A 72,089-nucleotide genomic window follows, 5' to 3' on the forward strand; every position below is an offset into this window, starting at 1 on the left:
TTAAAAAGACCTCAATGGCTACTAGAACTGGAACCATGGATGTAGATTCCTTGATTTTATTAGTTGTTATTAATAGCACCCTGCATAAGTGAATTGTTTTTTTAAAAAAATCGTATTCTTATACATGGATATAATGTGTCTCTCACCACAAAGAGTGTTTTCCAGAAGAAACATAGCCACTGCATTGTAATACAATGTGATGTCTGGGCACACACCCCCCTAGAGATTTCAGTTTAAACTTCAATAAAAATGCACCAAGCATTTAGGGAACTGGGCACTACTAAGTATTAGAAGCTTCCAAGAAAAAAATCTCTTATAATAACTATTGAAACAGTCTGGACTTCCAATTCTGTGCTCTTTTGCTAGGATGCAGTATTTCTGTTCCTATCAGGAGTACTCCTGACGATAACCTCTTCCATCTAAATTTACCTATCTCAATGTAGCTATCTAGGAAGATACATTACATTTCTTCTGTTGAAAAAGGCTTCAAACATGCCACTTTTTAAAATGGGATTTAATCCACATAGCATAAAATTTACAACAAAATATAGAACTCTGTGGTTCTTAAAATATCCACCAAGTTGTGTAACAATCACTACTATCTAATTCCAGAATTCTCTTCTCACTTAGGAAAGAAACTAATCAGCAATCACTCCCATTACCCTCTCCCCCTGACAACCAGCAACCTTTCTTTCTCTGTGGATCTTTCCGTTCTGCACATTTCATATAAATGAAGTCATAAAGCAGGCGACCTTTTCTATCTTGCTTCTATCATGCAGCATAATGCTTTCAGGATTCATCTTTGTTACATGCTCTATCCCTTCACTTTATGGCTGAATATTCCATGGCATGGCTACACTGCACTTTGTTTACCCATTGATCAGCTCATTTTTCAGCAGTTAAATAATTCTGCTATTAAGATTTGTATGGGGGCTGGCACTATGACATAGCAGGTGAAATTGCCATCTGCAGTGATGGCATCCCATATGGGCACTGGTTCAAGCCCCAGCTGCTGCACTTCCAGTTGAGCTCCCTGCTGTGGCCTGGGAAAGCAGTGGAAGATGCCCCAAGTCCTTGGCCCCTGCACCCATATCAGAGACCCAGAGGAAATTCCTGGCTCCTGGCTTTGGATAGGCACAGCTCCAGAAGTTGCAGCCATCTGGTGAGTGGATGGAAGATCTCTCTCTTCCTCTGCCTCTCTCACTCTGCCTTTCAAGTAAATAAAAAAAATCTTTAAAAAAATTTGTGTAAACATATGCTTTCATTTTTCTTGGCTATTACCTTGGAGTGTAATCACTGGGTACTACAGTAACTTCATTTTTAAGCATTTGAGGAACTGCCAACATGTTTTCCAATGAGCAACATTTCACATTCTTACCAATAATGCATGAGGGTTCCAAATTTTCCACAACCTTGCCCACACTCTTTACTGTCTACTTTTTTTCAATTGTGGTAAGCTAGTGTGTATCAAGACATAACTCTTGATTTTTATTTGCATTTCCTTATTGCATCATGTTTTGAGCTTTTTTTTTACATTTATTGGGCATTTGTATGTTTTCTTTAAAGAAGTCTTTATTCAAATTTTTTGCCCATTATCACTTGGGTTTTCTTAATGCAACTATTGTTTTTAGGTAAAATAGCCTATAAATAACAATTTTTTTACAGATTTATTTGAAAGTCAGAGTTATACAGAGAGAAGGAGAAGCAGAGAGAGGGGTCCTTCATCTGCTGGTTCACTCCCCAGTTGGCCGCTACGGCCGGAGCTGCACCGATACAAAGCCAGGAGCTTCCTCTGGGCCTTCCATGTAGGTTCAGTGGCCCAAGGACTTGGGCCATCCTTCACTGTCTTCCCAGGAAACAGCAGAGAGCTGGATTGGAAGTGAAGCAACTGAGACACGAACCAGCACCCATATTGGATGCCGGCACTGCCGGCGGTGGCTCTACCTGCTACACCACAGCGCCAGCCCCTATGAAACTATTTTTAATTGGAAGGATTCTTTAAATAATCTTGAAACTAAATCTTCACAAGATACATGATTTGCAAATACTTTCTTCTGTTGGTTCTTTTTTTCGTATTTTAGTAGCATTCTTTAAAGCACCAAAGTTTTAAGTTTTTATGAAATCCATTTTATCTGTTTTTTTCATGGGTTGCTGCTTCTGCTTTAGGGGTCATATATAAGAAACTGTTGCCCTTTTACAAGGTCATGATTTCTTATACCTATGCATTCTCCTAAAACTGTTATAGTTTTAATTTTTAGGATTAGAGCTTTGACCCATGCTAATTTTTAGATAGAGTGTGAGGTAGAGATCTAACCTCATTCTTTTATATATGTACATCCAGTGTTCCAGCATCCTAGGTTGATAAAACTATTTTCATTGAGTTATCTTGGCACCCTTATAGAAAATCAATTGTCCATGATGCATGGGTTTGTATCTGGGTACTCAGTTTTATTTCATTAATCTACCTGGCTATCTTCATACCATTACCACCTAGTCTTGATTACCATAGCTTTGTAGTAATTTTTGAAATTGAATGTAGCTTGAGCCCTCTAATCATCTCCAAGATTGTTTTGGCCATTTAAACTCCTTGAATATGCAAATGAACATTAAGATCAGTCTGTCAATCTGAAAAACAAAGCAAGCAAGCTAGAATTTTAAAAGGAATTCTGTTGAATCTGTAGATCAATATGGGATGTGGGCATCCCACTTGGCAACTCAACCAAACATCTCCCCCTTCTTCATTTTTTAATGGAAGTTTTATTGGACATAGAATTGTTGGTTGGCAGCCTTTTTCTTTCTTCACCTACAGTGAGTCTTTCCACTGCCTCTGATCTCCATGGTTTCTGATGAGAAATTATCTATTGCTCTATGAAAGATCACATACAGTTCAATATAATATGAATTGATTCTTTTTGTTGCTTTCAAGTTTTTCATTTGTCTTGGCTACCCGAGGTTTGATTATATTATTTCTAGGCATGTATCTTTTTTAGTTGATAAGGTTAGTGGTATCAAAAACTGAGGATTTGTTTATTTTTCTTCATTCTTTTTCCTATATGTTTTTCATTGGAAAGCCTTAGTTAACATATTTTCAGTTTTTCTGATTCTTTCTTCTACCCAACCAAATCCACATTTTTTTAAGATTTTACTTATTTGAGAGGTACAGTTATAGCGAAAGGAAGAGGCAGAGAGAAATGCCTTCCATGCACGGCTTCACTGCCCAAATGGCCCCAACAGCCAGAGCTGGACCAATCCAAATCCAGGAGCCTCTTCCTGGTCTCCCATATAGGGGCAGGGGCCCACACACTTGGGCCATCTTCCATGGCTTTCCCAGGCCATAGCAGTGAGCTGGATCAGCAGAGGAACAGCTGGGACATGAACCAGCACCCATATGAGATGCTGGCACTACAGGTGGAGGATTAGCCTACTACCTCAGTGCACTGACCTTCCAAATCTATCTTTTAAAGAAAAGAAAGAAAGAAAAAAAGAAAAGACTTATTTATTTGAAAGGCAGAGTTACTGAGAAGTAGAGGCAGAGGCAGAGGCAGAGAGAGGTCTTCCAACTGCTGGTTCATTCCCCAGGTGGCCCCAATGGCCAGAGTTGCACCAATCCTAAGTGCCAGGAGCTTCTCCCGGTCTCCCATGCAGGTTCAGAGGCCCAAGGATTTGGGCCATGTTCTACTGCTTTCCCAAGCCATAGCAGAGAGCTGGATCAGAAGTGGAGCAGCCAGAATTTGAACCAGTGCCCATATGGGATGCCAGCACTGCAGGCAGCAGGTTTACCCACTATATCATAGCAACGGCCCCCAAACCTACTTTTAAACTGAGATTTTTTTTTTTTTTACTTTCCAACTCCAGATTATCTATTACTTATATATAATTACCTCTTTCTGTAATTTACTATCTAGTGAGACAATTCTCATACCCTGAATGTATTTCAACTAGCTAACTTCATGTATTTGTTTAATAAGACCAACATCAGGGCATTTCCATTGATTACATTATATATCAAAAGACCATATTCATTTAAGTGATTCAAAATTCTTTCCTGAAAACTAGATATTTTAAATTCTGTAATGTGGTAATTCTGGATAGCAGGTTTAACATTCTCTCCTGGGTTTCTTGTTTGTTGTTGTTTAGTGAGTTTTATGAATTAATTCCCATTAAATCTGTTTTCCTTTGAAATCTTTGCTCATCAAAGCAAAATATCAAATTCTTCAACTTTATTCAAAATCTTCTCAAATCAGTTACATTTTTGATCAGTTAATGACCAGACTTATATTTTCATAAACACCTGGAACAGGAAGTCATGGATGAGGTTCTGTGTGTGTACCAGAGGAAAGCCTTCTTCTCTCAGCCAATAGACAACGCCACACCAGCCTTCATTTCCTGCTTACACAGAGCTTCAGGGTCAGATAGAGTTCAGGGATTTCTGTCTTTATTGATCATGTGCAGTCCTCAGCATTACACAACCTCCACCTGCATGTGTTCTTGTAGATTCCCAAAGATAGGTGTCAGAGATGGTCAAAGCCCCTCGGGACACCTCCTTTCTTGCACTTTTCCTTTTAAGCCTTGGTTAGCCTGTTACTTGCCCCAGCTATCATCAGCTCTACCTCAAGCAGCCTCAAGGCTGCATTACTTCCTGTAAATGTCTTTTTGACAAATGCTCTTTGACAAAAGCTTTCCTTATGTGATAAGCTCTAAGTGAGTTCAAATAAATGTTTCTCAAGAAGGGTGTTCCAGGGAACCCCTAAGCCAAATAATCTCTAAGAATGAGGTTTACAGGAACTCAAGTCCCATTTGGTTTCCCCTGATGGCCATCAGGCTGCTGGTTTTCATTAAGATTGTGGGCTACTGGCTTCCAACACTAGCATAGAGAGGGAATGCGAAACAAGGCAAGTTAAAACACCACCAAAATCGCCATTGTGCTGGGATTCAGCCAATTGTCTTGAATATATGCTCCTTGGATTACAACAAGTTCTTTAGTTACTTTCCGTTGTAACTAAAAGCTGGCATTTATTTCCCCAATTTTTCCATTGTTTTTATTGAAAAGAGAGTTTTTGAAAGTTCTTACAATATCATTGTCACTGAAAATCACTCCAAATAATTCCCTTTTCTAACAAAATATCAAATTCTTCAACCTTATTCAAATCTCTCAAATTATATTCTGGTCCAGCTTACTTTTACCTCCTCACCTTCCTTGAATAACATGAACTCTACCCGCAATTAAGTTAGTTTCCTTTCTGTTACCTGCAGATATGGTGCTCATTCCTACATGTCATTCTTTCAATAATGTTCTTCTCGTTTGGGCTATCCGTTCCATCCCCTCTGCCTATCAAAATACCACACACTGAGTCCCGCTTGTATCCTCTCTCATTTTCCCCAAACACTCCTACCCATAAAAATTTCTTCTTTCTCTCCTTTGATGACACCTAGAGTCTTTTACATTGGTTCTAACAGTTGACTTTATGTTGTCTCATACTTCTTTTTTCATGAGTCACATGTCTAAAAAAGACTAAGCTATTTGGGAATTAGTCCTTCTTTAAGTTATAATTACCCCACAGCAAACGTTCAATAAATTTTAACTGAATCCAATCAGAAAGAACCAAGCCTGACCCATTGGGAAAGTTTCCTAGTCCCTCCACACTCTCAGTGTTTCAAATGTACTCCACCATTACTTGAGTCTACCTTCATCTGGGCACTATTTAAATGTGTTGGCATCCCTTCTCTGCAATAGCAGTTTTAAAAAAGATACTAAATATGATTCCTCTGAATGGCTGTTTTATTTTTTTAAATAGTTGTTTTGCTTATTTGAAATGCAGAGTAGCAGAAGGAAGGAAAGATAAATTTGTTCCATCCACTGGTTCACTTCCCAAATGGCTGCAGTGGCTAGGGTGGGGCCAGGATAAAGCCAGCTACCTGGAACTCCATGCAGGTCTCCTACCTGTGTGTCTGGGACCCAAGTACCTGGGCCATCCTCCACTGCCTTCCCAGGCACATTAGCAGGGAGCTGCTTCAGAAGCAGAGCAGCCAGAACTTGAGCTGATGCTCTGATAAGGGATGCCAGAGTTGAAGCAGAGGGTAAGACCTTGAAAAATATAAATAAGAATGAATTTTCCTCAATTTTCTAAGCAGAAAAAATCTGGGAAATGGATGAGCATTTTCTTTAGGTTGATTTAACCTGGCACATAGTTCATTTAAGCTAGTTGATTTCTGTCTTTTATTTTCACGATATGTATTATTCTGGAATTTATTAATGATAAATTCAAGTCGATTCTTTCTCCTCTATTCTAACAAAGTATTGTGTGTATATATGTGTATTTAATGCTTTGTTTAGCACCTAGTACATAGGTCTTAAATGAGATAATGAATAATGAATATCAACATTATTAATAACAACGAGAAACAATTCTAATCACTGAAACCATCCAAGTCCATCATATTCAAGTCTTAAGAAGAGTTTGACATGGAAAAGAGAACAATTATTATAAGGCACTAATAGTGTGAACTATGGTATAACTTGCAATAACTAATCTATGTATTAAACTACAGTCATTATTATAAGTACATGGTACAAATAAATCTCGGATGTCAGCACACCAAGAAAATGGGTTCTCATGGTCAATAAAAGAAAAAGTAAGGGCAGGCATTTGCTATAGCAGTTAAGATGCTACTTGGTATGCTCACATCCCATATAAAAGACTGCCTGAGTTCAAGTCTCAGCTCCACTCGTGATCCCAGCTTCCTGCTGGAAACTCATCTTGGAAACCAAAAGATGATATAGTTCAAGTGGCTGAGTCCCTGCCACTCATATGGAAGATCTAGATTGAATTCTCAGCTCCTTGCTTTGGCCTATACCAGCTCCAGCTATTGCATGCATTTGGAAAATGAGAAAAAGCAGGTGTGAGATCTCTATCTTTCTGTATCTCTGTCTCTTGGGAAACAGAAAGAAATAAAAAACAATGAACATTAGGGCTGCCACATGTCCATACTCTCATGAAACACAGCAGTGCTCTTTAATAAATGTAATCAAGTTGTTCCTAAGAGGTAGCAAGGCAATTCTCTCAAGTTCAATTTTATTAGACTTTCAAAGCATGAAGTGGTTCAATTGAAATATGGACATCAGTGGTCTTCATTCTTTAAGGCTGTATATTTCCAGTTGAGTAAAGGTTCAGAAAGTCTTATTTTTGCCCTGATTGTCAAATAATTCACAAGAGTATGTTTTCCTGGATAAAAGCACCAAGACTTCCTGTATTTTGTCCTGTAGTAACTTCTATCAGGATGCCTTGGATCCCGTGGCTTCATGTGCAACCATTCACCTAGAATCTGGCACCAGATATGCTGGCATCCATACTCCTGTCTCAGAACCTTTGTACTAGGTGTCCCCTTAGCCTGGAAGACTCTTCTGACTTTCCACAAGGAGTGCTCATTCCCTGCTTTGGGTCTCTGTCTAAAGTCCCTCTAACAGGCCGGCGCTGCGGCTCACTAGGCTAATCCTCCACCCAGCGGTGCCAGCACACCAGGTTCTAGTCCCGGTCGGGGCGCCGGATTCTGTCCCAGTTGCCCCTCTTCCAGGCCAGCTCCCTGCTGTGGCCAGGTAGTGCAGTGGAGGATGGCCCAAGTGCTTGGGCCCTGCACCCCATGGGAAACCAGGAGAAGCACCTGGCTCCTGGCTTCGGATCAGCGCGGTGCGCCGGCCATGGCATGCCGGCCGTGGCGGCCATTGGGGGGTGAACCAACGGCAAAAGGAAGACCTTTCTCTCTGTCTCTCTCTCTCACTATCCATCTGCCTGTCAAAAAATAAATAAATATAAATATAAATAAAGTCCCTCTATCAGTAAGTCCTCCCCTCGATATCTATTTAAAATAGCAACCATTCTGCCTCAGCACGTATTATCTCACCTCCCTGACACACTGTTTTTCTTTTAGTGGCCATAATTGAATGAACCACAATACATTTTAACTAGGCTTCTCTTGTTTGTATGAGGTGTATGCTATACAAGATTGGGGACTGTCCACTATATGCTACCTGCAAGAAACTCACTTCACAAAGATACACACATCTGAAAGTGAAGAGTTTGGAAAAAATACACTAAGCAAATGAAAAGCAAAAGCAAACAAGTGTAGCTATCATGATATACAGCAGACTTTAAATCAAAAACTGTAATAACGGCCGGCGCCGTGGCTCAATAGGCTAATCCTCCACCTTGCGGCGCCGGCACACCGGGTTCTAGTCCCGGTTGGGGCGCCGGATTCTGTCCCGGTTGCCCCTCTTCCAGGCCAGCTCTCTGCTATGGCCAGGGAGTGCAGTGGAGGATGGCCCAGGTGCTTGGGCCCTGCACCCCATGGGAGACCAGGAAAAGCACCTGGCTCCTAGCTCCTGCCAGGATCAGCGCGGTGCGCCGGCTGCAGCGGCGGCCATTGGAGGGTGAACCAACGGCAAAGGAAGACCTTTCTCTCTCTGTCTCTCTCTCACTGTCCACTCTGCCTGTCAAAAAAAAAAAAAAAAAAAAAAACTGTAATAAGAGATAAATAAGGTCATTATATTTTGATAAAAGGTTCTATTCAGCAAGAAGATGTATCAAGGCCCGCGGCTCACTAGGCTAATCCTCCACCTGCGGCTCTGGTACTCTGGGTTCTAGTCCAGGTTGGGGCACCAGTTCTGTCCCAGTTGCTCCTCTTCCAGTCCAGCTCTCTGCTGTGGCCTGGGAGGGCAGTGGAGGATGGCCCAGGTGCTTGGGCCCTGCACCCGCATGGGAGACCAGGAAGAAGCACCTGGCTCCTGGCTATGGATCGGCACAGCACTGGCCATGGTGGCCATCTGGGGAGTGAACCAACGGAAGGAAGACCTTTCTCTGTCTCTCTCTCTCTCTCTCACTGTCTATAACTCTACCTGTCAAATAAAAATAAATAAAAAAAAAAAAGACAATTGTCTCAAATTAAAGATTGAATAATGCATCTTGAAGACTTAAAGGAACAAAGAAATCAAACAAAATCAGCAAGAGACAAGAAATGTGTCAGAGCAGAAACAAATGAAATTGAAACAAAAAATACAAAATATCAACAGAACAAAATGACGGTTTTTGAAAGAGAAAAGAGGTTAATGTCATAAGTGTATCAGCAACTTTAAAAACAAAATAAACAACCAATCCAGTTGAGAAATGGGCAGAAAAATTCAGACAATTCTAAAAAGAAGAAATATAAATGACCTATGATATATGAAAAAATGTTCACTATTACTAGCCATCAGGGAAATGAAAATCCAAACCACAGTGAGATATCACATCACCCTGTCTGGATGGCTAAAATCCAAAACACAAAGAATAACAAATGCTGGTGGGGATATAGAAACAGGAGAACACTTACAAACTGTTGGTGGGAACGTGAATCCGTGCAGCCACTGTGGAAAACAGTGTGGAATGTATTAAAAACTAGAAACATACTTGCCTTATGAACAAGCAATCCCAATACTGGGTGTATCCAAAAGACTTGAACACAGTGTATCAAAGAGATACCCACACCACCATGTTTATAGCAACACTACTCACAAGAGCCAAAATTTGGAATCAACCAAGGTGTCCTGTATCAGATGAATGGATAAAGAAACTGTGGTTTATATACACAATGGAACATTGTTCAGCTATAAAAAAGAAATGAAATTCTACCATTTACAGCAACATGGATGCAACTGGAGAACACTACATCCAGTGAAATAGGCTGGACCCAGAAAGGTCAAATACCACATGTTCTCCCCTATATATGTGAGCTAAAATTTACTATTTGTAAAGTGACATTCAAAACCAGAACAGTACAATGGGATTATGGTAACCCACAGATACAGGACTAGTATGGACACCAGAGTTAAGAGCTAGGTTAGTTTAAGGCCAACCCAAAATTAAGAGCTTGACTTTAATTTCACATCAACCAAAGTGGCAAACTATCACCCTGAAAAAACTGCAAATCTTAACAGGCTACACAATCCATGATACTAGAATTTTAAAAATAAACACTCTTCCCACTGGCTTGGCCATGAAGAACAGTAACTGTCCATTCAGAATTCTGAACTCTGCTTCAGGTAAAATAATTAGATTTTCACTCAAAAAATGAGACGTTTTTTGATTCATCTTTTTTTCTGAGAGAAACATTAAAGGATGTAAATAAGCAAGAAGAGAACTGAAGATACACTCATGGAATAAGATGCACGAAGAAAAGCTGAACTAAGACACTGGTTAAAAAAAAAAAAAAAGAACTAAATAGGGGGATGCATGTCTGGCACAGTGGGTAAATTGCCACTGGCAACACACCCCATACCAGAGTACTCAGCTGGATTTTCAGCTCCTCTGCTTCTGATCCAGGTTCCTACTTATCCACACATGGGCAAGCAGCCAGATGATGGCTCAAATACTTGGATCCCTTACACCCAAGTGGGGAGCAAGATGAAGTTCTGGGCTCCTGGCAAGAGTCTGGCCCACTCCTAACTGTGGTGGGCATTTGTGGGAGCAGTTTGAAGATACGCTTTTCTCTCTCCTTCCCATGTCTTTCTGCCTTTCAAATAAATGAAAAATAATTTAACAAAAAATTTATAGAAAGAATGCAGTTAAGATATTGGAATTAAAGGCATTCTAAGGCTCTGTAGCTTTCAAGGGAAGGATAAAGGTATTGATTTTAAGTTTTGCTAAGTACACGAGAATTTTTTATTTAAAAAAAAGACAGAATATAGAACACCCAAATATCAAACAAACCAATTTTGATTAATACAAGGTGGGGGGAAGAATTAAAAGTAAACCTAAAAAGCATTGCAAATAAAAACAAAAAACAAATGGTAGAATAAACCCAAATTATATCAGTATTTACAATAAAAGTAAGCAGAATAAACTCATCAATACAGACACTGAGACATTTTTTTCCAGTCATGCTATATTCAGTTTAAAGGGTTTCCTTGGGATAGAAGGGACTGTTAACAGGAAAGGACACATGGGAATTTTCCCAAGTGTTGAATATTTTCTATTTAATCTGAGTGCTTATATAGGTATACACAAATATAAAACTTCAGAATGGTCTGAAGTTCTTCATTTTCATAATGAGAAAAACCGACTAAGTTTCTGCTCAGAGCAGCTAGCAATACTCGAGAACTTATTATTATTCCAGCTTCCAAGATGGGAAAGCTGGGGTTCAGACTGGAAGACCTTGCCAAAATTTCCCCAATAATATGCTAGAAAGCTAAGACCTATCTAGGTCCCACATTCAAACAACAACCTGATACCTCTAAAGTTTAAAAAAAAAAAAAAAGAAAGAATTTTGAAGATCTGGTTACTGTTAAAGTCATTAGCAATATTCCTTGAAGTAATCCAATAATGCTACTAGTATTATGAAGCTATGGGTCCCCAGGCAAATAAACAAGAGCTCCTGGTAATCAGTTCCTCCATTCAACAACTTTTATAACAATATAAGTTTGTACCTTTTCACAAACATGAATGGCATGGTACAAACAAGAGGATATATTACACAGTATCTGTCAATTCCTGAAATGTTAATATTTGTATTCCAGTGTAGCAGCAACAATTTTGGAATCAAGGTGGTAATCCATTTGGGTTTGATGTTTGCATATAAAAGATTCAGATTTTTTTTTTTTTTTTGCTTTTTATTTCCTTATCTGAGAGACCTGTTCATGTTCCCTTGAGGATAGGACCATTTTGAAAATGCATTCTTAGCATAACTGATATCCTGGGATGTACACAGAACCTTGGGGTAGATGGGGGAAGATTTGGTCAAGCTCAACAAATCTGCCCACTGTGTCCACACTACATCACTTAAAGAATTCTTTCTGGTTCCACATCTCTTAGAAAGTCTCAGTTCTGTTTTTATATGTAACCCACCAAAACTCTTTCAAACACATAGAAAAGTGATTTACTGATACCTTTTAAAGAAGTTGTGCAGAGGAACACAAGAAAATAATTTGTATAGTAACCAATTTGAAAGTTAGTCATAAGTATCAGTCCCTACAAACAGTACTGGGATCATTCTAAGCAATTTCCAAGTCACTTTCATCTTCTACAATGGTTTCTTCCTGGGTGTGTTGCACATCTTTGTTGTTTTCAGCTGTTGATCATCTCTCAAATTGCTCTCATCTCCTTTTTTTCTAGAAACATGCCTGGCCAATCATAATCTATCCTCCACCATTCTTCCCCTTCCACCATCAGTGATTGATCAGAGACATGCATGTGCAGTAACAGCATGATCCTGACTGTATAGACAACCTCAAGCCAACAATTTATTTCTGCTTAAGTTGATAAATGGGACCACTGCAACCTGCAATGTTTGTAGCCCTCTTTTCTGGCCATACAGGGGTAGGCTTTCTGTAGAAGGGGAATATGAGTCAACATATTAATTGGCTTGGACAGTTATATAAAATACCACAAACTGAGTAGCTTAAACAACAGAAATTTCTCATACTTCTGGAGACATTCAATATCATGATCAAGATGACAGCAATGTATGTTACAATCTGAGGCCTCCACTCTTAAGGTAGTTGCCATCTCTGTACAGTCAAACAATGTCATCATAAGAAAGGAATCTCACTGTGTCTCTACCAAGAAGGAAACTCACCCTATTGGATCAGAGTCTAACTCTTACAGCCTCATTGAAGCTTAATTATTTTAGAGGCACTATCTCCAAATACAGCCATATTGGGATTCAAGTCACAGCATAGGCAGCCAGCATTGTGGTACAAGGAGCTAAGACACTGCTTATGATGCCAGCATCCCCTATCAGAGCACCAGTTTGAGTCCCAACTGCTCCACTTTCAATCCAGCTCCCTGCTAATGCACTTGGGAAGAGAGCAGAAGATTGCCCAAGTGTTTGGGTCCCTGTTATCCATGGGGAGACCATCAGGAGTTTCTGGCTGCTGGCTACAGATTGTCCCAGCCTGGACTATTACAGCCATTCGGAGAATGAATCATAAAATGGAAGAGCTTTGTCTCTGCTGCTCTGCCTTTCAAATAAGTAAATAGATCTTTATTAAAAGTTACAGTATGAGAACCATCAATTTGGATCTGGGGAGGAGGACACACATCCCAGCATGCCAAGTGAGAGGGGACTCCACAGGCCCATGGTCCTGTTGATACAATAAGAGGGAGAGCTTAGTGAACTGCTTTTGGAGTTCCATGCAGAGAACCCTACAGGTGGGGGGAAAAACAGGAAAAAAAGGTCACACATCTCTCTCCCTCCCCCCATCCATGCTACAGTGGAGATTTGCAGCCAGCAAGGGTAAGCTAATGCCGCTGTTGGACACTGGCAGGGGGCAGCGACCCAGATCCTGTGCCATTTGCACCTAACCAGTTGCCCAGCAATGGGAAGTGAGGGGAAGAGCCACCTGAAAGACCCTCCAACTCACACAGATCTGAGAAGTGAGCAGGGCTGCAATGGGTGGTACTTGGCATGTATGCAAATCATACTACTAACTAGAGAGAAAGAATTTTACAAATGCCAAAAAGCAAAGAAAAAAATTCAAATAACAAGAATAAGGAACAAACTATGAGCTCGCCAAAGGAACACTACAACATTTCAACATTAGAATGTGAAGATGAAGAGATTAAAGAAATAGCAGAAATGGAATTCAAAAAACTAATTAAATTACTCAGAAGCAATAAAAGGCAATTTCACAAATTAAAGAAAATTATATGAATGAAAATTTTCCCATGAAATTGAGATCTTAAAAAAATCAAAATAGTATAAATGAAAAATTTAATATATCAAATAAAATATGTGGTACAAAGTCTTACACAAAGTTGGTGAGGAAGAAGAAAGACTATCCAATCTGGAAGGCAAATCTCTAGAAATTTTAGTCAGGCCAAAAACAAGAAGAAATTAGGAAATTAAAGAGCACTGTTGGAGGTTTACAAGATACTATCAAATGACACAACATATGGGTCTTAGGAGTTCCTAAAGATATGGAAAGAGAGAAACTATTAGAAGGGCTTTTATTGAAATTATAACAGAAAACTTACCTAATTTGGAGGAAAAAAGAGACATCCAAATACAGGAAGCACATACAACTCCCAACAGACATGACCAGAAAAGATCTTCACCACAACACACTGTAGTCAAACTCTCCACGATAAAACAAAAGATTCTAAAATGTGCATGACCACAATGCCAGATTACCTTCAGAGAATCTCCAATTAGACTCACAGCTGACTTATCCAAAATGCTGCAGGCTTGGAGAGAATGGTGAGATCTATTCCAAGGCTTGAGAGAAAAAACTGTCAACCCAGAATACTGTACTCTTCAAAGCTCTCATTTATGATTAAAGGTGAAATAAAGACCAGCCATAACAAACAGAAACAGAAAGAATTTGTCACCACCCATCCAGCTTTCCAAAAGATCCTTAAGGATGTGCTGCACACAGAAACACAGTTGTCATCACCATAAAAGAAGGTGAAGGCAGAAAATCTCTCAGTAAAAGAACAAAGGAAATCCAAAGTAAAAAAAAATAGGAATATTTATGCAAAAATGGCGGTGAAAAGTTGTTACTTATTAATAGTCACCTTGAATGTAAATGGCCCCAACTCTCCAGTTCAGACACAGACTGGGTGAATGGATAAAAAACAAAATCTATCTATTTACTGCCTACAACAAACACATCATACCAAGAAAGATACTCACAGACTGAAAGTGAAAGGATGGAAAAAGAGACTCCATGCTAACAGAAACCAAAAAAGAGCTGGTGTAGCCATCCTAATATTAAATAAAATACACTTTAACATAAAAACAGTTAAAAGAGAAAAAGGCACTATGTAATGATCAAAGGATCAATTCAACGTAAAGGATTGACTATTATAAATGTATATGCACCCATTTACAGGGCACATGACTATTTAAAAGAAATGTGAATGGATCTAGAGGGAGACATAGACTCAAATACAATAGTAATAGGAGACTTCAATACCCCACTTTCAGCAATGGACAGATCAACCAGACAGAAAATTAGCAAGGAAACAAGAGTTAATCGACACTATAGGCAAAATGGACCTAACAGATATCTACAGAACTTTCCATCCTACAGTTGCAGAATACACATTGTTCTCACAGTGCATGGAGCCTTCTCTAGGATTGACCACATGCTAGGCCATAAAGCAAGTCTCAAAAAATTCAAAAAAATTGAAATCATACCATGCATCTTCTGACCACAATCGATTGAAGCTGGAAATCAGCAACTCAGGAATCTCTAGAACATATGCAAACATATGGAGACTGAACAAAATTCTTCTGAATGAACAGTGGGGGTCACAGGATAAGTCTAAAACTTTCTGGAAACAAATGAAGATGACAATAGAAATATCAAAATTTACAAGATACAGCAAAAGCAGTGTTGAGTTTATAGCAATAGATGCCTATATCAAGAAATTGGAAAGGCACCAAATAAATGAGCTATCAATGCATTTCAAATATATACAAAGAAACAGCAAACCAAACCTAAAACTAGTAGGAGAAAATAAATAATTAAAATCAGAGAAAAAAAACAACAAAATTGAATCCAAAAATATCAAATATCACAAAATGAAGACCTGGCTTTTTAAGACAAAAAAAAAATTGACACATCATTGGCCCAACTAACCACAAAGAGGTGAGAAAACCCAAATTAATAAAATTAGAGATGAGAAAGGAAATGTAACAGACACTACAGAAATGAATAGAATCATCAGAAATTACTACAAAGAGGTATATGCCAACTAGAAAACCTAGAAGAAATGGATAGACTCCTGGACACATATAACCCACCTAAATTGAGCCATGAAGACATAGGAAACTTAAACAGACCCAAAACCAAGACAGAAATTGAATCGGTAATAAAGACTCTCCCAAGAAAAGAAAGCCTAGGACTGGATGGCTTTACTGCTGAATTCTACCAGACATTAAAGAAAAACTAATTCTTCTCAAACTTTTCAAAACAATTGAAAGAGAGGGAATCCTCCAAAATTCTATGAAGCCAGGATACCTTAATTGTTAAACTTGAAAAGGAAACAATAGAGAGAGAACTATAGACCAATTTCCCTGATGGACATAGACAAAAATATCCTCAAAATACTAGCCAACCAAATCCAAAAACACATCAGAAAGATCATACACCAGGACCAAGTGGGATTTATCTCAAGTATACAGAGATGGTTTAACATTCATAAAATCAATGTGATACATCACATTAATAAGCTGAAGAACAAAAACCATATGCTTATCTCAATAGATACAGAGAAAGTATTTGATAAAATACAACACCTTTTCATGATGAAAACTCTAAGCAAATTAGGTAAAGAAAGAACATTCCTAAACACAATCAAGACAATTTATGACAAAACCACAGCCAGCATCCTAAGGAATGGGGAAAAGGTAGAAGCATTCTCACTGAGATCTAGAACCAGACAAGGATGCCTACTCTCACCATTGCTTTTCAATATAGTCCCAGAAGTTTTAGCCAGAGCCATTAGGCAAGAGAAAGAAATCAAAGGGATACAAATTGGAAAGAGGAAATCAAACTATCCCTGTTCTCAGATGACATTTTCTATATTTAGGGGACCCAAAACACTACACCAAGAGACTATTGGAACTCATAGTTTCCTAAAGTAGCAGCATATAAAATCAACACACAAAAATCAACAGCCTTTTCATACACAGACAATGCCATGACTGAGAAAGTACTCCTAACATCAATCCCATTCACAATAGCTACCAAAAAAAGCAAATACCTTGGAATAAATTTAACCAAGGATGTCAAAGTACTCTACGATGAGAAGTACAAAACATTAAAGAAATAGTAGATAAAAAAAGGGAAAATTTTCCATATTCATGGATTAGAAGAATCAATATCAAAATGTCCATATTACCAAAAGCAATTTACAGATTCAATGAAATACCAATCAAAATACCCAGAACATTTTTCTCACATATAGAAAAAAATGACATTGAAATTCATAGTGGAAACACAGGAGACTCCAAATAGCTAAAACAATCTTATACAAAAAAGAAAGCCAGAGGCATCACAATACCAGATTTCAAGACCTATTACAGGGAAGTATAATCAAAACAGCCTGGTACCGGTACAAAGACAAATGGATAGAACAATGGAAAAGAATAAACTCTACAAACCAATCCAAGCATCTAAAACCAACTAATCTTCAACAAATAAGCTAAAATCAATCCCTGGAGCAAAGATAGTCTTTTCAACAAATGGTGCTGGGAAAACTGGATCTCCACATAAAGAAGAATGAAGAAAGACCCCTACCCTATACCTTACACAAAAATCCACTCAAAATGGATTAAAGACCTAAATCTATGATCAGATACCATCACATTACAAGAGAACATTGGGGAAACTCTGCAAGACATTGGCATAAGCAAAGAGTTCCTGGAAAAGACCCAGAGGCACAGGCAATCAATGCCAAAAATGACAAATGAGATTACATCACATTGAGAAGTTTCTGCACTGCCAAAGAAACACTAAGCAAAGTGAAGAGGCAATCAGCAGAATGGGAGAAAACATTTGCAAACTGTACACCTGATAAAGGATTAAAACCAGAATATATATAAAGAGGTCAAGAAACTCAACAACAACAAAACAAACACCCAGCTAAGAAATGGGCAAAGGACTTAAACAGACATTTTTCAAACGAGCAAATCCAAATGGCCAACAGACACATGAAAAAATGCTCAGGCTCACTAGCCATCAAGAAATGCAAATCAAACCACAATGAGATTTCACTTCACTCATGTTAGATTGGCTTTCATACAGATTTCAATAAACAACAAATGGTGGTGAAGATGTGGGGGAAAAGGTACCCTAATCTACTGTTGGTGGGAATGTAAACTGGTACAGCCACTGTGGAAGATAGTGGAAGACAGCTATCTGGGGATACCTCAGAAATCTGAATATAGACCTGCCATATGACCCAGCCATCCCACTCCCAGGAATTTACCCAAGGGAAATTAAATCAGCATATGAAAGCGTTTTCTGTACCCCCATGTTTATTGCAGTTCAATTCATAATAGCTAAGACATGTAATTAAACCAAATCAGCTGTCAACTGAAGATTGAATTACGAAATTATGGGATATGTACACCATGGAATACTATACTGTGGTAACACACACACACACTCTACCATCATTTGGAACAAAATGGATGAAACTGGAAAACGTCATACTTAGTGAAATAAGCCAGTCCCAAAGAGGTAATACCTTAGGTTCTCCCTGACCTGCAATAACAAATAGAGCACCTAAAAGGCAATCTGTAGAAATTATATTGACACGATCCATCGCTTGGGTACGTTTCCAGGGGAGGCGGCAGGCAGGCTCCCCTGGTCCGCGGGCAGCGCGAGGCGTCTGCTGCTTCGCGGCGGCTTCGAGGGGCGAAGGCGCGCGGGGGCTGGGGGGAATCGAGGAGTGAGGAAAAAGGAAAGGGGCGGGGGAGAGGCACTGAGGGAAGGCGTGGGGGGGGGGAATCTCTCGAGGGTTGGAGTTTTGGCGAGAGTTTGTGGAAGATGTTGTGACAGGGAAATTTGGTGAGCGACCGCCACCCAAGCGACTCACTAGGGAAGCTATGCGAAACTATTTAAAAGAGCGAGGGGATCAAACAGTACTTATTCTTCATGCAAAAGTTGCACAGAAGTCATATGGAAATGAGAAAAGGTTTTTTTGCCCTCCTCCTTGTGTGTATCTTATGGGCAGTGGATGGAAGAAAAAAAAAGAGCAAATGGAACGTGATGGTTGTTCTGAACAGGAGTCGTAACCTTGTGCATTTATTGAGATAGGAAATAGTGACCAAGAAATGCAGCAGCTGAACTTGGAAGGAAAGAACTATTGCACAGCCAAGACATTGTACATATCTGATTCAGACAAGAGAAAACACTTCATGTTGTCTGTAAAGATGTTCTATGGCAACAGTGATGACATCGGTGTGTTCCTCAGCAAGCGGATAAAAGTCATCCCCAAGCCATCCAAAAAGAAGCAATCGTTGAAAAATGCAGACTTGTGCATTGCCTCAGGAACAAAGGTGGCTCTGTTTAATCGCCTTCGGTCCCAGACAGTCAGCACCAGATATTTGCATGTAGAAGGAGGTAACTTCCACGCCAGTTCTCAGCAGTGGGAAGCATTTTATATTCATCTCTTGGATGACGATGAATCAGAAGGAGAAGAATTTACAGTCCGAGATGGCTACATCCATTATGGACAGACGGTCAAGCTCGTGTGCTCAGTTACTGGCATGGCACTCCCAAGATTGATAATTAGGAAAGTTGACAAGCAGACGGCATTGCTGGATGCAGACGATCCTGTGTCTCAACTCCATAAATGTGCATTTTACCTTAAGGATACGGAAAGAATGTACTTGTGCCTTTCTCAAGAAAGAATAATCCAGTTTCAGGCCACTCCATGCCCAAAAGAACCAAATAAAGAAATGATCAATGATGGCGCTTCCTGGACAATCATCAGCACAGACAAGGCAGAGTATACCTTTTACGAGGGCATGGGCCCTGTCCTGGCCCCAGTCACCCCGGTGCCTGTCGTAGAAAGTCTTCAGCTGAACCGCGGCGGAGACGTAGCAATGCTTGAATTCACAGGCCAGAATTTCACTCCAAATTTACGAGTGTGGTTTGGGGATGTAGAAGCGGAAACCATGTACAGGTGTGGGGAGAGCATGCTCTGTGTCGTCCCAGACATTTCTGCACTCCGAGAAGGCTGGCGATGGGTCCGGCAGCCAGTCCAGGTTCCAGTAACTTTGGTCCGGAACGATGGAATCATTTATTCCACCAGCCTTACCTTTACCTACACGCCAGAGCCAGGGCCGCGGCCTCACTGCAGCGCGGCGGGAGCCATCCTCCGGGCCAGCTCCAGCCAAGTGCCCCCAGTGAGTCCAACACAAACAGCGAGGGAAGTTACACAAACGCCAGCACCAACGCGGCCAGCGTCACATCGGCAGCCACCGTGGTGTCCTAACCACCGTCTTTTTGCTGGGACCTAATTGACTCGAGGGTGGCAAAAAGTTGACAGAAAAAGGAAAGAGAAAAAAGAACAATCTTTTTGTGGTTTCTTGGGAAAACTTTTCATACCAGGTGATCCTGTTCAAAGCCCCCGTTACCTGCAAGTGCTGATTTGAAATGCAGAAGCCACAGTAAAACAAAAACAACATCCAAATGTACAAACTATTGGAATCGAATTTTTGGCTGGTTTTTTTTTTTTTTTTTTTTTTTTTTTTTTTTTTTTTGTCATTGTTTTTGTGTTTGGTTGGTTGCTTTTTGGTTGGTTTTGTTTAAATGGGCCAGAAATAGATATGTGGCTGGAATATAAGTTAAGCAAACTAGAAGGCAAAAATTAACCTAGTTTTTACGGACCAAGGAACTTGTATAAGCTTTAGTAAAAGGTACATTTTCACCATGCCTTTTTTATATCGCAATATATAGTACACTTTGTTACCAAATAGGCTCTTCTCCCACCCCTTGGAGCTTTTGCTCTAAAGTACATGCAGGTTCCAAGCCTGACCGTGCTTGTTTAATCGCTGATTACCATATTCCAGGTTGTTTTGTTCTGTTCTGTTTTGTTTTGTTTTTTTGGTCCAAGGCTGGGACTTCTTTTTTTCTCGTAAGCTGAAGTCTCAATGACTTTCTGTGAGTTGGAATCATTTAGATTTCAGCAAGTCAAATCTTGTAAAGGCCTGCATTTTTTTTTTTTAAAGATTAAATGAAGTCTGTGCAAAAGCTTTAAAAGAAATGCCTCTGCCTTGCCTGCCACATGCAGTGGACGTCACCGGAGTCTCTGTCCTCAACACTGTGGGAGTTCTTCTGCGCGTTCCCCCCCCCCTTTTTTTTTAAGAAATTGTATTTATAGCAGTAATCCAAGAAGTTCTAACATTGATGTGGGATTCACTGTGGCCATTTAGTTAATGAGTTAATGGCGCAGAACACGTTGGTATTTGAAGTGTTGGCTCCCCTTTTCCCGTACATAAATACATCTGTGTGCTCCAGAATGTGTTCAGGTCCTTCCCCGCCCCAGTATTGTACATAACTTGTATTATGTGTAAGTTAAACGTTTTATTTTGAAAAAAAAAAAAGAATTTATATTGACACTTTGAGAAGCAATGACTTTGAACAGCTCTTGTCTTGACTTAACGAACACCACATTTTTCTTCCCCATACTATCTGTTGAACTCTTTATTCAACATAGATAATCTATGTGAATTGAAAATAGATCTTAAAAGTAATAGTGGAAATGAGAATGAGGAGGGAGTGTGTTTGGGAACAGTGGGAAGAATCACCATGTTTCTAAAGTTGTAATTGTGAGATGTATGAAGTTTATAACTGCAAAACTGTATAGTCCTTCATACATTCCAATGGACTTCCTTCTAAAGGGACAGTTTAAAAACTTACCTTGGGAACCCAAACCCCTTAAGCTAGATGGTAAAAATATAATTTCATGTGTTAAAGTGAGCATATGGATAGGATTAAGTGATAAAGTGATCATATAAATAGGATTAAGTGTTAAAGGGATCATATAAATAGGATTAAGTGGTTGGTAATAATAACAGAATTAAAAAGGAGTGGATGCTCCAACATGGGAAGCAGTCCATACAGTGGACTCATAGAATGATAATTGCTTTAAATAGCATTCTGACCTCAGAATCAGCCCTTAAGGCATTCTGATCTGGCTGAAAAACCCTGAGGGCATTTCAGGAATGGAAAGCCAAGATACAGTGGCATAAAGTGTCCTTCATGAAGGACCTCTGTGGGTGATACCCCAGTGAAAGAAGTGGTCAAAGAAAGACATACTTTTCTCTGAAGGGAGGAGAATTTCCACTTTGCTTACGGCCTTGTCTAAATACTGACAGTTTGTGGATTCAAAAGGCTTCCATAGCCTAGCCTGCTCACGTCAAGAACTTCAGGTGAGCATTGATGTCATACATAAGTGTTAATTGTTAAATTAACAGGAGTCACCTGAGCATTAACTGCCAATGCAGAACCTGTTCTCAAAGAGTTGGATTATGAGAGCTAATAGTAGCACTTGTTTGCAAAGATTTACCTCGTTTTAACATATTAAGTAGAGGATATTTTCTAAGACTCATAGGCTATAATAATGTCTAAGTACTCAGAAAAGACATACCATTGTTGGGCTGTTCTTCAAAGTTAATTAAGTTTCTCAAAAAATATAAATTAAACCTCAAAGGTTTACTTTTATTGAATTAAGAAAGTTATAACATGAATATTGCAGATTCTAATATTCAGTCCACAACCACATAAAATCCACACATAAACTCACATACTAGCAGAGATGAGAGATAACTGCAAAGCCAGGCTTCATTCCCGTGGTTCCTGGCCACATAGCCCAATTTCTCTCAACTAATCTCTCACATCTGTCTGCTTCCTTGGTGATTTTCTCTTCCAAATGAGCAGACTCATTCTACACACAAGCTATTTTTCGGTCAGATTTCTGTGTGTGGCAATTAGGAGATGTCTTATTAATATATTGGGTCTACTTTTCAATCAGAATATATAGTCTACAAGTAAGGAATATGAACATGCTGGCTTCATTGGATGGGCACCATGTTGTACCAGGAGAGCAACACTAGCCAGGAGAAGCACTGCCAGAGACTTGCCCTTGAACTTGGGAGCAGTCCCTATCAAAGTCAAAACTAGCACCACTTCTACCTAAGAGGCAGGAAAACTGAACTTCTCTAGCTTCTTCCTTCTTCATATCAACTACTGAAGGAATTTGGGTTTAGGAGTCAGGAAGACCAAAGTTCACGTCCTGAACCTACTTTTATTGAATGATGCTGGTAAGTCACTCAGCATCTCAGAACCTCACTTGAGCAATGAATACAGCAGCCACTGCTTCACAAGGATGGGGTGAGGAAAAATGAGAACGTGTATGAAGAAGCCCCTGCTTGGCCAGCACACAGAAGTCACTCAAGATAGACTAATTCCACTCCAGGAAGGCACACAGGTTCCACCGGATCCATGCCACACGACTGCAAAGGAGCTGCAGCAGTTCCTTTAGCCCTGCCTGTACGTCAAAATCTCCCTGTGGGAGACTGCAGGCCTTCCCTACAGGGTGCACAAGTGGAGCCCAGGGGAGCCTCAGAACTACAGCCTTTTCATTCTCCTGCCGGAGAACGCTGTGGCTCCACCCAGAACCTTTCACCCCAGTCCCTGTAAGCCAAGTCTAAATTCAATTACTGTGAAATTAACTAAGCATTAAACAAAAAATCCCAACCTGGTAGTCGTCACTGCTAATTAACTGGTTCCCACTCACGGCTGCTGCCTTTCAGCAGTAGGCTGACAAGGAGAGCTGTCAAGAATTTGCCGGAGGGGTGGGTTTGAGCTGCCTTGACTTGATTTGAACTGACAGGGCACAGCAAGCTAATATCAGAGCCCTCTTTACATAGCCCACGTGACACTGGAGGGAACTCAATGAAAGAACAAGGCAGCAGATACACAGCCCAGCCTAGACACAATGGGGACTGGCAGAGACAGGTGTCAAAACAGAGGGCAATGCCCTGAAAGTGGGGTGCAAAAGTGATGCATCAGGTTGGGAATGGGTTGCTCTTTGGCACTGTGATCTCATCATCTTGAGGAACTCATGGTATTATCTAATAGGAATTCTGCAAATATTGAAAGGATGGATACATTTCATAAAATAGGAGGAACACCCTTCCATTTACATCTCTTTAAACAGCTTCTGAAATCCTATGTCCTCTCTGTCAAGAAATCAATTTGCTTAAAACACATTGAGAGAACTATTTCTTGCCAAACCCTGAACATTCCAGCCCAGGCTCCCTGCTCCTCATGCCATACCCAACCAAAGGGTGGTGTTTCCTGACTTTTCTTAATTGTGCAGAGGTCTTCCTCTGCTTGTCACTGTATGAGGGCACTGGTCACCTCTGCTCCAATTACTAAGTCCAGTGACTACCTGCACTTATAACAGGGCACACAGCAAACAAGAGACCCGGTTCAGGTGAAATCCTTTAGGAGAATTTTGCTCACTTGGGCTCCAAAGCATCATCACCTGGGCTCCTTGGGGCCAGGTAGGTATCTTTACACACAAGAAATTTTTAGTTTGAGCATCCTGAAGCTTGATCAAGTGATTTGTTAAGAAGAATTAAATTAAAACTAAAGAAGGACCTCTAAAGAATTTGTTCGACAGGACAGGAAGGAGACGATGTACAACTATCGTGCAGAGAACACTACAATGAGAATCTTGGTTAAATTGCAAACCCTCAGCAAAATGATTGCCAGAAATGTCTGCTTTTTGGCACCGGGCAATGAGAATGAAAGGGATTCTGGCATTTTCCCAGACTTTTGATTTCACAAGAGAACAAATTCCATAGAGTTGTCATAGGCTGTCACCATAGAATCTTGCCCTTACCCCTACTTCCCTCTTTCTCAAAAGACCATTGAGTCAAATAATAATAGCTATAGGCTATGGTTGTTCTATGGAATATACCTAGAACTGTGGGTTCTAACTGTCCACTCTTGTGTCCTCCACTCTATGAAGGACAGTGGTTGAATGAAAACTTTTCTGGGGATTCTGCTGTGCAAAGCCAATGTCCTAAGCTGGGACTTGGGAGCATTTATCTTACCACTTCTCTCTTCCTGTTTCCCTCTCCTCCATTCCAAAGGTCAAACATCTTAATTGCTAATGACTAAATGTATTGTGCTAAAGGGTGATAATGATGACATTTTTACAATTAGCTTGCAAGTCTGAAGTGATATTCAGTGATACCCAAAGAGTGCATCAGGGCTGTGTCTGAGGGCTGAAGCCAGCCTAGTTTCCTGAAATTAGCTAAGGCCATAGCCAGGACACACCCATAGTAAGGGGGGCTGTGGGTGTGGGAACTGCCATTGTGTCTGGCAGAGAGCTTCAGGTTTCCTTTGCTCAGAGCTGCCCTGCTGACCTGCCCTGCAGTAATTAGCAGGTCCATGCAGGAGCCTGAACAGACATCCTGAAGGCAAGCATCCTTACTCAGAGATGAGAGGAGATGAATGGCTTCCCAGCTTCTCAAAATTATACTCCACCTTCCTAAAGTTGGACAGTGATCCCATTCAGCAGGAAGTCTACCCTGTAAAAACAATGCCATGAATCTTCTCAAACCAGAGCCCTTCTGCTCAAAGTTCACTTGTAACCTCCAATATCTTTTTTTTTTCAAACTCTTTTTTAAATATGTAAGTAAATACCAGGAGGTTGCACCTGCATCCCACAGTCTCTGCTGGCCTTAGCATCCACCATCTTCAGGGGAATCCTGAACTCTTCACATCCCCAAAGTCTGCACCTCTCCTTATTGTGTCCTCCTGGACTGGCTTCCCAACTTTCCACTGCTGTAGCAGGCATTTGAGTTTGTAGTATCTGGCTTATGGATTTTTCTGCACCAAAATCTGATGGCCAAAATCGAAATATACATTTCTATGGCTAAAAAAATAAATTGCAAGGCCATCTTTCCTATCCCATACTATGCACACCTAGCTTGGTGGGTGTCTGAGACAGCCCAGGCTGATGAAAAAAAAAAAAAAAAAAAAACACCATATACTAGGAGACACAAACAAAACCACTTATTTTTCACCAATTGGGAGACTGGAATATCCAGAATCAAGATGCTAAGCATCATCAAGTTCTTATGGAGGCCCTCATCCAGGTTCCTTGTATCCTCACACCGTGGAAAAGCCATGGTGGAGCTCTCTGCAGTCACTTTCATGAGGGTGCTAATCCCACGTACGACCGATCCACCCTCACGACCTGATGACTGCCCAAATGCTCCACCTCCAAATGGTACGATGTTGGAGATTAGAATTCCAACATATAAAATGGGGAAAGCAGAGTAGACACATCCAGTCCATAACAGTGAGCACATAGGTCATGCTCAAACCACTTGGGGCAACTGTCTAAGCCAGTGCTGGCCAATGGAGCCTTCTGAGAAGATCAAAATATCAGCCATCAGCTACTTGGATATGGTTAGTTTCATTTAGGAACATATGTTTGTTTCATCTTAAATTGTCACATGGGACCAGGAATGACTGGTGTAGATATAAGCTCCTTGTAGTCCTGGTGGGCAGATTGGAAAAGTCCAGAACTGCTATTGCTTCTCCTTTTTTCATTTTGAAAAAGTGTGAAGCAATGAATAAAAAATATGCAGGGAGGCATTTAATTTGATCACCATGAATTGTTTAAAAAAATTCTTCCTCATGTCAGATGAAATATTCAGTAGCAACCCAACCCACTCCTTTGAACCAGAGACATCAACTGTCTTTTTGAGTTAGCCAGGGCAGGTGCTCGAGGGGCAGAGAGGAGGCCTGCCATCTGCTTCAGTTTGATCAGTTCAGTTCTGACGGAGGGGAACATCCCCTGATCAAATAGGCCATTTTCCTCCCACAAATGCTAAGCCTCGATTTAAGAGATCTGACCAAGAATCAGCAGCTTCCACCCTGGGGAGATCCCGCTGCTAAACCCCAGCATTTATTCATCAGCAACAGCCTAGTAATTTTGTGGGTCCATAGAGACATATTTGGAAGGAGAGACCCCCATGTCTCTGGAATCCAAATTCAATCGCATTATGATTATGAAGTCAATCCAAGCCAAGTGTGCCCAGAGAAAATAGCTGTTTCCGCCAGAGACACTTCCTCATGGCTCTCCCTGCAGCCCCTCCCCATTTGAAATAATTTCCTGGACTGTGATTATCAGAAGCAAATGGGAGACACACTCAGCCCTAGAAGACAACAAACACCACTGCACCCCAGGAGCCTGCAAGTGATTTGAAGTGTGAATGCATTATCCACTCCCCTGTAGGAAGGTTAAAGTTTGGGCTTGCTTCACACGTGAAAATGAGGTTGGTGGCCTGGTTGCCACCCCTTGTGGACATTTATCCATGATGTAGAAGCCTGGCACAGCTGGTGGTCTCAGAGCCTCCAGGCAGCAAAACAAGAGAACCCGCGGGGTTGGAAGTCCAGCGTACTTGCCAAGTGGAACACTGGCTCACTCTCTCTCAAAACAGCAATAAGCTATGCATGAGTAAAATCCCACTTGTAGGGAGCCAGTGAGCCACAAGCTTTGCATTTTCCTTTCTCAGCACAGCCGTGCCTCTGTGCCTGTGCTGCTATGCATGACAGCTCCTAATCTGCAATGCCCCCACCACCACCCTCTAGCTTACTAACCAAAATGCAGCTCCTCCCTTATGTCTGCTACATGCCAAGTAGAACCATGACATAAATATTTTTTTTTGACAGGCAGAGTTAGACAGTGAGAGAGAGAGACAGAGAAAAGGTCTTCCTTTTCCATTGGTTCACCCTGCAAGTGGCCGCTACGGCCAGTGCGTTGCGGCCGGCGCGCTGCGCCTATCTGAAGCCAGGAGCCAGGTGCTTCCTCCTGGTCTCCCATGCAGGTGCAGGGCCCAAGGACCTGGGCCATCCTCCACTGTTTTCCCGGGCCACAGCAGAGAGCTGGACTGGAAGAGGAGCAACCGGGACAGAATCTGGCACCCCCAACTGGGACTAGAACCCGTGGTGCTGGCACCGCAGGCGGAAGATTAGCCTATTGAGCCTTCGCGGCACCCGGCAGACATAAACATTTCTTAGACTGAGCCATAAGAAAAAGACAACATCTCTGCTCACATGGAGATTAGAATCAGCCAGGGGAAACAGACATTTCAAAAAAGTACTGTTGGGACAGCTTTTCATCCTAGCAGTTAAGATGCCAGTTAAGAATCTGTGTCCCACACTGCCACATTGGAGTATCTGGCTTTTATTCACAGCTCTGGCTCCTGATTTTAACTTCCTGCTAATGTAGATCCTGCAAGGAAGCAGTAATGGCTCTAGTAATTGGGTTTCCTACCATCCATATGTTTGAGAGCTGGATTGAGTTCCCAGCTCCCAGCTTTGGTTCAGCCCCGTCCCACCTGCGGCAGGCATTTGGGATTTGGGGAGAGTGCTGGTGGATAGCAGGTCAGTCTCTCAACCTCTTTTCTCCCTCTCCCTTTCAAATAAATAAAAGTAAACTTTAAAAAATAAAAACACTGTAAAGGGTTGAATAGGATACACTGACAGGAAGATACAGAGATCTTAAAAAGTCCAGTGGTTTAAGCAATGTTGTTAGCAAGATAGCATTAAGCTAGTGCTCATTCACATCCAGTCCCTTAATTTGAGCTTCAGTCCACCTGAGTGTTGACCAGTGCCCTGTGCAAACCATCATAACCCTTCCTGCTATATTGTATCTGCTAATACTCAGATAATCTGTTTGTTCCTCTAAATATGTGTGATTGCCACAGGGATGTCCACAAACATTTCTCATTTTAGGGCTGAACTTTCCACATCCAGTTGTAGTCATTGCCTTGCTGCAACCAAAAAAAAATTTAAGCAGAAATAATGTGTGTTACTTCTGGGCAGAGCTTCAGTGTGCAACTGCCATGGTCCCGAAGTCTTCAGTCACAGAGATCTTGTGAGGATCACATGATGACACCCCCAACACTTCCCAGATGACTCGACTTACATGTCAAGTACGAACAAGAAATAAATTGTGACACATAAAGAGATTTAGATTTGGGACTATTTTGGTTATTACCCCATCACCTACTCTAGTACACGACCAAAATATAAGAGATCTTAGATCTTTAAAATTTTCATGGAAAAATGCACATTATGAAAAACAATCCATGCATTTTAAAATTCTGTTGCATCAAAACTTGTCCTTTAAATAGGTTAACATGGAATTTTCATCTTCATTTGTATTTGAAAAGCAGACACCCATACACAGAATAAGATCTCCCACCTGCTGGCTAATTTTCTAAATTCCCACAAGAGCTCAGGGTGGGTCAAGCCAAAGCCAGGAGCTTAGAACTCAATCCAAGTTTCCCACACAGGTCATAGGTACCCAAGAACTTGAACCATTACTTGCTGTCTTCACAGGGTGCACATTATCAGAAAGTTAGAATTCCAAATGGAGGCCAGCACCGGGGCTCACTAGGCTAATCTTCCACCTGCGGCGCCAGCACCCCGGGTTCTAGTCCCGGTTGGGGTGCCGGTTCTGTCCCGGTTGCTTCTCTTCCAGTCCAGCTCTCTGCTGTGGCCAGGGAGTGCAGTGGAGGATGGCCCAAGTGCTTGGGCCCTGCACCCGATGGGAGACCAGGAGGCACATGGCTCCTGACTTTGGATCGGCGCACTGCACCGGCCACAGTGCATTAGCCATAGTGGCCATTTGGAGGGTGAACCAATGGAAGGAAGAGCTTTCTCTCGGTCTCTCTCACTGTCTAACTCTGCCTGTCAAAAAAAAAAAAAAAAAATTCCAAATGGAGCCAGGACTCAAACCCCACGTTATTTGATACTAGCACCCTAAGCAACATCATAAACATTGTGCCAAACACACCTCACCCCATTAATTTATCTTGAGTTCTATTTTTCCAAAAAGTTGAAGTACCCTTGTATGCTAGCTCCACATTGGATTGTGAGCAACGTCAAACAAGAGTTGCTTATAATCTTTGTATCTCCAGTGTAGCACATTGTACATACTCGACAAAAATTGGTTGAGTGAATGTAGAGGCATTTTTTCAAATCAACCTAATGTAAACTCCATTCAGATGTTTTCTTTAAAAAATGGTGAAATAATCAGACAATTGATTGCTGCAGACCGCCACGATGGGAAATGATCATTGCAGAATCAATGGAAGTAATATGAGTGAATGTGACATAAGTCACATAGCATATGCTTTGATACACAATGTCTATGAAAATAGCCCAGTTACCTACTTAGAATGTTCACTTTCACTGAAAACAAGTAAGGGAAAAAATTTACTAATGTCCTGGATCATATCCGTTACTTTTCTAATTGTATCTCTATCTAATTGACACTAGAGAGAATTAGCTTCATGTTCACAAACCAAGGAAAAGTATCAGTAATTAGGGGAAGAACCAATTCCCCTAAGGTTTTAAATTTGGAATCTACTCAATTACTTTCCCCTTGAAAAACTATATCCATTATTTGAAAGCAGTTTTCAAGCTTCGGAGACATCCTATTTATAACACTTTATCTTCAATTACTTTTCTCATTGTGTCTTTCATGGAATACATTTCCAATTTCCTGCTTAATTCCCTGTCTATACCCATGGGCATCCCAGGCTAGACATTTAGGATTGGAACATGTATATAATCATAAGGCAATATGATATTCCCTAAATGTTTAAGGGACAAATATTTGCTTTCAATACATCTTGCATTACCCAGTAATTTGGAAATAGAACCTTTGCTGAGAGAACAAGAGAATCTACTGGAAAAGGATTTCCTTTCCTTGAATAGGCTGTGGAAAGAAGTCACTCATGGTGTCAGTCTTTAGCGGTTTCAATTTACATGTCATGGAGGAAGGTGAATCACTATGAATTCTAATTAAAAGTGTATTATTCAAGCTGGTATTACGGTAGGCTACTTGCTGTGACAAACAGACCTAAGCATGTGATGCTTGAAATAGAAATTTACTTCTTGCTCACTTGCTGCTGGAGCAGGGTTCAGGCGCGTTCAGAAGAAAGTCCGTTTTCCTCCACATTGTTAATCTAAAGTTTCTGTCTACTATCTCATTGGCCTTTATCCAAATCTGCATCCAATCAGTGAGAGGAAAAGTCTACATAGAGGAGTTTTATGGGATGGACTCGAAAGTAACACACAGTCCTTCCACTACCGTTGTCACTGACACAGTCTGATGTCATATCTAATCCAAGAGGAGCTGCTAGGAAAAGACACAGGGGGGTTGAAGAACAGCTAATAATCTCTACCACAATGCAACTTTTGGTTGACGGAAAAATACAGATGAAATTTTTGAAGACATGAAAGAAACGGAGATGTGAATAAACTGGACTTGGCTGTTTGTGTGACTGGTGTATTCTATCATTGGTCCCACAAAAATGCATACAGGACTGACCAGGCTTGATCGTCTGTCATTCCCTCTCGCAGCATTATCACTAGGAGGTAGGAAACACCACACAACACTAGTGGGCAGTTCCACTGTGAGTCCAGCTGTTCTGAAAGTGTGGTCTGCAGACATCTGGAGATCCAGAAGACCCTTTCAGGGTGGAGAACCTGAAGAGGCCAAGGACATCCCAGTAGTAGTTGTAGTATGACATCATCTGCCTCAGTATGCTGACATTTGCACTAATACTGCAAGACCAATGGTGGAAAAGCAGCTGCTATTTCAGCCTGATTCAGAAGGGTAAGGGTGACGTGGCAAGTCAAGAAGGCTCACTTAAGAATTCTTAGTCAAGAACTAAAACTATTGTTAATCAATATCAACTGTTGATTCCACATCTTCTTAATATACTGGGTGACCAAATGAGAAACACATAAAATACAAATACACTTGCTTCATGCCCAAGTATGACAATTTGTCTCATAGAAAATCACACATAAAATTGTTTGAAGTGCGATCTGCTCTTTCTACTTTCATTATGAAAAACATTTTTACTTGAAAAAATGGCTAACTTTCATACTGTGGTTATTCAAACATGGGTAACTGACCTTTTATCAAAAATGAGGACAAACACTTGGTGTAGTACTTAAAATGTCACTGGAGATACCTTCACCCCATATCAGAGTATCTGGGTTTAACCCCCAATTCCAAGTCCCTGCTAATACATACCCTAGAGGCAGCGAGTGGTATCCCCTGCCACCCTCACTGGAAACCTGAATTGAGTTCCTAACTCCTGGTTTTGCCCTGATCCAACCAGGTTGCTATGCACATTTAGGGAGTAAACCAGCAGATGCGCAATCCCTCTTTCCCTCTTTCAAGTGCTTTTTTTTTTAACTTTTATTTAATGAATATAAATTTCCAAAGTACAGCTTTATGCATTACAACGGCTTTTCCCCCCCATAACTTCCCTCCCACCCGCAACCCTCCCCTCTCCCGCTCCCTCTCCCCTTCCATTCACATCAAGATTCATTTTTAATTATCTTTATATACAGATCAGTTTAGCATATATTAAGTAAAGCTTTCAACAGTTTGCATCCACACAGAAACACAAAGTGTAAAATGCTGTTTGAGTACTAGTTATAGCATTAAATCACAATGTACAGCACATTAAGGACAGAGATCCTACATGAGGAGTAAGTGCACAGTGACTCCTGTTGTTGACTTAACAAATTGATACTCTTGTTTATGGTGTTAGTAATCACCCTAGGCTCTTGTCATAAGTTGCCAAGGCTATGGAGGCCTTTTGAGTTCACCGACTCTGATCATATTTAGACAAGGTCATAGTCAAAGTGGAAGTTCTCCCCTCCCTTCAGAGAAAGGTACCTCAATGAGATAAACCTATCATTTACAGTAAAAACAAGTAACAATATTTATTGCCAATGATAAAAGCTTTATTTTTATTTTATTAGAAAGAGAAAGGGAGAGGGAGAGAGGAAGGGAGGGAGGGAAGGAGAGAGAGAGAGAGAGGGAGAGAGAGATATCCTCCATCTGCTGGTTCACACCCCAAAATGCCTGCAATAGCCAGTGTTGAACCAACCCAAAGCCGTGAGCCCAGAACTTCTGTGGGCCTCCAATATGGGTGGCAGGAACCCAAATACTTCAGAGATCACCTGCTGCTTCCTAAGACATGCATTAGCAGGAAGTTGGATGAGAAGTAGAGGAGTCGGGACTCAACCCAAATTCTTCACTATGGGATGTGGGTATCCTAAGGGGTGATTTAATTGTCACACCAAATGTTCACTCCTGATGAAGTCTTTTGAATGAAAATTCAAATTTTAGTAAAGTTGGATACCCTACAATAAGCTTAACAGCTGCCCAATACTTTAAGACCTCTCATAAAAATAGTGAGGATATTAACGAATAAGGTCTTTTGGTTTTTGTAACAAACTAATGCTTGGAAACTCTGCATAACTCAGTAGATAGTATTTTCTAAGTGAACAAAGCATAATGCTCCATAATCATACAAGGAAAACACAAGGACACGTAATTTTAATGTAAAAGAAAAGTTCATGACTTCAGGAACCACATAACAAACAGATTTAAAAATGATTTTAAGTTCTGTTACAGTAGTCAAAAATAATATCCACAATTATCTGAAAATATCATTAAAATATTTCTCATTTCTAGCTACATCTGTGTGAAACCTAATTTTCTTCAAATGTCACAACAAAAACATACAGCAATAGATTGAGCATAAAAGCTGATATGAAAACTCAGCTGTCTTCTATAAAGCCAACCATGAAAAATTTCTAAAAATGAAAATACCACTCCTTTCACTTAGTGTATTTTTGTTTTAGAAAATAGCTATATTTCATAAATGGTTATATATTAATATCTAACATTTTGTTTTTCAGTGAGCTAAAATTCTTAGTTTCTTTTTTTTTTTTTTTTTTTTTTTGGACAGGCAGAGTTAGACAGTGAGAGACAGAGACAGAGAGAAAGATCTTCCTTCCATCATTGGTTTACCCCCCAAAATGGCCACTACGGCCAGCGCACTGCGCTGATCCAAAGCCAGGAGCCAGGTGCTTCCTCCTGGTCTCCCATGCAGTGCAGGGCCCAAGGGCCTGGGCCATCCTCCACTGCCTTCCCGGGTCACAGCAGAGAGCTGGACTGGAAGAGGAGCAACCGGGACAGAATCCAGTGCCCCAACTGTGCCTAGAACCCGGAGTACCGGCAGGTGGAGGATTAGCCTAGCGAGCTGCGGCGCCAGCCCAACTTCTTATATTCTTAATATCACAAAAGTTTTTTGGGATCCTAGTCCAAATCTCTCATTCTATAGATAAAAAAAACCTGTGACATCATAGTATGCATTCAGCCTAATGTTTAAGAAGGCCATGTCCTATATCAGTTTCTGGGTTCAATGACCAGCTCCAACTCCTGACTCAATCTTCCCACCTCCCTTCCCTAGGAGGCAGTGGTGATTACTCCAATAACTGCATTCTTACCATTGATGACCGAGACTTAGATTGAGTTCCAGACCCCCCACCTACAGTCACTGTGCGCATCTGAGGAGTGAACCAGAGGATGGGATATCTACTTTCCCCACTCCACCGCTCAAAATTTTTGAATTTTTTAATGGGAGGCTTTGACATAAGCAGATTTATTAATTCAGCACATATTGAATATTTACCATGTTTCAAAACGTGGGAGAATATATTAATTTTTAAAAGATATTTCTTGTAATCAAACAACTCAGACTTTCTCTAGGTCATGTGTCAATGTTGATAGCCAGGTATACAGTCACACAGAGACCAGGTAAACGCCCGAGACTTACCATCTCAGAACCGATATCTGGGCTTAGATAAAGAGTACTTCACTCGAATGAAGACGTTTTCCTAAGACATGGCTCACAGCTCACATCTCAGAGTCTTAGCTTCCTCAAATTCATTTCATAAAAAGAGACTTCACTTATCTCCCAAAGATAATATGAGGACAAATGTAATATTTGTGAGGCTCTAATGTGAGATGCAAATTTAACTATGCCATTATTGTCATTCTAACAATCGTTCAGACTAGAGCTTGTAGACTATTTGCCTCACCTCAAAGCAAGCCAAGACCAAAAGCAAATTAGAACACAATTTCCCAAATTGGCATTGAACCAGGGACCACCATGCTCAGCCAGGTAGGAACCCTCCAGCTACAAGGTCTGCAGTGACAGCTGAAACTCCGATATATAATGTCCTCAACATTCCCACACTCTGGATACCTTCTTCCCTTTATTCAAAGCACGCAGTTGGGGCTAGCATTGTGGGTAAAGTCACTGCCTGCAATGCCAGCACCCTGTAAGGGTATCAATTCAAGTTTTAGCTGCTCCATTTCTGATGCAGTTCCCTGCCAATGCACCTGGGGAAACAGTGAAAGATGGCCCTAGTGCATAGACCCCTGAGCTCATGTGGGAGACCCATATGAAGCTCCTGGCTCCAGCCTGGCCCAGCCCTTTCTGTTGCAGCCATGCAGGGAGTGAACCAGTGGATGGAAGACCTCTCTGCCTCTACCTCTAACTCTTCCATTCAAATAAATAAATCTTCAATTATAAATAAAAGCATTCAGTTAATTTGAAATGACCAGTTCTTTGGGACTTCAACTGGCCCATAGTAATAATCAGTTTCTCATATAAATAACCAAATTATCTGTTATGTTTTTATACTTCGTGAAACATTCGTGTACTCTAAAAAGTTTGCAGAAGAAAAAGATCCTGAAATCCATGCACAAAATGAGTCCTCAGTTTATGAAAAATCCCTATTATAAAAAACTAGGGGCCAGTGCTGTGGCATAGTGGGTAAACCTGCCACCTGCAGTGCCGGCATCCCATATGCATGCTGGTTTGAGTCCCAGCTGTTCCACTTCCGATCCAGCTCTCTGCTATGGCCTGGGAAGGCAGTAGAAGATGTCCCAAGTCCTTGGGCCCCTGCACTTGCGTGCAAACATGCAAGAAGCTCCTGAGTTCAGATTAGCCCAGTTCCAGCAATTGCAGCCACTTGGGGAGTGAACCAGCTGATCAAAGACCTCTCTCTGTCTCTGCTTCTCTTTAACTCTTTCAAATAAATAAATCTTTTAAAAATTATTTTTAAAAAACTAAGCAGATTTCAATTTTTGTCCTAAAATAAACTTTTAATTCCATTTCCCACAAACTTTTTGATGTACCCTCATATCTCCATAAAAAAATCAGTCTATACTTTTTATCTGAGAAATCTACTGTATTTAACTTATTCAGTTATGTACCTCCTTGGTGTGTGGTTCTTGGTTAGGCAATGGAAGTGTAAAGCATGGCTCTTAGTCTCTCACATCTGAGCATCTAGCAGAAAAAAATAGGTAATGAGCAATGAACTGACTGGGACTATGCTTAGACTAGTTCAATGATAAGGACGCAGTTTTTTTTAAAAAAAATATTGAAAATCAGAATTAGAGGCAAAAAGATCTTTCATCTGCTGATTCACTTCCCAAATGGCCACATTGGCCAGGGCTGGGCCAGGCCAAAGCCAAGAACTTCTTCCGTTTCTACCATGTGGTTGGAGGGGCCCAAAAACATGGGCCATCTGCTGCTTTACCCAGGCCATTACTAGGAAACTAGATCACAAGTAGAGCATCAGAGATACAAATCGGCACTCACATGAGATGCCAGCATTGCTGATGTTAGCTTTACTGGCAATGCCACAACACTGGCCCAACGTGGCACATTTTTAAAGCACCCAACCAGTCTTATAAAAAAGATAATGTGGCGGAGTGGGCATTTGGCACAATGGTTAAGATACCACCTAGGATGACTACATCCCATATCAGAGTAACTGAGTCTGAGTCCTGGCTCCTCCACTTCTGATTCCAGATTCCAACTAATGTCCACCAAGGGAGCCAGCAGTGATGACTTCAAGTACTTAGATTCCTGCCATGTGTGTGGGAGATCTAAGTTCCTAGCTCCTTGCTGTTGTAGGCATTTGAGGAGTGAGCTAGAAGATGAATCTCTGCCTTTCAAATTTATGGGAGGCTTCCTGAAATGAGAAGTTTTTCATCTAAGACCCCAAAGATGAATGGTGATCAGTCAACAAAGAAAAAAGTTGACAGTATTTCAGGCAGAAGGCACAGCTGTTACTTTCTTTTTTTTTTTTTTTTTCCTCCAGCTAGTACCTCAAACTCTCCTCCTGTTTGCCACAATTAACTCTTGTGCCCCCTAATTCAAGAGATTCTTTTTTAATTTGAGAACATGGAGGAGAGGAAAAGAGAGAGCTACACTATCAGCTGGTTCACTCCCCAAATGCTGCAATGGCTATGGTTGGACTTGGTAAAGGCTGGAACCAGAATTTCAATCCAAGTCTCCCATGTGGGTGGCAGGGATCCAATCTCTGGAGTCATCAGCATTGCCTCCCAGAGTCTGCGTTTGCAGGAAACTGAAGCTAATAGCTGGAGCCAGGTATCAAACACAAGCATCCTGATGTGGGTTGTGGGTCATCCTTACAGAAGTCTTAGTGGTCATTATAGCTGGACCCTCACATCCTTCACATATACTCGGCACTCTTTCCGCAAACCTGGCTTCCCTTAGCTTTTCTAACATCACAATACACTACTTATCCTCTCATTACTGATTTGTATTTTTTTCTTAATCATTTCACCTTCTGCTCCTCTATTCAATATGGACTTTCTCTTTAAAAAAAAATATATTTTATTTGAAAGGCAGTTACAGAGAGAGGAGGAGAGACAGAGTGATCTTCCATGTGCTGGTTTGCTACCCAGATGGCCAGAATGGCCATGGCTGGGCCAAGCTGAAGCCAGGAGCTTCTTCCAAGTCTCCCACATGGGTACAAGGGCCAAGCATTTGGGCCATCTTCTGCTGCTTTCCCAGGCACATCAGCAGGGAGTTGGATCAGAAGTGGAGCAGCCAGAAAAAGAAGCAGTGCCCATATGGGGTGCTGGCACCACAGATAGCAGCTTAACTCATCATGCCACAGTGCCAGCCCCTCCATGTGGGCTTTCACAAGGTTTACACTTCTGCTCTCTCTCCTTCATAATCCATGTTCCCACTTAAAGTGATTGCAACAAAATCTGGCTTCAAATATGACTGACTCAAGACATCTTCAAAGTTAACAGCTCCAGCCTTGACCTCCCCTCTCAGCTCCTGCCCATTGGACTTCTGTTCTTACACAGCTCAAAGGCTCTTCAGACTGTCTGGCCGACACCAGATGCATTACCCAATCTGTCCTTGTTCCTCAGTTTTCTGTTCAGGAATGGTCTCCCCAAGCCATCCATTTAACCCACATAGCACCTGTATTTTCTACAACATGTCCTCCTTTCTCACCTCTCCAATAGATTCCACCACCCAGTCCTATCAACCTTACCTGCCAGATATCCTTCAAACCAACCCACCCTCCACTATGTCCTACACTGTCAGCTTAATCTAAACCAGATCATCAGGTGTCTGGGGCACTGCAACAGTCCCTAAAATACACACATCCTTCAGCCTCCTTCTGCTACTCCCCTGTGCAAAGTGACTTTTAAGAGTATTTTATCCTGCTGTCCTTGCTTCAAATGTGCCAGTGACAGTCAATCACCTTTAGCCCAGTGACTTACCAAGGCTCAGAAAGCCCCGTAGTACCTGACTCACTGCCACCCACGCCAGCTTCATGGACCTTCCTCCAGTTCATGGTTGCTGAGTGCTTCCTCCCTGAACATGGCTTGGAACACATCTCCTCCCTTGTGTTAGGAATACCATTCCTTCCTCTGCAACTGGTTAAACCTCATCACATTACCTGGGTATCTTTGACCTGGTTGACTGGGGCGTGCACTCTCATAGCACCATATTTTCCTTCTCCCCCTTATGTTTTTTAGTGACCATCTTTATCCATCAAGACCAGGATTCTTGGGGCCTGCTTGCATTATGGCACAGTGGGTAAAACCTCTGTGTGGGATACCAGCATCCCATATGGGCACCAGTTCTAATCCCCACTGTTCCACTTCTGATCTAGCTCCATGCAAACAACCTAGGAAAAACACAAAATGGTCCAAGTGTTTTGGCCTCTGCCACTATGTACAAGACCCCAGTTGAAGCTCCTGACTTCTGCCTGGAGTAGCTGTTATGTTGTGACCATCTGGGGAGTGAACCAGAGCATAGAACATCTCTAGCACCCTAACTCTGAATTTAAAATAAAATCTTTAAAAAAATAGGATTATTTCTGGGTTGTGTGTTTGTGTGCACATGCTATATTTATCTGACGTTACATATAGGGCATGACATAGTGAACACATTTTTTGAATGAATTAATCCAATATGGAATGGAAAGTTTCAACAGAGGAGAGGGAACAAAGTATACATGAAAGGATGCTGAGTTCAGTAGGCTGGAGCCTCCAGGGAGTCTTAATTCTTCTATTGGAAATGAAGGGTAAGAGTTAAGACTGGAGGGTTGCTTTGAAAAATGGAACATGAGGGTGCCTCCACAGGAATGTAACCACTCTTCTATTCCAAATGAGTCCACAATCACCAACCTCAAACCTTAGACTGTCTCTCTTCTGGCCCCTAGGATCTGCATTTATCAAAGGCAGCCAAGCTCTCTGTTATGGTCTAAGACTTCCTCTTGACAGGGTTGGTCTTTGTAGATCATGCTCCTCAACAGAGCACAGAAACAAGGTGCTAGTAGCTCTTCTACACTGCCATGGGCTGACACTATGCCATCTGCCCCAATCATTGTGTTCATCACAGCTTCTTAAAAATTTCAATTTTTTAATTGCCTATAGCATTTCTTTGAGTGCCTAAACTCAATCCTGGTAGGTTTTGTAAGTGTCCCATTACATTTATACATTTTAGTACAAATACCAGTCTATTTAAATTCTCCCTTGATTAAGGTTCCACCCATCATCTGTCCACATATTTTCCTCACTCAGGAGCTCAGAAAGCACCTTTCATTCAGCTTTCAATCATTGGTTTAGCATGTTTTGTGCTAGACATTTTCTAGGCAGTACAGGTAAACTGACAAATAATACATGATTCCCAACCTCAACCAGTGATAGTCTAGTAAAAAGACAGAAGTATAACAAGGCATATTTAAATGTTGCTCAAGGGGCAAATGTTGTGGTATAGTGGGTTAAGCCACTGCCTGCAATGCTGGCATCCCATATGTGCACCCGTTTGAGTCCCGGATGCTCTGCTTCCCACTAAACTCCCTGCTAACATGCCCAGGAAGGCATTGGAAGATGGCGTAGTACTTAAGACCCTGCCACCCACACATGGGAGACCCAGATGGAGTTCCTGGCTCCTGGTTTCAGCTTGGCCCCACCCCTAACATTGCAGCCATTTGGGAAGTCAATCAAATGTTGGGAGATGTCTCCTCCCCCTCACCCCTGGCTCTCCTCCTGTCTATAACGCTACCTTTCAAGTAACAAAACTTAAAAGACAATTTGAAATAATGCTCAATTTACCAAACATATGTAAACACATATTTTCAAAGCCCCGAGGTCTCTTTTGGACATGAGGAACACTCCATATAAGCTTTGTTCTGAATCTGAAAGAAGTTGGACAAAGAACATGTGTGAGGCATGGCAGCAGGCGAGAACATCACATGTAAATTCAAGGACTAGTACAACATTACATGATAGGATTTTCTTAGGAAAATAGCTGCAGCAGTCATGTTGACTTGCTTAGTTGCTCACAATTTTCTTCCTCATTGATATCATTTAGGGTTATAATGTAAACCTCTTTTAGTATATTCCCGGTTTAAAAGAGCTAGTAGAAGCAATAGGACATAATATATCCTATACTCTTCCCTACACCAACCAGAATGACTTCTGTGGGTTTTCACTGATGTGTTCCTAATGGAGTTGATCTGTGGGGGCTGTGTTGAGTCAGGCAATCTGGCAAGTAGGACTATGACAAGACAGCTCATCACATCTGAGGAAGATTGCTCCTTGTTCACCAATTCCTAAAATCACTTCAGGACTCAATGACAGCCACTCAAAAGGACCAAGTGGGGCTGGTACTGTCGGGTAGTAGGTAAAAGCCACTGCCTGCAGTGCTGACATCCCATATGGGCACTAGTTCAAGTCCTGGCTGCTCCGCTTACCATCCAGCTACCTGTTGATACTCCTGGGAAAGCATTAGAAGATGGCCCAGGTGCTTGAGCTCCTGCACCCACATGGGATACCCAGAAGAACTCCTGGCTTCAGATTGGCCCAGCTCTGGCCACTGGGGAGTGAACCAGTGGATGAAAGACCCCACCACCTCTGCCTCTCTGTTACTCTACCTTTTAAGTAAGTAAATAAATCTTAAAAAAAAAAAAAAACAGACGAGATCGGGCACATTCACTCAAACAGTATTTTATACTTTGTGTTTCGGTGTGGATGCAAACTGTTGAAATCTTTACTTAATTTATACTAAATTGATCTTCTGTATATAAAGATAATTGAAAATGAATCTTGATGCGAATGGAATGGGAGAGGAAGCGGGAGATGGGAGTGTTGTGGGTGGAAGGGAAGTTATGGGGGGGGGGAGCCATTGTAACCCATAAACTGTACTTTGGAAATTTATATTTATTAAATAAAAGTTTTAAAAAAGGACCAACCATACCAATATGAACCATATAAGCCATTAGAAAAATCATGATCTTTGTTTCAAGCAAAATCTTGTAGTTCCCTTGGTTTTCCTGTCCAAAACAAGGCAGGGAGGAAGTGGAAGGAAAGATAGGACAGAGAAGAAAAACACTTTGTTCACCAACCTGTAATCTGATAGTAAATGTGGATTCTACATTGAAGAAAAATCTGTTTCCTCACTTAAGCTAATTTAGTGTCTGTGTTTTATTTCTGAGTGACCTTGAGTTTGTAGGGTATTCATTCTGTGCGCTTATCAGCGTTTCTCCTTCATATCCCCAAATCTCCACAGCCAGCAAGAGCTGCTGTCTCTTCATCCCCTGGGTGAACTCAGATTCTCCTACCTCCAAGAAACATGGACCTGCATCCCCAGCATATCAGAAACCAAGGATTTTTTCAAGAACAGAATTTAAAGAACAGTCATTAGTGAGACCAATGGCTCATCAGCAAGGGTCTCCAGGGAGACCCACAAATATGCACTTACCCAATCATCATTCTCATTAGCTACAATGGAAAAACAAGAATCGAGAAAGGAGAAGGGTCAAGAGCAATTTTCTGCCTCTGCTCTGAAAAAATAGATTAAAAAAAAAAAAAGCTTAAACTGGTCCCTGTTGAAGCTGTCGTTCCCAGATTCCAGCTGGCAATGCCAGGAGCACCACGGAACCGACAGAAAATCACCACGCCTGCTTCTGGCTGGTCCCGGGGAACAGCACACTGCCTGTCAGCTGGCGTCTCTGCCCACCAAGCAGAGCAGGGGGAGACCACAGCTGTAGTCTGCCTGACAGCACCCTCTCTAGAGGCCCTGTATTATTACCGTCTGCCCTTCTGCTGGCGTGGAATTAACTTGTTCTGACTGTGTGACAGTTCTGACGACTGCACAGTTTGAGGCAAAGAGCTAGGTCACATGCTGCTACATGCATGGGCTGTCACTAACTGTGCCACTAAAACCAGACAAAACCTTGTCAGGGAAGATCAGCTCCTCGGGAGACAGAGGTAACTGACTCAACTCATGGCCTGCTCGTGAGGGCTTTGTTCAGTTCAAGGACAGTCTCAGCTGACAAGAGGACTTGATGTTGCAGGGAGACACAATTGACGCCAGCAAGAGGAAGAAGGCAAAGAGGCAGGAAAAGAAAAACACAGCAAGACAAATCTGAGAGTCCTGAAGCAGTCAGGCTCATAGCGGGCAGCAAAAAATAGTGTCCTCGCTTTGGGACAGATGATACCAAGTCCCAAATCACACCTATTTCACGGTCATCAAAACTCCAAGAAACAAAGGCAATCAAACTTGGTTTATGTACTACAGTATCTGTTCTATGCTTGACAATGTGCTAGGTATTTTAAGGGCCACAGAACTGAATACAAGACCCCCTAACTGTAGCAACGTGACAATCTAACCATTGAGTAAAGGCTCATGAAAAAAGCAAACAGACAATTTACTAAGCACAATCCTCTTTCCTAGGCCCACACTCCCAAAATCAATCTGAAAACCAGACTGAGGCTCAGATTAAGGTGCAACACAATCCACATGGAAAAACTCAGAGCTGGTACCTCCAGGGCTCCTTGAAAATGACTGTGGCTGACACTGGACTCCCACAACAGGTCAGGAGTGGCTGTGCTTTTGGCTTCACAGCTAAGCCTGAGGAACAGCCTCCCAGGACACAAGCAAGTGGTATGCCACAGTGGTATGCCACTTCTCTTACTCTTCCTTCTGAAAGCAATCAGATGCCATGATCCTGACAACTGTATCAAAACCCAGGTTTCTTCCCCTTCAGTCCCTTCTCCTTCCCAACCCAAGCGAAACATACACAGGAAAATTATAGGCACACGGACCAGAGTAATTGAACCCCATGTTAAGTCCCCACCTGCAACAATAGTATCACATACGAGTACCAGTTCAAGTCTCACAGGCTCCACTTCAGATCCAGCTCCCTGTTTACACACCTGGGTAAGCAGTGGAAGATGACCCAAAGTGTCATCCATGTGGGAGACCCAGATGGAGTTCCAACCTCCTGACTTTCAGCCTGGTCCAATGGCAGCTATTTGAGAAGTGAACAAGCAGATCAAAGATCTGCTTCTCCATCTCTAACTTTGTCTTTCACACAAATAAAATGAACCCTTACAAAAAAATAAAATAAAATGACAAGCAACCCTAGTATTCTTCCCACAATTGGGATAAAACAAATTTTGAGTATAAGTATTGACTCCAAAACCCATTTGGGACATTTATTAGCTATGTGAATTTTATCAATTTATTTAATTTGAGTTTCCATTTTCTTAACTGCAAAGATTAATACAAAAAATAGACTACATGAAAGTCACTAGCATGATGTCTGGTGTTTGGTAGGTGATTAATAAATGTTAGTTTCTTTGTGTTTGTTTTAACCCTCTAATAGTGACACTGAATATCTAATTAAGTACAAATTTGTATGTACAGCATCAAGTCCCTAATTAGTACAATGTATCCTCATTACCCAGAGTGCATATTTACAAATCCACCTACTCACTACAATTTATTTCTAACCTCCAAATCAATATTCTCAGCACTTTCATGATCATTCACAGATACACAGAGTGGTGAGAGGTTTTAGCTACCCAATAAGCAAATTCCTGGCTCAGACTGAATATGGCAACATCCCATCTTGTTTTAGTTCTTATAAAGTAAGTGAATCCTTTGTGCAGTCTACTTTGTGCCAAGGATTTTTTTACTGTTATGCTTTTGTTGATAAGTTCACTGTTCAAAATGGCCCAAGCAGGGCTGGCGCTGTGGTACAGTGGGTTAAAGCCCTGGCCTAACACACCGGCGTACCATCTGGGCACCGGTTCTAGTCCCAGCTGTTTCTCTTCCAATCCAGCTCTTTGCTATGGCCTGGGAAAGCAGCAGAAGATGGCCCAAGTCCTTGGGCCCCTTTACCCATGTGGGAGACCTGGAAGGATGTCCTGGCTCCCGTCTTCAGATCGGCGCAGTTCTAGCCATTGTGGCCATCTGGGGAGTGAACCAGCAGATGGAAGACTCTCTCTGTCTCCACCTCTTTCTATAACTCTTTCAAATAAATAAACCTTTAAAAAAATAAATAAAATTATCCAAACATAGTGAAGTTCTGTCTTGTGTTCCCAATGACCAACAGGGATTTAACATGTCTTACAGAGAAAATACAAGTGTTGGATAAGCTCCATTCAGGCATGAGCCATTGGCTGTGAATTCAAAGTTAATGAACTGACAATATGTATTACATACAGTGTCTTTACAAAGAAACACAAAAAACTAGGTCATGAATTGGTCAGTTGACAAAATTTGACATCTTGGAGACTTAATTTCACCCTTATCAATAAAATGAGGAAGCTGACTAAATTACTCACTAGGCCACTAAAACTCTGTGGCTTGATTTCTTGATTTGGGGATCATTGACATAGAACTAACAATAGAAGCCACAAGCCAAGAGGAGCCGCCACAAAAGGATGAGAGCTAAGAACAATCTAACTCCCAATTTCCCACGGACATTGATTTCAGTGTTTTCTAAGTCAGAGTTTGCTCCAACTTCATAGAACATCACTTTCAAGAATGATGTGAAATCATATATAATCTTATTTAATTTCCACACCCATCCTTTGAGGTAAGAGATTGATTTGGGTCCTAAAGGGTATTAGAATACAATGCATCTTGAGAAAGGGAGGAAGTTGTTGACAATGGGGATAGGTATCACCTGTTCATTGGAAAAATGAAGGACTTCACTTGACCAGAGCATAAGGCAAGTATGGGGACTTTGCATGGCATTGGTCTAGAATAGCAAGACAGCAAGTGATAGCTACATCTGGGGTGAAGCTGCAAAACCAGAATCTAATGACATATCAAAACCATTATTGCTCTTTTCATCTACCCAACTGTTTGGTATCACCAGGCAATAAGAACAAGAGGCTCCAGTGTACCTGTATCTGAGAATCTCTCTTTACTGTCACATATTTCCTCTGAATACTCATCCTCTCCCCGAGAGCATTAGAAACTGAGACGACTCTAAAATTCCAATCTTCTAGGACAATTCTTAATCATTATTTTTGGGATAGGAGGGAAGACTGATAGTCATTTATTTCAGTTCCTTCTATTTCAAATAAGAATGATGGCCTGGAAGTTCATGTGACATATTGGGAGCCACAGCCTGTTTCTCCCATTGCCCAGTTGGACAAACTCTATACCTATAGCAATCATACATGCAGACTTCCCAGGAGAGCCCTGATTTTGATGTCACTTGGTCCCATCATTGCTCTAGAAGTATCTGTACTTGTTATTCTCTGGACTTTAAATTTAGGTTCAGACAAAATGGTCACCACAGTTATCATACAATGCTTTCCCTGCTACCAGGAGTTTCCCTAGCTCTCACCCTCTTGTGGCAGCTCCTCCAGGCTCATGGCTTGTATTGTTTCTTTTTATGGATTATCCCCAAATCAAGTAATCAAGCCACAGAACTTAGTGGCCTGGTGAATAACTTCATCAATAACCTCAGTTTATTGATAATGGTAAACTTAAGTCCCCAAGAGTCAAATCATGGGAGAAAAATCAGAGTTAGAGAGCGAGACAACATATACAACTATTATAAAAATATAAAGAATTTTGTTAGCATACTCACTTTCTAGCTCAATCTCATAGTGAGCCTAAAGATGACAAGAACTCCCAAAAAAGTTTTACAAATAGTATAGTCATACAAAACAATGGCAATTATTAAGACATCTATATCTTTTTTCCCCAAAGAAACTATTTAATGAGTATAAATTTTAAAAGTAAAACTTTAGGAATACAGTGATTCATATTAAACCTGCCATCCCACCCCACTCTCACCCCAACTCCTTCTCCCTCTCCCATTCCCAGTCCTATTCTCAATTAAGAAAAAAAAAAAATCCTTGAAATTCAAGACAATGGCTGTTCAAGTCATTGCTTTTCAAAGTGTCAATTTCACTTCCACAGATTTCCTTTCAGGTGCTCTGTTAGTTATCACAGATCAGGGAGAACATATGGTATTTGTCCCTTTTAAACTGGTTTATTTCACTAAGCATGATGATTTCCAGATTCATCCATTTTGTTGAAAGTGATCTGATTTCATTTTTTAATACTGTGTAGTATTCCATAGAGTACATATCCAATAATTTTTTTAACCAGTCTACAATTGACAGGCATTTAGGTTGATTCAATGTCTTAGCTAATATGAACTGAGCTGCAATAAACATGGGGGTGCAGATAACTCTAATTGATTTCATTTCCCTTGAGTAAATTACCAAGAGTGGACGGCTGGGTCATATGATAGAATTACATTCAGATTTCTGAGGTATCTCCAAATTGTCTTCCATAGCAGTTTTACCAGTTTGCATTCCCACCATAGTGTATTAGGGTACCTTTTTCCTCACATCCTCACAAGCATTTGTTTTTTGTTGATTTCTGTATGAAAGCCATTCTAACTGGGGTGAGGTAAAACCTCATTTTGGTTTTGATGAGTATTTTTCTGATGCTAGTGATCTTGAGCATTTTTTCATGTGTCTATTGGCTATATGCATTTCCTCTTTTGAAAAATAAGTCCTTGGCCCATTTCTTAACTGGGTTGTTTGTTTTGTTGTTGTGGAGTTTCTTGATCTCTTTATATATTCTGGTTATTAATCCTTTTTCAGTTGCATTATTTCCAAATAATTTCTCCCATTCTGTTGGTTGTCTCTTCACATTCCCAAGTCTTTCTTTTGCATTACAGAAGCTTCTCAATTTGATTTAACACCATATGTTGATTTTGGCTTTGATTGCCTGAGACTCTTTGGTCTTTTCCAAGAACTCTTTACCTGTGCCAATGTCTTACAGTGTTTCTCCAATATTCTCTAATAATTTGATTGTATCACATTGTAGATTTAGGTCTTTAATAAATTTTGAATGGATTTTCATGTAAGGTGTAAGGTAGGGGCCCTGATTCCTACTCCTGCATGGAAATCCAATTTTTCCAGCACCCTCTGTTGAAGAGCTATCCTTGCCCCAGGAATTAGTTTCGGCTCCTTGTTCAAATATAAGTTGGTTGTAGATGCTTGAATTGATTTCTGGCATTTCTATTCTGTTCCATTGGTCTATCCATCTGTTTTTTGTACCAGTACCAGGCTGTTTTGATTATAACTGTCTTGAAGAATGTCTTGAAATCTGGTACTGTGATGCCTCCAGCTTTGTTTTTGTTGTACAATATTGCTTTAGCTATTCGAGTTCTCCTGTGCCTCCATATGAATTTCAGCATTTTTTCTGGATCTAAGAAGAATGTCTTTGGTATTTTGATTTGTATCACATTGAATCTGTAAATTGCTTTCAGAAGAATGGCTGTTTTGATGATGTTGATTCTTCCAATACATGGACATGGAAGATTTTTCCATTATTTATATGTTTTATAATTCTCAAAGAGATATTTGGCACCTTAAGTTTATTCCAAGGTATTTAATTTTTTGTAGCTATTGTGAATGGAATCGATCTCAGTTCTTTTTCAGCCATGGCATTATCTGTGTATACAAAGCTTTTGATTTCTGTGTATTGATTTTATCTCCTGCTACTTTACCAAACTCTAGGAATTCCATTAGTCTCTTGGGGGAGTCTTTTGGATCCTCTATATATACAATCATGTCATCCGCAAGTAGGGAGAGTGTTATTTCTTCATTCCCAATTTGAATGTGATGTATCACATTGATTTGCAAATGTTGAACCATCCCTGCATACCAGGGATAAATTCTGCTTGGTCCAGGTGAATGATCTTTCTGATGTGTTGTTGGATTCAATTGGCCAGAATTTTGTTGAGGATTTGTGTGTATGTTCATCAGGGAAGTTGGTCTATAGTTCTCAGTCTTGTGTCTTTTTCAGGTTTTAAGGAATTAAGGTGATGCTGGCTTCATAGAATTTAAGAGGATTCCCTCCCTTTCAGTTGTTTTGAATAACTTAAAAAGAAGTGGAGCTAGTTCTTTAAATGTCTGGTAGAATTCAGTAGTGAAGCCATCCGGTCCTGGGCTTTTCTTTGTTGGGAGGGTCCTTATTTTTAATTCAATTATTGTCTTGGTTACAGATCTGTTTATGTTTTCTATGTCTTCATGGCTCAATGTAGGTAAGTTGTATGTGTCCATGAATCTATCCATTTTATAGCTCTTTGTAGTAATTTCTTTTTATTTCTGTAGTGTCTATTGTTACATTTCCTTTTTCAACTCTAGTTTTATTTATTTCAGTCTTTTCTCTCCTTTGTTTGGGCCAATGGTGTGTCAATTTTGTTTATTATTTTTTATTCCAAAAAACCAGCCCTTTGTTTTGGTGATCTTTTGTATTTTTTGTTTGAATTTTGTTGATTTTTTCTCTAATTTTAATTACTTTTATCCTACTATTCTTGAGTTTCATCTGCTGTTGTTTTTCGAGATCCTTGAGATGCACTGACAGCTCATTTCTTTGGTGCCTTTCCAATTTATTGATGTAGGCACCAATTGCTATAAACTTTCCTCTTAACACTGCTATTGCTGTATCCTATAAATTTTGAGGGTTGGCTCTGCGGCTCACTAGGCTAATCCTCTGCCTGTGGCACTGGCACCCCGGGTTCTAGTCCCAGTTGGGGTGCTGGATCCTGTCCCAGTTGCTCCTCTTCCAGTCCAGCTCTCTGCTGTGGCCCAGGAAGGCAGTGGAGGATGGTCCAAGTGCTTAGGCCCTGCACCCGCATGGGAGACCAGGAGAAAGCCCCTGGCTCCTGGCTTCAGATTGGCGCACCGCGCCGGCTGCAACATACCAGCTGTAGCGGCCACTTGCAGGGTGAACCAACGGAAAAGGAAGACCTTTTCTTTACCTCTCTCTCTCTCACTGTCTAACTCTGCCTATATTAAAAAAAAAAAAAACTGCTATTCCTGTACCCTATAAGTTTTGATATGCTGTATTGTCTTCATCTGTGCCCAGAAATTGTTTGATTTCTGTTTTGATTTCTTCTATGACCCATTGTTCATTCAGGAGCACGTTGTTCAATCTCCATGTGTTTGCATATGTTCTAGAGATTCCCAAGTTGCTGATTTCCAGCTTCACTGCATTGTGGTCCAAGAAAATTCATGGTATGTTTTCAGTTTTTTTGATTTTGCTGAGACTTGTTTTATGGCCTAGCATGTGGTAAATCCTAGATAAAGTTCCATGCACTGGTGAGAAGAATATGTATTCTGCAACTGTAGGATGGAAAGTTCTGTAGATATCTTTTAGGTCGATTTGATCTACTGTGTCAATTAACTGTTTCCTTGCTGATTTTCTATCTGGTTGGTCTGTCAATTGCTCAAAGTGGAGTATTGAAATCCCCCATTACTATTGTGTTTGAATTTCTGTCTCCCTTCAGATCCCTTAACATTACTTTTAAATAGCCAGGAGCTCTGTAATTAGGTGCATATACATTTAATATTCACATCTTCCTGTGGAATTGATCCCTTAATCATTACATAGTGTCCTCCTTTGTCTCTTAACAGTTTTTGTGTTAAAGTCTATTTTGTCTGATATTAGGATAGCTACACCAGCTCTTTTTTAGTTTCTGTTAGCACAGATTATTTTTTTCCATTCTTTCACTTTCAGTCTGTGTGCATTTTTGTTAGCAAGATGTGTTTCTTCTAGGCAGCAAATAGATGCATTTTGCTTTTTAATCATTCAGCCAGTCTGTGTCTTCTAACTGCAGAGTTAAGTTCACTTAAATTCAAGGTGACTGTTGATAAGCAATGACTTGCCCTGCCATTTTCCCATAAATATTCCTATTTTTTACTTTGGATTTTCTTTGTACTTTTACTGGGTGCTTTCCTTCCTTTACCTTCTTCCATAGTGATCACCATGTTTCTGTGTGCAGCACATCCTTAAGAATCTTTTGCAGGACTGGATGGGTGGTGAAAATTCTTTCAGTTTGTCATGGAAGGTCTTTATTTCACCTTCGTTCATAAATGAGAGCATTGCAGGGTATAGTATTCTGGGTTGACAGGTTTTTTTCTCTTAAGACTTGGATTATATCTTGCCATTCTCTCCTAGCCTTTAGGGTTTCTGATAAGTCCACTCTGAGTCTAATTGGAGATCCTCAAAATAATCTGGCATTTTTCTCATGCACATTTTAGAAACTTTTGTTATACTATACTCTAGAGACTTTGATTACAATGTGTCATGGTGAATGTCTTTTCAAGTCATGTCTGTTGGGAGTTTATGTGCTTCCTGTGCTTGGATGCCCTGTTCTTTGTCCACAATAGGAAAATTTTCTGTTATTTCACTAAAAAGGCTTTCTAATCCTTTCTCTTTCCATGCCTTCAGGAACTCCTAGAATCCATATGTTGGGTCACTTGATAGTATCCTATAGATTTCCCATAGTGTTTTTTACTTTTTTACTTTCTTCTTCTTGTGTTTGGTCTGATTGTATAATTTCCTGTGCTGTGTCCTCTAAATTGGATATTATTTCTTCTGCTTCACCAATTATGTTTTTAAGGCTCTCCACTTATTTGGTTATTATTGAGTTCTTCATTTCCAATATTTCATTTTGATTTCTCTTTACAATCTCAATTTCATAGGATACATTTTCTTTTATGTTTTGTATGGATTTCATTAGTTCATGCATTCGCTTCTGATTACTTCTAAGTAATCCTAAGATCAATTTTTGAATTTCATTTCTGGCATTTCTTCATTCCCATCATCTTCACAATCTATTAGTAAAGTGTTGTGTTCTTTGGAGGGTGTCACCTTGTCTTCCTTATTTTTGTTTGTTGCATTGGTGTTTTTGTTATTCAGCATTTGTGGAGATACTCATTGGTTTCTTCTTTGATTTTTTGCTGTGGTAGCTTTTATCTATGGACTATGTCTGATTGAACTAATGGACTGTCTGCTTTCAGGAAATACCTAGAGGCATGTGGTGGGAGTGGACGGGAAGCTCTGCTCAATGCTCCAGGGTGAAGGGCATGTCTCAGGTGACACACCCAGTTTTGGCATTTTTTTTTATTTTTTTAACTTTTATTTAATGAATATAAATTTCCAAAGTACAGAATATTGATTACAATGGCTTCCCCCCCATAACGTCCCTCCAACCCGCAACCCTCCCCTTATCCACTCCCTCTCCCCTTCCATTCATATCAAGATTCATTTTCAATTCTCTTTATATACAGAAGATCAGTTTAGCATACATTAAGTAAAGATTTCAACAGTTTGCTCCCACACAGAAACATAAAGTGAAAAATACTGTTTGAGTACTAGTTATAGCATTAAATCTCAACGTACAGCACACTAAGGACAAAGATCCTACATGAGGAGTAAGTGCACAGTGACTCCTGTTGTTGACTTAACAAATTGACACTCTTGTTTATGGCCTCAGTAATCATCCTAGGCTCTTGTCATGAGCTGCCAAGGCTATGGAAGCCCCCTGAGTTCACTGACTCTGATCATTTTTAGACAAGGCCATGGTCTAAGTGGAAGTTCTCTCCTTCCTCCCTTCAGAGAAAGGTACCTCCTTCTTTGATGACCCATTCTTTCCACTGGGATCTCACTCGTGGAGATCTTTCATTTAGGTTTTTTTTTTTTTTCCCCTAGAGTGTCTTGGCTTTCCATGCCTGAAATACTCTCATGGGCATTTCAGCCGGATCCGCATGCCTTAAGGGCTGATTATGAGGCCAGAGTGCTGTTAGGACATTTGCCATTCTATGGGTCTGCTGTGTATCTCACTTCCCATGTTGGATCATTCTCTCCCTTTTTTATTCTATCAGCTAGTATTTGCAGACACTATTCTTGTTTATGTGATCCCTTTGGTTCTTAGTCCTATCATTACGATCAATTGTGAACAGAAATTGATCACTGGGACTAGTGAGATGGCATTGGTACATGCCACCTCGATGGGATTGAATTCGAATCCCCTGGTATGTTTCTAACTCTACTGTTTGAGGTGAGTCAGCTTGAGCATGTCCTGAATGCACATCTCTTCCCTCTTATTCCCACTCTTATATTTAACAGCGATCACTTTTCAGTTAAGTTTCAGCACTTAAGAAGAATTGTGTATTGATTACAGGCATTTTTTTTTTTAAATCAGAGGGGAAGTTTCTTCTTTCTGTTGGAATAGACTCAGCTGAGCTCCTCTCCATGAAGGAGACCAGTCCTGGCACTAGCCCCAGTGAGTATATTATTCATCTGTTCTGCCACAGGGACCACACAAAGGGTCTGTTCAGTCCTCAGTGTAAGCTCAGATTCTCCAGCAATGTTCCTCGCCAGGTAACCAGGGATTCCTGACTGTGTGGAGCCTTCCACAGTGACTGCCCAATATCCCAGCCACACCCTGAGTCCTCCCACATAGTCTCAGTGTTTTCACAGTCTCGGCACACAATCCTCCTACAGTCAGGAGCATGCAGCCCCCTGTACTCCCCATCAGAGTCACAAGTCTCCACTTGGCTGGTTGCTGGGTGCAGACACGAGCTGGCACAGCTGTTGTGTATGTCCAAAATGGCGCCTGCTCTCTGTCAGCTCATTACAGGGCACCTCTGCAGAATGATTAGGGGGAGGGAAAATGTGCCCCCGCTTTTTTTTTTCTCCTCTAGTTTGGCAGGAATACTATCCCCCATGGGGCTCCAAGCTAGATTTCCTCTAGGCTCATCACACAGCTTTTTCGCCAGTGGCTTGGGCTGCTGCAGTCTGGTCTTACCTTGCTGTCCAATGCTGGTGCAGAGGCTCTGGGCTGGTGGTGTCTTAAGTTGTGTGCATCTTCGCCCACCATGTGGGTCCACTGTGTTCCTCCAATTTACATAGTTTCCTCTGCTGTTTTCTCCCTAACTCTTCCCCGAGACTCCATCCATTTGTCTTAATCTGGTTTCCTTAGTTGGATAATATTTATTGACCTATATAATCATGGACAATGATTACACAGAAAACCTACCTGCAAAAATAACCATAAAAGCATTTACTGAGATTTATGCAACAAAAGGAATGCCACGAATGGAGCAAACACTTGGTCTACATTTTATGAGCACTTAAAAGTCAATTATCGTTTCACATGAGAAGTGAAAGCAGTGATATTGTCAGGTTTCTAGCAATAAACCTACATAATTCTAGCTCTGAGGCCACTCAGAGAGCCTTCTCAAGCTGTGAGAGGCCAGCAGATTACACTGTGGAAACAATTGTTCTAAAGGATTAAGAAGGGAAACATCAATTTGTCCTCCATGAATCTCTGCCATTAATGAAAAGCACTGTTTACAGGCAAACTGGTGTCTGAATTAGAGAGTTCCAGGCAAAGGAAGAATGTAGAAATCAGCAACATTTACCCTTCTCCCACAAAGGATGCTCTGATCAGTGGGCTTGTACACAGTAACTAAATTCCCTGACTCATAATTTTTGCCTAACTCATCCTCTAGGCTTCTGCTAAACATTCCTGCCTGAAAAGTGCTACTCATGACAGCCCCTTCTCAAAAACCAGGTAGTCACAGTCTCACAACACCAAAGCCAGATACATCACTTAGAACAGCCCCTACTCCTGTGTCCATGGCCTACTACAGCTGGGATCAGAGGGAGATAAAGATCAACTGCAAGATTTTTATCCTACTGCAGCCAAAAAGTCAAATGGGTTACAGGTAAGTTGACTTGAGGCTTTAGCTTGTCTGTATATCCCATTTTGTACCTATTATTCATGGCCCCTGACAATAAATTTAGGATAACCCTCATTATGGGCATTATGGTGCTATATGCTTGCCACCAAAATTATTTTTTATAAACCAAAAGTTAAGGAACCCCTCCATATAGCCCATCAGTCTCCTAAGCACATCCTCCAATGAGGTCGGTGTAATAAGCATGAATGAGGTGCCGGCGCCATGGCTCACCAGGCTAATCCTCCACCTTGCAGCGCCGGCACACCAGGTTCTAGTCCCGGTCGGGGCACCGGATTCTGTCCCGGTTGCCCCTCTTCCAGGCCAGCTCTCTGCTGTGGCCAGGGAGTGCAGTGGAGGATGGCCCAAGTACTTGGGCCCTGCACCCCATGGGAGACCAGGAGAAGCACCTGGCTCCTGCCATTGGATCAGCGTGGTGTGCCGGCCGCAGCGCGCCGGCCGCAGTGGCCATTGGAGGGTGAACCAACGGCAAAAGGAAGACCTATCTCTCTGTCTCTCTCTCTCACTGTCCACTCTGCCTGTTAAAAAAAAAAAAAAAAAAAAAAAAAAAAAAAAAAAGCACAAATGAGGAAGAACAGCATCAGAGTGAGAGCTGGCCCATGCAAACTTGACCCCCTGTCCTGAGGAATTTGTCAGCTATCCAGTGAAAACCTCACACTCTCTTAAGGCCACTTCCCCTTCTTTTCTCTGTAAGTTTTTTGCACCTTGTGTTCTCCGTTCCAAAATACAGAAAAAATCTAACCTTCCCACACATCTTGATGTTTCACTGCCTCCTGCATCACTAGGTCAGCAACTAAGTACACAGAAGCAGTCCAGGCCTGGGTATTCGACAATGGACAGGTGGAAACTCTGCACTATTGAAGGGAAGGGGGCCATCACTAGGAGGTCCTGGTTACTAGTTTTAAAAAATGAACTATAGGTTAGAAGGTATACACCTCCAACTTCAAATTCTTGATGTTTAAATGCAGGACTTTCAGTATTGCCTATCAATTGCTACTGAAGCTACTCTAATCAAAGAGAATTTTTAAATAAAGCCAAAACCCCTCTTTTCTGAAAATATTCTTTAAGCCTTTATAATCCTGTTGCCATATAGCTACTAATGTCTTATGTATTCCTTTCCAATCGTTGTCACGTGTAAAACATTTTCACAATCTGCAACACAGGATATGTATAATTTTGTATCATTGATCAAAACTCTCTTCCAAGTTGTTACATGGACTTGCCAATTATGATTATTGAAGCAGCCCAGTAGTTTCTTTGAAGCAATACATCGCAGTTTAACTAATGGCTTCTCTTGTTTTAACACTTTATTTCTTTTCTTTTCTTTACTAGTGGAATGCATTAATTAAGTGCTAAAAATAAAGTTTCAAAAATAAAAATAGAAGTTTTGGCTAATACTGATCTCTTTTTATTTTTTTTTATTTTTTTTATTTTTATTTTTTTTATTTTTTATTTATTTTTTTTTTTTGACAGGCAGAGTGGACAGTGAGAGAGAGAGACAGAGAGAAAGGTCTTCCTTTGCCGTTGGTTCACCCTCCAATGGCCGGCGCGGCCGGCGCGCTGCGGCCGGCGCACCGCGGCCGGCGCACCGCGCTGATCCGATGGCAGGAGCCAGGAGCCAGGTGCTTTTCCTGGTCTCCCATGGGGTGCAGGGCCCAAGCACTTGGGCCATCCTCCACTGCACTCCCTGGCCACAGCAGAGGGCTGGCCTGGAAGAGGGGCAACCGGGACAGAATCCGGCGCCCCGACCGGGACTAGAACCCGGCGTGCCGGCGCCGCTAGGCGGAGGATTAGCCTAGTGAGCCGCAGCGCCGGCCTCTTTTTAAAAACCAAATTTGAATTCTTGAGATGCACTTGAAAAGCTCTGCTACCATCTTCACATATTATTCAAAAACTTGAAGAAAACAAAAAAGAAGTGGGAGATGGGAAAACACAAGAGAAGCAGGAAGAGGAAAGAGAGGAAGGGAGAGGGAGAAGCAGAGTGGAGAGAAAGGGGAAGGGAAGGACTTAAAATCACCAGGATAAATTGAGGGTCTTACTTCTGCTCTGACATTTGCTTCATGTAAATGATGGAAATACCATGCCAATGCATTTGAATGCATGTCAAGTCCCTCCATGAATAATAAATGTCAGCATCATTCTAATATTTGAAAACAAAAGCTATCTATAATTCAGACATGAACCTTTCCCTATTGTCTACTCCATCATGTGAAATATCCATTGCCTGGCCTTTAAGGCCTTGTGCACTCCAGATCGTGCGGCCAAACCAATTTTTCTCCACACAAAACCTCATCTCTAGGCAGGACTATTTACTGGGAAACAAACACAGAAAGGTTGTATTTTCAGCAATGGGAGGGTACCTTATAATGAAACAAAAAAAAAACAAAAACTCCCACAACTGAGAATTATCTCTGAACAAACATTTTTCAGTTTATTGTATTTGGAAAGCAGAGCAACTCATAGAGGGAAAGAGACAGACATCTCTTCCATCCACTGGTTCACTCCCTACATGCTTGCAATAGCCATTACAGGTCAAGGCCAAAACCAGGAATTTGGAATTCCATTCCAGATATCCACATGGTGGCAGGGACCCAAGTACGTGAGCCCATCACCTGCTGCCTCCCAGGGTACACATTAATAGGAAGCTGGATCAGAAGAATAGTAACCAGAATTTTAACCAGGAACTTCAACACTACAACTATAAAAGGGAAATAACTGAAATTTTAAAATGCACTGGGAGGCCAGTGTCGCGGCTCACTTGGCTAATCCAACCGCCTGCGGCACCAGTACCCCGGGTTCTAGTCCCGGCTGGGGCACCGGATTCTGTCCCGGTTGCTCCTCTTCCAGTCCAGCTCTCTGCTGTGGCCCAGGAAGGCAGTGGAGGATGGCCCAAGTCCTTGGACCCTGCACCCGCATGGGAGACCAGGAGGAAGCACCTGGCTCCTGGCTCCGGATCAGCGTAGCGCGCCGGTTTTAGCGGCCATTTGGGGGGTGAAACAATAGAAGGAAGACCTTTTTCTCTGTCTCTCTCTCTCTCTCACTAACTCTGCCTGTCAAAAAATTAAATAAATAAAAAATAAAAATGCACTGGGAGAGGGGTACATGTCTAGCACATCACTTAAGTTAAAACTTGGAAAGATACATCCCATAGGCATTCGAGCTATGGGTGTCTGGCTTTCAGCATTGGCTCCATTTTTTTTTCTTTTTTTTTTTTTTAAGATTTATAAAGCAGAGTTAGAGAGAAGGCAGAGATAAATTCTTCCATCCACTGGTTCACTGCTGAAATGACTGCCAACAGCCAGAGCTGGGCCAATCCAAAGCCAGGAGCTTCTTCTGGGACTCCCACGTAGGTGCAGGAGCCCAAGCACTCAGGCTATGCTGTCCCAGACCATAGCAGAGAGCTGGATTAGAAACAGACCTGCTACTTGAACTGGTGCCCATATAGGATGCTGACATTGCAGGTGGAGGCTTAACCCACTATGCTGAAACATAGGTCCAAATGGCTTTATTTCTGATTCCAGCTTCCTACTGTTACATACATACCCTGTGGGGAAGCAGGTGATAGCCCCAATGCCTAGGTTCCTGCCATGCCTCAGAAGACTTTGAGTTATAGGCTCCTGACTTAAACCTGTTCCATCCCTAGCACTTGCAGGCATTTGGGAAGTAAACCAGTGGATAGAAAATTCTTTCCTCTCTCTCTCCTCCCCTCCCCCCTCCACCCTGTGTGTGTGTGTGTGTGTTTGTGTACACAGGTGCGTGTGCACGCACACACACACACACAAACTGCCTTTCAAATAAAAATTCACTGAAAGCGTCTAACAGATTGGAAACTACAGAAGACAGCATCAGTAAACTCAATCAGAAAATGATTCAACATGAAGACAATATTAAGAAAACAGAGCCGCAGGGACCCCTGGGGCAATAATAAGCTAACACATTTAACTGGAGTCCCAGAAGGGCAGGCAAGAGAAAATGAACAGAGGGTGGGTGTGGGAACGTTGAGCGCCAGTGGATAAGGAGTCACATGGGAGGCTGGCATCACACATCAGAGTGGTCAGCCTTAACTCCTGGAATTCCAGCTTCCTGCTAAAGTGCACCCCAGGAGACAAGCCATGGCTCAAGTACTTGGGTCCCTGCCATATGGGAGACCTGGGTTGAGTTCATGGATCAGCCCCATTTGGTGCAGGCATTTAGGAAGTGAACCAATGGAGGGGAGAGCACATTCTCTATTTTTCTCTCTATTTCTCCCTCTCCTTCACACACACAAAAAAACCCTACACAAATGTTAAGACAACAGAAAAATAATCACAAATTATCTGAATAATCAAAAAATTTCCCTGACATTTTTTAAAATGTCAACTTATGGCTTCAAAATTTCATTGAATCCCAAGCAGAAGAAATACAAAGAAAAGCACATCTACAAACATCAAAATCACACTATTTGAAACGAAAGGTAAACAGAAAATGCCAGCATTCTGAGGGATAAAAGAACAACGCATCCACAGGGAAACAACAATAAAAATGAAGACTGGGTACTCATCAGCAATGGTGCAGGCCAGAGATTGTAATTTTTAATTAAAAAGGGGATGAAATTCACCAACCTAGAAATCTCTATCAAGTGAACTCTATCAACTGAAAAGATGGTGAAGACATTCATCATAAGTTATTAAGAACTGCTTAAGAAAGTTGTTGGGGGCCAGCATTGTGGCAAAAGCAGGCAACGCCCCCACCTGCAACACCAGCAACCCCTATGACACTGTTTCATGCCCCAGCTGCTCTACTTCTGATCCAGCTCTCTACTAATGTGCCTGGGAAACAGAAGATGGCCCAAGTAGCAAGGCCCCTGCCATCCATGTGGGAGTCCATAAGGGAGGTCCTGGGTCCAGACCTGGCTTTTGTGGCCAGCAGATGGAAGTGCTGTCTCTCTCTCTCACCCTGTCACTCTATCAAAATAGAATTTTTTTAAGTAAAAGGAAATTCTTTGGACTACAAGAACTGAAAAAAAGTGGAAAGTCAGATATATAGGACTATGGTATACCAATAATGATAAACATGACAATTTTAAATTTATAAATGATCATTGTCTTTTAAGAAATCAAGTTTCAAACTAAAATATTTTATAACAAATCTGATATTTATATGACAAAGTTTGAAGTAAATGAAATTATATTCTTTTAAAAGTGTATATATTTTATAAGAATTGGCATAATACTCTAAGTAGACCCCCGTAAGTTAGAAATACTGTATATTCTAACACCTAGAGTTGCCACTGAATTTAAATATATGAAATACAAGCAGAAAGCCATTGAAGGAAGTGAACTGGAAAATTAAAATAAGTATCTGATTAACCTAAAAGCCAAGAAGGAATGAGATACAAAAATAATGGAAAAGCAAATAAATAATACCTGCATATTAACCATATCAACAATTAGGTTAAGATGGTAGGCCTAGCAATGAGCGTTGTACCACAGTGGTTTAAGCCACATCCTGCAATGTTGGCATCCCATTTGGGAACTAATTTGAGTCCCTGCTGCTCTGTTTCTGATCCAGCTCTCTGTTAATGTACCTGGGAAAGCACCAGGACATGACACAAGTATTTGTGTCCCTGCTACCTACTGCGCAGGATTAAGCTCCTGGCTTCTGAGTTCAGCATGGCCTAACCCTTGGCTGTTGCAGCCATCTGAAGAGTGAATCAATGGATGGAAGCTCAATATCCCTTCCCTCCCTCTATAACTCTTGCAAATGAAAACTCAAAAAAAAAAAAGATGGTAGGCCTGAATCTACCTACATCAATAATAGCATTAGTTTTCTTAAAATACATTTATTTATTTATTTATTTATTTGAAAGGCAGAAAGAAGGAGTTTCCATCCACTGGTTTACTTCCCGGATGGCCACAACAGCCAGGTTTGGGCCAGGCTAACAACAGGAGCCAGGAACTCCAAACTGGAATCCAGAGGCCCTACTATTTGAGCCATCCTCTGTTGCCTCCCAGAGACACTAGCAGGGAGCTGGATCAGAAGTAAAGAAGCGGGAACTCAAATTAGCACTCTGATATGGGATCCCATCATCACAGGCAATGGTTTAACCTGTTTCACTGTAACACTAGCTGCAATAACTACATTATTCACAAATTAAACAATTCTAAATCACTCATAGGTTTTTTAAAAAATATAATACGTTATTTTTATTTGAGTGACGAAGAATATCTGCACCCCAAACAAAGCTTAGAGGGAATTTTATGACATTGAATGCTTATGTTAGAATTTTTAGAACACACTTTTATTTTATAATTCTTAGCTTATGAAGATTTTTGCATTCTTTCTTAAAATTTTTATTAATATAAGGAGAACAAATTTCATGTATTTCATATATATAACTCTAAGGTAAACACATTTTCCTCCCTCCTATTCTTCAAAAGTGTTTAATATTTATTATTTACAATTTTGTTAAAAGTTAAAACATACACATATATATAAACATATATAGAAACAGATAATTTGTGTTTTAAAACACACATACACATATATATATATAAACATGTATATATAATCCTGCTCCCACACACAATCAGGATCATCATTATCATTATATTTCACCCTTACATCTTGTCTCCCTGGAAGGACTCCAGTGGCAATAACACACATGGAGCTGTCATCTCCTGAGCTAACAATGTCTTCGTCAGGAGACCTCCAGAGGGGCCTGTCTTAGGCTGTTTTATGAATAACTTTTTTCTTAAGTAGAAAGAATATACACTAAAATAGTGATAAAATTATAGCTTAGTAAATTTGTGATAGTAATCATTACAAGTTTTATGCACTACACATAAGTGCACACTTGTACGTGACTGGCGGTGCAGATTTCTTTATACCAGTATCACCACAAACAAGCAAGTACTGCATTGTGTCATGTTTTGATGGCTACGACTTCAGCTCCATTTTAACTTATGAGACCAGTGTCATATATGCAGCTTGCTGTTTGTTGAAACATTGATATGCAGTATGGGGCTATATTCAATTAAGAAATATCAGAGCAGCTTTATGCAAATTATTAGACTTGAATATGGTATTGATGGGTCTGACAAAACAAAGACCAAGAAGAAAGTACAGAAGCTAATCAGAAAGTTTAATCAATGAAGTACTCCTTAAGATTTATACATTGCTAATTTCTGAGTTACTGAAATACCTAAAACTACATATATATGTTTTGGGAGTGAAAGGTTCTGAACTGGCAGAACTGCAGATGGTGGTAAATAGTAAAGGAAACAGAAAACTAGTCAGAAGGAAAAATAACTTTTAATTAAAGGGAAGAGGAGGGGGATTCCGAGATGGCTGAATATGGAAAATACATGCTGATTCTGACCAGGGAAAGAAAGCAGAAGAAAAGGGGAGAGTTGCAGCTAACTTTGCTGCAGAAATTCTACAGAAAGAAGGGAACCTCATAGAGCAGCATGGGACGTGCAGACATGCAACAGCAAGTGGGATCCACACAGGAATCCTGCAGCCGGGGGCTGGAGGAGATGCCGGGTTCTGAGACTGAGGTGAGAACAGAAAACAGCAGCCTTTCCCACAGATGATACTGCTTGAGGGGGAAACTTGAGAACCAGAAATTGAGTCCAGGATGGAGCTCTGCTGGGTACAAACCCAATCCAGCCAAGGAAAAGGACATTACTTTCTTCCTATCCCCCTAACAAGGGCATCTAGCATCCGGTGGGGAGAAGGTGCCCTCTCAACATCAGTAGAGGCTATGGGCAGTGGCTCTTGCATGTGTGACCAGGGGATTTTATGAGAGGGAAAAATCCATGTTTCCCACTGACTTTGAGTCTGGTTGGGAGGGTTGACTGATGGCTAGGCACCCACTTAGAGTTCTGAGGTGCCCTCATCCTCTCAACATATCACAAGCTCTGGGGCCCAAATACGAAAGTAGAGCACCCACAGGCAGCTGGCTGCGCAAATAATGCTGTTCTCTCCATGGACGGGGCAGGGGAGGGATCCTCTGCACCCTGTGACTGTGTATGGGGTGTGGCTGGGTCTCTGGGCACCGTGTCTGGCTTCAGAGGCTGGGTTCTCTGACTGCCTGGGGTGCACCATTACAGAGGGTTCCAGGTTCACATTGAGGAATGTGAAGATCCTTTGTGTGGCCCATGTGCCAGCCCATGTGAGGGTTGTAGCCACTGTGGGCTAACCCTAGGGATTGATGACTTTTAAAGAGAGGGAGGCCGGCGCCGTGGCTCAACCGGCTAATCCTCTGCCTGCGATGCCGGAACACCAGGTTCTAGTCCCAGTCGGGGTGCCGGATTCTGTCTCGGTTGCTCCTCTTCCAGTCCAGCTCTCTGCTGTGGCCCGGGAGGGCAGTGGAGGATGGCCCAAGTGCTTGGGCCCTGCACCCACATGGGAGACCAGGAGAAGCACCTGGCTCCTGGCTTCAGATCAGCGTGGTGCGCCAACCACAGCGGCCATTAGAGGGTGAACCAACGGTAAAGGAAGACCTTTCTCCCTGTCTCTCTCTCTCACTGTCCACTCTGCCTGTCAAAAAAAAAAAAAAAAAAAAAGAGAGAGAGAGAGAGAGAGGTAGCGAGGTTGTAATACCACCAATAGGTATGATTGATACCTCCCTTGCTGATGGTAGAGATCTACCATGCCCAACATGGGTATCACGCTGGATTCTCACCCCGCAGGTGAGCACTGACCAGACCTCCCTGGCCCCACCAAGCACACACCTCGAGTATTCACCAAAGGAGAAGACAATCCACTAAGCCAGAGAGGCATAGTTCAAAGATGAAATCCATCAATGGAGAAAACTAACAAGTGTTCCTAAAAATGCCTACAAATACATGAAGATAAGAAAAAGAACAAGGAAGATAACATGACTTCCCTAAAAGAACACAACATCTCAATACTAGGATGTAAATATGAAGAGATTGATAAAATGCCTAAAAAGAAAGTTTTAAAATGATCATAGGATTACTCAGAAGCAACGAGATGTAATTTCATCAGTTAAAAAGACCTATACATGACATGAATGAAAATTTTTCCCGTGATACTGAGATTTTGAAGAAAAATCAAATATTAGAAATGAAGAATTCAGTATGTCAAAAATATAGTGGAAATCCTTAACAACAGACTTGGTGAAGCAAAATAAAGAATATCTTAGCTTCAAGACAAGTCTTTGGAAATAGTGCAGACCAAAAGCAAAACTGAACAATTTCATAAAATTAAAAACAGTGTTAAAAATTCATGGGATACTATCAAAAGACCCAACATACTAGTCTTAGGAGTTCCTGATGGTGTAGAAAGAATGGTTTAGAAGACCTGTTCAGTGAATTAACAACATAAAACTTTCCTATTTTGAAGAAAGATAGCCACTAGAACTCGTAGTAGACATGACCATTACCTCCAACATGATATATTATAGTCAAACTTTCAACCAAACTTAAGGAGAGTTTCTGAAATGTGCAGGAGACAATCACCAGATTACTTTCAGAGGATCTTCAATTGCACCCACAGCTGAATTCTCATCAGAAACCTTATAAGCTAGGACATAAAGCAAGACTTAAGAGAAAAAAAAAATGTCAACACAGAATATTGTACCATGCAAAGCTCTTTTTTATGAAGGAAGGTGAAATAAAGACCTTCCATAATAAACAGATATTTAAAGAATTTTTCACAACTTGTCTAGCCTTACAATTGAGACTTAAGGGTGTGCTACATACAGAAACACAGAAATGCAGTTGTCACTATTAAAGAATGTGAAAAAGCAGAAAAACTCCTAACACAGGAAATTCAAAGTAAACAACAGACTCTCTGGGGAAAAAAAAGAAGACCTAAATGAAAGATCTCTACTAGTGAGATCCCAGTGGAGAGAATGGGGCCATCAAAGAAGGAGGTACCTTTCTCTGAAGGGAGGAGGGAACTTCCACTTTGACTAAGACCCTGTCTGAATAAGATCGAAGTCAGCGAACTCAAAAGGCTTCCATAGCCTTGGCAACTCATGACAAGAGCTAGGGAGATTACTGACACCATAAACAAGAGTGTCAAATTGTTAAGTCAACAACAGGAGTCACTGTGTACTTACTCCTCATGTGGGATTTGTCCTTAATGTGTTGTCCAATGTGAAGTAATGCTATAACTAGTACTCAAACAGTATTTTTCATTTTGTGTTTCTGTGTGGGTGCAAACTGATGAAATCTTTACTTAATATATACTGAATCGATCTTCTGTGTATAAAGATAATTGAAAATGAATCTTGATGTGAATGGAATGGGAAAGGGAGCGGGAGATGGGAAGGGTGCGAGTGGGAGGGAAGTTATGGGGGGGGAGAAGCCACTGTAATCCATAAACTGTACTTGGAAATTTATATTTACTAAATAAAAGTTAAAAAAACTAAAAAAATAAAAAAAAAACAAAGTAAACAACAGGAATATTTATGGAAAATTGCGACCTGACACCATCAAGTTACTAGAGAACATTGGAGAAACCCTTCAAGATATTGGCACAGGCAAAGAATTTCTGGAAAAGACCCGGGAGGCACAGACAGTCAAAGCCAAAATCAACTATTGGGATTGCATCAAATTGAGAAGTTTCTGTACTGCAAAAGAAACAGTCAGGAGAGTGAAAAGACAACCGACAGAATGGGAAAAAATATTTGCAAACTATGCAACAGATAAAGGGTTAATAACCAGAATCTACAAAGTGATCAAGAAACTCCACAAAAACAAGACCAACAACCCACTTAAGAGATGGGCCAAGGAGCTCAATAGACATTTTTCAAAAGAGGAAACCCAAATGGCCAACAGGCACATGAAAAAATGTTCAAGGTCATTAGCAATCAGGGAAATGCAAATCAAAACCACAATGAGGTTTCACCTCACCCCGGTTAGAATGGCTCACATGCAGAAATCTACCAACAACAGATGCTGGCGAGGATGTGGGGAAAAAGGGACACTAACCCACTGTTGGTGGGAATGCAAACTGGTCAAGCCACTACGGAAGTCAGTCTGGAGATTCCTCAGAAACCTGAAGATAACCCTACCGTTCGACCCAGCCATCCCACTCCTTGGAATTTACCCAAAGGAATTTAAATTGGCAAACAAAAAAGAGGTCTGCACCCTAATGTTTATTGCAGCTCAATTCACAATAGCTAAGACCTGGAACCAACCTAAATGCCCATCAACAATAGACTGGATAAAGAAATTATGGGATATGTACTCTTTAGAATACTATGCCGCAGTAAGAAACAACGAAATCCAGTCATTTGAAACAAAATGGAGGAATCTGGAACACATCATGCTGAGTGAAATAAGCCAGTCCCAAAGGGACAAATACCATATGTTCTCCCTGATCGGTGATGACTGACTGAACACCAAGAGGGAAACCTGTTGGAGTGAGGTGGACACTATGGGAAACGGTGGCTTGATCAGCATAGCCCTGACTATTAATGAACAACTTAATACATTATCCCTCTTAGTAGTTTTTTTATCTGTTCTACTTAATATGACTGGTTTAGATCTGTAATTGATGCACAGTTATTCTTAAGTGTTGAAAATTAACTGAAATGTGATCCCTGTTGAGCATGGTGGTGGGAATGGGAGAGGGAAGAGATGTATAATTTGGGACATGCTCAGGCTGACTTGCCCCAAATGGTGGAGTTGGAAGCATACCAGGGGATTCCAATTCAATCCCATCGAGGTGGCATGTACCAATGCCATCTCACTGTTCCAGGTGATCAGTTTCAGTTCACAGTTGGTCATGGTGGAGGGACTGGGAGTCAAAGGGAGCACATAGACAAGTCTAGTACCTGCTAACGCTAACCGATGGAGTAAATAAAGGGGAGAGTGATCCAACATGGGAAGTGAGATACTCAGCAGACTCATAGAATGGCAGATGTCCTAAACAGCACTCTGGCCTCAGAATCAGCCCTAAAGGCATTCGGAGCTGGCTGAAAAGCTCATGAGAGTATTTCAGGCATGGAAAGCCAAGACACTCTGGCAAAAGATCTCTGCGAGTGAGATCCCAGTGGAAAGAACAGGTCATCAAAGAAGGAGGTACCTTTCTCTGAAGGGAGGAGAGAACCTCCACTTTGACTATGACCTTGTCTAAACAAGATAAGAGTCAGAGAACTCAGAGGGCTTCCATAGCCTTGGAAACTCATGACTGGAGCATAGGGAGATTACTGATGCCATAGACAGGAGTGTCAATTGGTAAAGTCAACAACAGGAGTCACTGTGCACTTACTCCTCATGTAGGATCTCTATCCTTAATGTGCTGTACATTGAGATTTAATGCTATAACGAGTACTCAAACAATATATTTCACTTTGTGTTTCTATGGGGGTGCAAACTGTTGAAATCCTTACTTAATGCATACTAAACTGATCCTCTGTAAAAAAAAAAAAAAAAAAAAAAGAAATTATCAATTCCCAACTTGACTCTCACTGGGATTAAACATGACAATAGGTCTGCTCTGATTTCATCATCATTTAAAAAAAAATCATCCATTATTTTTCACTTTATGTTTCTGTGTGGGAGCAAACTGTTGAAATCCATACTTGATGTATACTAAGCTGATCTTCTGTATATTAAGATAATCAAAAATGAATCTTGATGTGAATGGAAGGGGAGAGGGAGTGGGAAAGGGGAGGGTTGTGGGTGGGAGGGACGGTATCGGGGGGAAGCCATTGTAATCCATAAGTCGTACTTTGGAAATTTATATGCATTAAATAAAAGTTTAAAAAAAAAAAAAAGAAAAACAGACAAAAAAAAAAAAAAGAAAATTGCAGAACCAAATAGTTACTTAACAGTAGTAACCTTGAATGTAAATGGCCTAAATTCTCCAATTGAAACATACAAACCCACTGAGTGGATTAAAAAAAGCAAGACCCACCTATTCATTGCCTACAAGAAACACAACTAACCAACAAAGATACACAAATGAGCAGGCATAGGCAACCTAATATCAGACAAAATACTTTAACATGGAAACTGTTAAAAGAGACAAGGAAGGGCATTATGTAATGAATCAATTCAACATGAAGATGTGACTATAATAAATGTACATGCACCCAGTGACAGGGTGCCTATTTAAAACAACTGTTAATGGATCTAAAGTGAGACATAGACCCCAATATAATAGTAATGGGGGACATCAATACCCCACTTTCATCAATGGACAGATCAACTAGACAGGGTATCAACACAGAAACAGAGCTAATCTACAATAACAATCAAATAGACCTAACAGATATCTACAGAAAATTTCATCTCACAGATACAAAATAGAAATTCTTTTTTTAAACTACTTATTTAGAAGACAGAGTTAGAGAGAGGCAGAGACAGAAGCAGAGAGAGAGAGAGAGATCTTCCATCGCTGGTTCACCCCATAAACGGCCACAACAGCCAGAGCTGGGCCAACCCAGAGCTAGGAGACAGGAGCTTCCTCCAGGTCTCCCACATGGGTACAGGCCATCTTTTACTACTTTCCCAGGCCATTAGCAAAGAGTTAGATCAGAAGTAGAGCCGCTGGGTCTTGAACCAACACCCATATGGGATGCCTGCACTGCAAGCGGCAGCTTTCTTCCCTGTGCCACAGTGCTGGCCCCCAAAATATACATTCTTTTCATCAGTGCATAGAACTTTCTTTAGGATAGACCAAATGCCTGGACATAAGTCAAGTCTCAGCAAATTAAATATATATCAAAATCATACCTTGTATCTTTTATGTTGACAATGGAATGACAATGGAATGTTAAAAGGTAAGTTCTTAGCAATTAGTTCCTACATCAAGTAATTGGACAGACACCAAAAAATTAGCTATCAATGCATCTCAAGGGACTACAAAAACAAGAACCCAAGCCCAAAATTAGAATAAATAATAAAAATTAGAGAATAAAGAAAATTGAAACAGGAAACAACACAAAAGATCAGTGAAATGAAGAGTTGGTTTTGTGAAAAAATTAAAATTGATACACCATTGGCCCAACTAAGAACAATAACAACAACAACAACAAAAAGAAAGAGAAGACCCAAACAAAATTGGGTATCAAAAAGAGAACCAACAATGGATACCACAGAAATAAAAAATAACATCAGAATTTACTGTGCCAACAAATTGGAAAATCTCAAAGAAACAGATTCCTGGACACATACAACCTATTTAAGTTGAATCATTAAGACATACGAAACCTAACAGACCAGTAATGAAGGCAGAGATTGAATCAGAAATTAAGACCCTGCCAACGAAGTAAAGCTCAGACTAAATAACTTCACAACTGAATTCTACCAGACTTTTAAACAAGAACTAATTCCAATTCTTCTCAAACTATTCAAAAAAAAAAGTGAAAGGGAGGGAATCTTCCCAAACTCATTCTGTGAATCCATCATCTTAATTCCAAAACCAGAAAAAGGTACAACACAGAAAGAGAACTGTAGACCAATTTTCCTGATGAATATAAATGCAGAAATCCTCAACAAAATATCACCTAATTTTTTTTGACAGAGTTAGACAGTGAGAGAGAGAGAGAGACAGAGAGAAAGGTCTTCCTTCCGTTGGTTCACCCCCCAAATGGCCACTATGGCCGGCGTGCTATGCCAATCCGAAGCCAGGAGCCAGGTGCTTCTTCCTGGTCTCCCATGTGGGTGCAGGGCCCAAGGACTTGGCCATCCTTCACTGCCTTCTTGGGCCACAGTAGAGAGCTGGACTGGAAGAGGAGCAAAGAGGACATAATCCAGCACTCCGACCGGGACTGGAACCCAGGGTGCTGGCGCAGCAGGCAGAGGATTGGACTAGTGAGCTGCAGCACTGGCCAATATTACCTAATTGATTCCAACAACACATCTGAAAAATTATTCACCTAGACCAAGTTGGATTTATCCCTGCTATGCAGAGATGGTTCAACATTCCCAGATCAATAAATATGATACATCACACTAACAAAAACCATATGACTATCTCAATAAACTCAGAGAAAGCATTTGATAAATGCATCCTTTCCTGACAAAAACCTTAAGCAAATTGAGTATAGAAGGAAAATTCCTCAACACAATCAAGGCAATTTATGACAAACCCACAGCCAGCATCCTATTGAACAGGAAAAGTTGGAACCACTTCCATTAAGACTGGAAACAGAAAGGACCCCACTTTCACCATTACTATTCGATATAATCCTGGAAGTTTTAGGCATTGGGCAAGAAAAAGTAATCAAAGGGATACAAATTAGAATGGACAAAGTTAAATTATCCTTGTTTGCAGATGACATTAATCCTTATATAGAGGATCCAAAAGACTCCATTAAAACTATTGAAACATAAGAGGATTTGGTAAAGTTGCAGCATACAAAATTAACACAAAAATCAATAGCCTTTGTATACATGGACAGTGCCCTAGCTGAAAAAGAATTTGTAAGATCAGTCACATTCACAAAGCTACAAGAGAATTTAAGTATTTTGGGACAAATTTAACCAAAGAAGTGAAAAATCTCAATGATGAAAATTACATAACATTCAAGAAAGAAATAAAGAACATTTTTGCATGTTAAAATCTCCCGTGTTTGTGGACTGGAAAAATATCGTCAAAATGTCCATACTACCAAAACCAATTTATAGATTCATGGTGATCCCAATCAAAATACCAAAGATATTCTTCTCAGATCTATAAAAAAAGACGCTAAAACTCATATGAAAGTAGACAAGACCCAAATAGCTAAAGTTATCTTATAAAACAAAAACAAAGCCAGAGGAATCACAATACCAGATTTCAAGACATACAACAGGGCAGTTATAATCAAAACAGCCTGGTATGGCACAAAAATAGACACATATGGGGTTGGCGCTGTGGCGTACGGGTAAAGCTGCCATCTGCAGTGCCAGCATCCCATATGGGCACCGGTTCTAGTCCAGGCTGCTCCACATCCAATTCAGCTCTCTGCTATGGCCTGGCAAAGCAGTAGAAGATAGCCCAGGTGCTTGGGCCCCTGCACCCACATGAGACACCCAGAAGAAACTCCTGGCTCCTGGCTTCTGATTGGCTCAGCTCTGGCTGTTGCAGCCATTTGGGGAATGAACCAGTGGATGGAAAACCTTTCTCTCTGTCTCTCCCTCTCACTGTCTGTAACTCTACCTCTCAAATAAATAAAATCTTTGAAAAAAAAATCACACATACAAAAAGCACAAAGATATGCAGCCTTTAAAATACCACAAATGGTGGCCAGCACTGTAGTGTAGCAGGTAAAGCTGCTGCCTGCAGAGCCAGCATCTCATTAAGGATGCTGGTTTGAGTCCAGGCTGCTCCACCTCCAATCCAGCTCTCTAATATGGCCTGGGGAAGCCGTAGAACCTGCACTCACATGGGTGACCAGAAGAAGCTCCTGGTTCCTGGCTTCAGATCAGCGCACCTCTGGCCGTTGCAGCCCACTGGGGAGTGAACCAGCAGATGGAACACCTCTCTCTCTCTCTCTCTCTCTCTCTCTCTCTCTCTCACTGCCTCTTCTCTCTGTGTAAATCAAAGCAGAAACAAATGGGATTACAACAAGATAAGAAGCTTCCACACTGCAAAGAAAACAAAGTGAACAGGCAACTGATAGAGTGGGAGAAAATATTTGCAAACTATAAAATTGATAATAGATTCAATATCCACAATCCATGAAGCATTCAATCTCAACAGCAACAAAACAATCCAGTTAAGAAAAGGTGCAAAGGACTTGAACAGACATTTTTTTTAAAAGAGTAAATTCAAATTGCCAACATGTGAAAATACTCATCATCATTAGTCTTTAGGGAAATGCAAATCAAAACCACAATGAGGTTTCACCTCACCCCAGTTAGAATGGCTCTCATACGAAAATTAACAGTTAGTAAATGCTGGCAAGGATGGGGGGAAAAACATTCCCTAATCCACTGTTGGTGAGAGTGCAAATTGGACAGCCATTGTAGAAGATAGTATGGGAGTTCCTCAGAAATCTGCAAACAGATCTACCACATGATCCAGCCATCCCACTCTTGGAAACTTACAAAAAGGAAATGAAAACAGAATATGAAAGAGTTATCTCTTTTCTTTCTTTAACCCCATATTTATTGCAGCTCAATTCACAATAGGTAAGATATGAATCAACCCAGATGTCCATCAACTGATGACTGGATAAAGTAAATGTGGTATGTGTGTGTGTGTGTGTGTGTATATATATATATATACACTATGGATTATTGCTCATAGCAAAAAATAAAATCCTGTCTATCAACAAAATAGATGCAACTGGAAACCATTAAACTTAGTGAAATAAGTCAGTCCCAAAAAAAACAATTACTACATTTTTCCCTGATCTGTAACTAATACAAAAAATATAATGTACAGCTGTGTGTGCTGCAAAGTACACAAAATTATCCCTGTGTAGAAACTGTTGAGAGGAAATGGCTTAAAGTCTAAATGAACTTAATTATTATCTCATAATCACACAGGAAATATTTAGATGTTACATTGCCATTGGTTCTATTTCATTGAAGATAATGAATGACTAATTGACAAAAAGTTATATATGGGTAAAATGGTAATTTTTCCATTCAATTATTGTTTACAGCTGTTGTGTACATTGCTATTATACTAGGGATTCTTCCTTTCTACTTGTTAAATTCATTATTCAGTGAAGTGTTAAGCCTTTTTATTGTAATGTAAATTTAAAATATTATCTTGGAAACAAAAAAGGAGGGGAGAAGAAAGGAGGATGGGAGGGAAGGAGGGAGGAAATATGTTTTTAAACTATATCTATAAATCATATTGAATCTGTTAAAAATTAGTTAAAATTATAATAAGTAAGGTTAAGAACAAAAGTGAAAAACCAGCATAGTGCAAACAATTTTTAAAAAGGAAGAGGAAGGGAATAAACATAAGTAAACAGTTGTTTGAGTACACTACATTTCATACTAACTGATAAGGAATGCTCAGGGATTTTGTCAGTGTTGGTAATATGGAAAAAACTTTAAACAGGTAAATACTATACAAATAAGATGTTTTAGATCAAGTATGATAATGGATGTGAAGAACTCTGGAAAGTCTAAGTCACTATGAAAACATAATTTATGATTATTAGATCACAAGCTATTTCAGAAATATCTATTGGTTCACTTCAACATAATTCACCATTTTTAATGGCTTAACTCTTTAATTTTTATTCATTTTTACCAGATTCAATGTATTTTGTAGGTACAATTATAAGAACATAATATTCCCTTCCTTCCTCCCCATTTTGTCCTTCAACTCTTCCTTCCCTATTTTTGAGATAACGTACTATGAACCGTTCCAATAAAAGAGTTTAATACTTAACCAAATAAGTTTTATAATAACAAAAAGACCCTAGTTTAGTGGGGATATAGACAACAGCTATAAACCATTAGTGAATGGAAAAATGACCATTTCACCCATATACAGTAAATTTTAAAGTAATCACAGGTCATTAAAACTATAGAA

The 72,089-nt window shown here is 40.8% G+C and overlaps 1 protein-coding gene across 1 annotated transcript; it reads left to right on the plus strand.

The window, feature by feature from the left end:
• The first annotated feature begins 18,366 nt into the window (after positions 1–18,366).
• LOC138847392 (recombining binding protein suppressor of hairless-like) lies at positions 18,367–20,180 on the plus strand. Its single transcript, XM_070065892.1, is given in 2 exon segments — positions 18,367–19,891; positions 19,894–20,180. Coding segments are annotated over 2 exon segments (1,392 nt in total). The 5' UTR covers positions 18,367–18,588; the 3' UTR covers positions 19,983–20,180.
• The last annotated feature ends 51,909 nt before the right edge of the window (positions 20,181–72,089 follow it).

Source organism: Oryctolagus cuniculus, chromosome 1 (genome assembly GCF_964237555.1).
Source record: "Oryctolagus cuniculus chromosome 1, mOryCun1.1, whole genome shotgun sequence".
In the NCBI taxonomy this organism is placed as follows: Eukaryota; Metazoa; Chordata; class Mammalia; order Lagomorpha; family Leporidae; genus Oryctolagus; species Oryctolagus cuniculus.